The sequence below is a fragment of the Aethalodelphis obliquidens genome, unplaced genomic scaffold (assembly GCF_003676395.1).
Source record: "Aethalodelphis obliquidens isolate GAN/ISIS:26980383/991018 unplaced genomic scaffold, ASM367639v1 scaffold2, whole genome shotgun sequence".
NCBI lineage: Eukaryota > Metazoa > Chordata > Mammalia > Artiodactyla > Delphinidae > Aethalodelphis > Aethalodelphis obliquidens.
Window position 1 is genome coordinate 29070046 of NW_020837946.1, and position 68024 is coordinate 29138069.

General features: G+C 40.7%; 2 protein-coding genes across 3 annotated transcripts; one reads left to right on the plus strand and one right to left on the minus strand.

The window, feature by feature from the left end:
- Nucleotides 1-16964: 16964 nt before the first annotated feature.
- On the minus strand, nucleotides 16965-32400 carry FASTKD2 (FAST kinase domains 2). 2 transcript variants are annotated; one of them, XM_027123177.1, is made up of 12 exons: nucleotides 32290-32400; nucleotides 30791-31607; nucleotides 27757-27860; nucleotides 26965-27073; nucleotides 26542-26665; nucleotides 26132-26271; nucleotides 24827-24999; nucleotides 21686-21849; nucleotides 20484-20696; nucleotides 19995-20082; nucleotides 18188-18302; nucleotides 16965-17207 (listed from the first exon to the last, which is right to left on the minus strand). In XM_027123177.1, exons 2-12 carry the CDS (start codon nucleotides 31505-31507, stop codon nucleotides 17088-17090), a joined length of 2067 nt encoding a protein of 688 aa, XP_026978978.1. In that variant the 5' UTR covers nucleotides 31508-31607; nucleotides 32290-32400; the 3' UTR covers nucleotides 16965-17087. The 2 variants fall into 2 exon arrangements, with proteins under 2 accessions (XP_026978978.1, XP_026978987.1); XM_027123186.1 differs by lacking the exons at nucleotides 16965-17207; nucleotides 19995-20082 and having other exon boundaries at nucleotides 18204-18302.
- Nucleotides 32401-32556: 156 nt separating this feature from the next.
- Nucleotides 32557-60515, plus strand: MDH1B (malate dehydrogenase 1B). The gene is made up of 10 exons (XM_027123195.1): nucleotides 32557-32686; nucleotides 36841-36953; nucleotides 40553-40687; nucleotides 40880-41022; nucleotides 43154-43650; nucleotides 46839-46980; nucleotides 48326-48489; nucleotides 51770-51909; nucleotides 52214-52265; nucleotides 59394-60515. Exons 1-10 carry the CDS (start codon nucleotides 32665-32667, stop codon nucleotides 59471-59473), a joined length of 1488 nt encoding a protein of 495 aa, XP_026978996.1. The 5' UTR covers nucleotides 32557-32664; the 3' UTR covers nucleotides 59474-60515.
- Nucleotides 60516-68024: the final 7509 nt, after the last annotated feature.

Here is a 68024-nt window from a genome sequence, read left to right on the forward strand (position 1 = left end):
CACAATCTGTTTTTCCCTCCAGGTAATTTCAATTACATTGTGTCAAACCTTTAACCAAACGAATGGTCAATGTTCATTATTTTCCTTTCTCAACCACATTTTCTCTCATAGATGCTTCTCTCATTAGACCATGAAAATGCCTCAGAGAAGTTGCTTGAGTAACCAGTTACCCAACATGGATCATTTGCCTTGGAAGGTTATGGACTTACAAAGGTCGCCAAAAATACTGTGCTGCAGTGTGTGTGCCTTCTCATTTATAAATCCTTGTAACGAGAGGTAGTATTACCCCATAATCATAGCGGGTTCAGTTATTAGCGCGGCAATCTCCCAGCTGTGTGACTTTGGACAAGTCACTCACGCTCTCTGAGCTTCACCTTCCGCATCTATAAAACACGCATTTTCATTTTTGCCTGGTCCATTTCACAAGACTGTTGCAAGGATCATATAAAAAAAGTATTCAAAAGCTACCACATCCTATTAAAATACTACTATCAATTCTTCTGAATTTTAATTTCAGATGACCAATGTTAAGAATCTCCAAAATATGAATATTCTTTATCTTCAGAATCTGATGTTAAGAAGATAGGTGCTGATTCATGGTTTGGGTGTCTTGGGATTTAGGAGATAAATTGAAACAAAGGTAAGAACAAAAAAATCAGAATTAAATCCTATTTTATAAAGGAAGACCTAAATGACTGCCTGGCCAGTTTCTAATTTGGGACACCCATTGGTTTGCAAGACTGTCCACAGGAAATGACTGCAACCAAAGCACATCTCTAAGACCAGTGTCCATCCACATGCTTCACGAGCTCTGAGAGCAATGGCATTCTGTTCAGACAAGCGTGTCTACTGGTATTGTTCCTTTCTGTGCTGTTCCATAGAAACTTCCCAAGGTCAGAGGAGCATTAGTTGTTTTCCTATCCTGGAACAGTAGCCTTCACAAAGGATGTTAGTATGGCATGAAAGCCTAATATATCATAAACAAGATAGTCAAGAGAAATATGGTGGAGAAGCTTCAAAAGACTGAGACTCCGCTTAGTTTCCGAGGACTTTCTGTTCATTCTTTCATTCGTTCGCTCAATAAACACTGAGAGCCGATTATACTCTACTCTGGAAAATAAAGGGACTAATCAGATATATTTTCACTCATGAAGAGCTCTCCAATGTATGGGGGGCAACTATACACCCCTCCTTTCTCGCCCCAACTGCATCTAAGGGTTAGGGGAACACGGAAATGACAAAGATTAATCACAAATGGGGAGGCAACGAGTGAGCAGAGACATCCCAGGGCATGTGTTGTTCAAACTGCATAGATCAGGAGCTTTCCAGGTGGAGACGGGGTGGGAGGGATGCTGCAGAGGAGAAAGCAGGTGGAAAGGCTCAGGGAGATGAGATTGGAATGTGGCTAGAGCACAGGAGGCCAAGGATGGGGAATAAGGACCCAGGAATCTCAAAAAGTAGGTGCAGGCCCAATTCGAGAGCATGCAGTGCGTGCATTAAGCTATGAGTCCTGAATTTTTTGAATAAGGGAGAGAAATGACCCTGTCAGACCTGGGCTTTAGGCAAGCCCCTTTAGGAGCTGCAGAGTCGACCAAAACAAGTACAAGTGGTCAGTCAAAGTCACTGACCTATCCAACAAGAGAGCCTGGGCAGACCTAAACCCCCAGGGTCTCAGGGGCACAAGAAGCCCGGGAGAGCTGCAGGAAGGAAGTCCTGAGAAGTGAGGACAAGTTTGGAAACCTGTCAGCGTGATCTCAGCAGGTGAGCACACAGATTACACAGTATTTCTACCTTCCCAAATTTGGCAATCATACAAAAATGTGGTCGATTCCCTTCACTCTGAGTAACTCATACCAGATGCTGATGCCCTTAGACTCTTCCAGTTCCAGCTACAGTTCCCCAAACAATTTGTTCCCAGAGGTCAGGCACATGGAGCTCATTAAGTCCCATTCGCCAACATTTCAACTGTGTACAACTTTCTGTTTGCAGTGCAGTTGAAAGTTGAATTTGATTTACGAAGCATTGCGTATTCTTAGTCCTGGATGACAGCGAGCTCTTCTAGGAGCTTAAATCGTGGCTGGAGGCAATGGGGAGGACCTTGGACCAAAAGCTGGAATTGGAAATCTGGGCTTTATGCTAATGATTTGTAAAGAAGAGAGAGCTGCACATCTTAGAGATGTTCTATCTGACCTCCTTGTTATACAGACAAGGAAACCAAGCCCCGGAGAAGTCTGACGATGGAGCTGGAGGCTGGAACCCAGGCGGCTTGATCCTCAGTCCAGTGGCCTTTCCTCCCACTCCCACCCTGCCTCCCTACAGTTCAAAATACAAGAAAAGGAAGAAAGGGCAGGGAGAGGGTCTTTTCAAACCGTGATGAAATTCATTCAAAAGTGAAAAAAAAATCCCCATAATAATGAATTGGTATCTTCAAATTCTAGTATAAAATGAGAGACGTTTGTTTGAAAATGACTTGTCTTTTGTTTGATTGGTACAAAGTTATGTAATGTGTCATATATGGCTCTGGAATCAAATCTAGGGTTCTTCATCTGTGAAATGGGCATAATAATATATACCTCAAAGCTGGAGGCTTTAATTTAATTAACCTTTGAGAAAAATGTGAAGAGACAGTGCCTATTATTATACTTGATATATATGTGGGTCTGGGCTTAAAATAGTTTCCCTGGGAGACTCACCCTATACTCATTCCCATGATGCTGACATCATTCAAAATATCTGGTGCATTTTCCTTTCGGAATTGCTTCCAGAGCTAGAGTTTATATCTTAGGAGAATATTATCTCTTTATGCCTACATTTGACCAAAAAGAGTTTAATTCAGTTTTATCAACCTCATTCGCCAATGTTAGCTGTGAGGTACTTTTAACCATTTATGAAAACCACAGTCAAATGCAAACGATTAAGATTTGAAGATCTGCCATGACTGAAGATGTTCAAAAGAATTTGCTCCCTCAAGTGGAGGGCATACATTTTCTGTTTGCTGGACCAGGCCCAGAAACCTTGGGAAAGTCATAAGTCATGGAACCAAACACTGTTCCAGAGTCGAGAATGTGGGAACAGGGGTTTTGATGACTCAAGGTCAGCCCTGGAGAAGCTAGAATTTTCTGGAACTTCTGAGAGAGAAATACGGCCTCTCTGAAACAATTGCATGTGGATTTTCACAAGCAGGGAAGATCATTGTAGCTCTGGTAATGATTAATTCTCGTTCTGTGTGAGGGATTGAAGGAAGGAAGAGGCTTGTGGGAGCCCTAAGCCCTCCTGACCTTGAATGCAAAGCAGCCTTTGGAAGACAGAAGAGAAGCACCTGGGTCACTCCTGCCCCATCCATAGTCACGTATTCAGGGTAATCTTATCCCCTTCTTCCTCCCCTTTCCCCCAAGAAACACACACACACACACACACACACACACACACACACAGAGCTCCCTGCCTCTGAAACTTTCAGATTCTAGCATTAGCACCTTGCCTGAAATTTACACCTCAAACATTTTCATTTGTCATGTTGTTATCATTATAACCTTATCATTACAGTCCAGGTTAATCGTGAATAAAACAATAAACAAAAAAATCCTTTCCCTAGCGAGCATAAATTATTGCAGATGAATTCCTCTTGTTTGGGCCTTGTACCGCATAAAGTTATATGCTATTATAATCAATAGTAGAGGATATTTTATTGCAAGAAATAATTTTTTCTAATTGTGGTGTTTATTCCCTTCAGAGTCCCTCACCCTGAAGGCCCGACAAAGTCACCTAGAGGGAGTTAGCAGCTCTTGCCAGCAATTTATGGAAAAAGTATTCTCTCTCCTTGGTAATAACCCTAAAGTGAAAAATGTGAAACCAAGCAGAGGAGGGCGAGGGATGCTTCTTTAACCAGAAGTTAAGAGAAAAAAAACACATAGGATATGAATTCTAGAAAGATCCTAGCTATAGGGGGTGAAGGAGCAAGGGAAGGAAAGCCAGTGGTTCCTCTGAAAATATCTCATGCACTTGGGAGGCTTTTATGAACCTATGGGCTGGATCAGAACCTAGACTGGATACAGCTCAATTTTCTCCCATCCCCTGCCCATCATGCCGGCTCTGCCAGGTTTCTATCCTCCCCCAGTAAGGAGATCTCAAGCATTTACTGGGGCATTTGGGGCCACACTTGAATATTAGAATAGTCTCATTTTCAGGTATTAAAAAGTCCATCTACTGATTGATTCTCAAAATACTGATCTCTCACCCAATTTAAGGGTCCCTCCCCCTGCTCAGTAAGGAGCAACGTCTCTTCTTTTGCTGTTTGTCCATTTGTTCTTTCTTTCACTCCTGCCCCCCTCACTGTGCTGCCTCTGGCTCCTGCAGGGTCAGGACGGAGAGGAGAGACAACAGGTACAGGGGCAAGTCTTAATATTAACCCCTGGCCTTGTGTTCTGTGAAGATGCCTTTTTTGTGTGTTAGGTGCACAAACGCTGGTTCCTCCACTTTGGGGGGTTCTTAAGAGACACCCGACCACCAACACTCCCCTTTCCATTGTCTGCAGCCCTCTGACACCACAGTGTCCCTGCCCTGACCCTCACAATGCGCTCTCAAGCTGACCGTGAAGACCTCACAGGGCCTGTTTTTGCTGGGTTTGCTGTGCCTTGGCAGAAGTCCTCTAGGGCGATGCTTTTCAGGGTGACTCAATCCTGCCATCTTCCTTGGCATCGGTTTAATCCATGGAAAAGGTTATGCATCCATGCCTTCCCCCTCCCCACTGAAACCTGGAAGCCTAAAGCCCTCTCCTGCTGCCCTCTGCTTTTGCTCTGCCATCAAGCAACTCCAGGCAACCTCCTGCCTTTGGGCTGTTCCAGGCAAGAATCAGGATCCTATCTCCAAGCCCCACAGTGTCCAAAGGACTCACATCAAGCTCTCAAAAGAATTCTGAGTCAAGGTTTCTGAGTGTCACTCTCTGAGTCACGGTCTACCTCACTGAGTAAACAATGGGTCCAAGCCAGCAGACGTGCCCTCCAGAACAGGGACCATCCCCGCTCTGCCCCGACCCCGCTTCCTCTCCACACTCTGGGCTCCCCGCATGGCAGGTAGCTCTACCTAGGATTACAGATCATGTTGCTTTTGAGACTATATCAGCCTTTGACTTAACTAAAAATTTTAAGCATAACATCCTTCCCTGTGGTCATTTTAAGCAATTTATAGAGATAAACTTATGATATCATATCTATAGCATGCATTTTTTTAGATTAGAATATATAATTCCCACATATGAAAGTGTATACTCATAAATAGTATTTCCACAACACGCAAGTCAAAGATGGTCCCATTATATACAGTAGAGTAAGATTCATCACTGGTGAATTAAACTTAATCCTGAAAACCTTGTCAACCACACATAATATACGGCGCCTAATACATTCATAAATTCTTGTGAAATGGATGAATAGGCGGATGGATGAAATATTTTTAAAGCACCAAATCTAGGAAGGTAGCATGAAATGAGAGATGGATTTGGTTTCTTTTCTTCAATATAATAATTGTGACCTTGGGAAAGGTCATTTAACCTCTTAATGTCTCAATTCCCTCATCTGTAAGTAGATAAAACAATCACAAAGACTAACCGTGGGCATCAGATGAGATAATCCTGGGAGCTCTAAAGCTGTATAAAACAGAAAGGTGTTGGTGGGATGGGGACTGAGGTCCTGCAGCTCTGCTGCTGCCTTGAACAATTTCCATGCTTCTGTGACTCATTCTTACCATCTGCAAAATGGACAATAAAAGACCTATCTTTCCTTAGAAGGCAGTGCATTTACATCATATAGGAGGTCCTTTGATTTCAGGGTCCAGCAGATCTAACTAGCTGTACAACCATGGACAGTCATCAAAAATCTCTGTGATCCAGTCTTCTCAACTGTTTAAAAGGATAATGATGACTACTACATAGGGTGGTTGCAAGAATCAAGTGTCTTACAGTCACACAGTGCCATGTTCATAGATAAGAGTACTCAGCCTATACAATTATTAGAATCAACAGTGTCCTGTGAGTTTCCAGTAAAAGATACCGCAGGGTTACCTCTCCCTTTATTGCCTAGGTTCAGTCATTTCTGAATAAGCTTAGTTGCTATGGTTGCCTTCCAAAGACACCACATTGGAAAATGTGTTGGGAGATGGGGATTGATGGCAGAAGGCTTTAGTGGGGGACACAAAGCAACTTCAGCAACTGAGACATTTTAATACATGTGAACTCTTTCCCTTGGAAACCAAAGTCACATTTTGCCAAAATGGAAATGATCTCAGGAAGTGGAGTTTCAGAAGTTCTGCATCACATTTGGCCAGTCTCCTTCCCCCATCACTGGGACCTCAAGGACAGGTATTTCTGGCCCTGAACCAACTTCTGAGCACCTCAGTTTCCTCCCCCAGGATCTGGCAGTCTGAAAGATGTTGGTTGCCAGACAGAATTCATCAGATTCACTTCCCAGATGCTATCGCTTCTGATGCCGAAAGAAAAATAGGTTGCCCAGAAATTGAGGTTGGAAAGGACGAGTGCAGCTGAGAAATGCACAGTGATACAAAACAGTAAAGGGCTATTCTTGTTAACATTCATTAGCATAGTCTATCTGAATATTCCAGGGGTCCTCACATCCCTCAAATCCCAAACTTAGTCCCCGGAGGGGCAAGCACTACATCCCAGGCTAAACTATCCCCCAAAGCAGAGTTATAAATGGTTCTCGATCTGTCAAAATCAGCCACGGCTCCAACACCGGATGAATAAAAGTTGGCCTGACCCCGCTTCCTGTTTCCAACTACAGCAAACCCAACACCTCATGGGGCCTCACCAGCAAGAGTACTGTATACTCAATCCTACTAAAAAGACTCTTTCTTCCTGGTCATTTTTTCCCAGACATCTCAGGGAGCTGTCCTGCTCTTATTTGAAATTCAGACCAGAAGAAAGTCACCTCTAAAAATATCGTTTCCCACTTGCATTTTCACGATGATGCAGCACCACCTAGGGGACACTTTTATTCACTATTTCCACTATAACATTTCTTCTAAAATAACACAGCACCCTGCCCCCCCCATATATACTTGAGATAGGTATACAAGCTTCTCTGCACATATTTTTCAAGATTTCAGCTCCAGACTTAATTCAGCTGGAAACACTGGTTAACTAGCTCATTACATAAGGATCACTGCCAAGGGTTGCAGTTCACATTTACAATCACTATAGAAAATTTGCTATATTAAAATATTGTTATTAATATATATGTTATATATATGTTATAACATATATATGTTATGAATATAATGCTATATTATATTAATATATTATAATAATATATTGTCATATTATATATAACAGAATATATTTTATATTATGTAATATATTTATTACATAAATATTACATATTTATGTAATGTTTATTACATGTAAATTACATGTAAATTACATGTAAATTAACAAATAAATGTAATATTTGTAATGTGATATGTAATATTTATTACATGTGAATTACATGTAAATTTACAAATAAATGTAAATTTATTACATATTTATATTATGTAATATATTTATATATGTAATATATTTATTACATATAAAATATATAACTGTTACATATTTTATATATAAATATTATCGATTCGTATTATAAAATATAGTTAATATTTTATATTATAATTAAATAAATATTATTTATTATTATAAGAACCACCAATTAAGCATCTTCTACATGACAGGGTATATATATAATTTATTTCTAATATATACAATAGTCCTTCAAACTGGGTATTAGCATCCCCATTTTACAGATGAAGAAACCAAGGCTCTGAGAAGTAAAAGACTTACCCAGAATCCCAGATCAGGGCTGTCTTACTCTTTCCACTATAAAATGCCATGAGTTGTGCCTACACAGCAGTGACGCTGTTCATTTTAGTGACAATAAAGCAGAACATTCAAATATGCTTTCCAAAGAAGTCACTTTGAAGCCTGTATTATCATTCCAATAACTAACGGTCATAACATTTCGAGTACCTGTTGTGGGAAGTGCCTCAGAGCTGTGAGCTGCATGACACAATCTCTTTGCCTTAAATGTTTATCACATGTTTACTAAAAATACGGTGGAGATACCATGGTCAAGCGGTGTGATTTTTCTCAGGTCCCTCTGCAGATTTTGGTTAGGTATATCTGGGCTAGGGCCCAGGAATTTGTATTTTCATCAAGTATGTAAGTGATTGTAATCATCGGGAAAGTTTTAGAAAATAATAGTGTAGTGATACATGTATGAGCTTTGGGTTCAGAAGGACTTGGGTTGCAGATCCAGCTCTGTCTTTTTTCTAATTGTGCACTCCTGGGAAAGGCATTTAAAGCTTAAAGCCCCTGAGCATCAGTTTCCTCATCTATAAAATGAATATTAATATTTATTAATAGCCATCCAACAGGGTGGTGATAAGGACTGAATGAGACTATGGATGTGAAATGCTAGTACAGTGCCTGGCATATAGTAGTCGTTACTATTGTTACCTAATCACCCACCCTCAATTCATCAAATTTGTCCTCTGTGGCTTTTTACTATTTCCAAAAATTAAGTCCCCGGTAAAAGAATATGAAGATGCACAAAATATAATACAGTAACATGTACTTAATTTAAAAATAAACAACAAAAGATTCTTAGGAGAGATGGTAGATAATAGATAAATAGACACAGAGATGTGTAATCTTTAGGATAAGAAAATGCTCTAGAAATAAGAAACCAACATCTAAAACAGTTTAACAAGAGAATAACAAGTTTCTTTGGGGGGGAAAAAAACACAACACATTGATACAAAAAGTAGAAGCAACCCAAGTGTTCATGGATGGATGAATAAACAAAATGTGGTATATACATACAATAGGATATTATTTAGCCTTAAAAAGGACGGAGATTCTGATACATGTTCCATCATGAATGAACACGTTGGACATTATGCTAAATGAAATAAGCCATCACACAAAAGGACAAATATTGTATGAATCCACTTACAGGACGTATCTAGAGTAATCAAATTCATAGAGACAAAGTAAATGGTGATTGCCAGCGGCTAGAGAAAGGGGCAATGTGAGTTATTGTTTAATGGGTACAGTTTCAGTTTTACAAGGTGAGTGGAGTTCTAGAGATGGATGGTGGTGATGACTGCAGAATAATATGGATAGACAATGCTATTGAACTGTACACTTAAAAATGGCTGACAGATGGTAAATTTTATGCGTATTTTACCACAATTTTTTAAAATTAAAATATCCAGATTGATATTAAAATCACAGTTAACATGAGTTTGAGAAATGTCTTGCTTGGTTTGTATTTCTAAGACAAAGACTGCCATGCAAGATACTGTCGCTTAGAAAAGCATATAGTACAACCTTTTTTTAAATGGGCAATTCTCAAAAGTGTGACCAGCACTTCTTTGGTTGCCCCTGTTTTTCCTTAAAGCTACATGTTTACCCAAGATCACCCATTATTGGGCAAAATAGGAGGCTAAGACTGGAAAACTTGTTCTGATTTTACTACCCCAGCCTGGGAGAGTGCTTTGAGAAAAATGGCTGTGGATCATAGCGCACCCTAAGGAAAACTTGGAGGAAGCGGGATCATGCGCTCTTAAAACATGGTGGTCTGTGCGGAGTTCTGCACGGGGGGGCGGCAGAGTACAGAGCAGGTACAGCAGGGGCACAGCCTGTGGACTGGACTATGCAGGACCCCGTTTTAACTACCGCCTGCAGCAGCAGCAGCAGGAGTGACAGCAGTGGATGCAAGTTTATGTGAACCTCAAGCTGGCGAAGAGGGCATTGCCCTTCCATTTCAATTATCTTTAATTGATTTTCTTGCAGACTAGCATTTAATTAGGTAGACGGAATATGTTTTGATGAGTGTGACACTGAAGCACTTCAAAGGTCCTAAAATATGATAGCATTGGCTTTTTTGTCTGATTTAAAAGTTATGACAAAAGTCTTTATATATTTAGTAAATTCCATGTCTTCCTCCCTCTACTGTATCTTTTTTTAGTAAAATAGGAAGGAATTTCCTGAGACAATTGGGCAAAAGCTTGATGCTATTCCCCTTTGTGGGTCCTAAAGTAAAGAAATTGCCCAAGATGGAACTAGCAGATTTGCAGAGTTGCAAAATCGGGAAGTATGGAGAAAATTGGGTACAAGGAGAAAAAGTAGAAAATAAAGACAGGTGGGCTGATTTTGCCATTCACCTGCCAGTGAAATTTTATTGCTGCCTAGAGAAACCTCCTGAGGGTGAGGTACATGTAAAACCAACTGACAGTATATGTGGATATTCCTAGTGGGTCTTAGTCACGTGATATATGTGTCTTACCTTGAGTGAAATTCTTTAGAGAACTCAGGAAGTTTTAAAGAAAGGTATCCTATTATGTGTGTGTACATATACTATAATACATATATACACATCCTATACACACACACATATATACTGTAGTATACTGTAGTATATATGGGTATGTATATATAAAAAAATGTATATATATATATGTATATACTGTAATATATTATGCTATCTTTATCAGTGTTTATTGCTGATAACAGAAACCTCTCTAGTTCAAACACAGTGTGCTTAGTTGTCAACTTCTGGGCATTCACAGAAGGCCCCTTCTGCGTACAAGACGACTGGAAGGGCTGAAGCAGCAGCCTTTAACGCGACTTCCAGGAATCCCTCTGAGAACACCACCACAGAACTGGCCGTCCAGAGGAGCTGCTATCTCTGCTCACAGCCCAGAAGCTAGGTAATCAGGACCATGCTGCCTCATTGCTAGCTCTAGCTCCGTATTACGTAGCGACACTGCCCCTGGCAAAATAGAAGCCCCATATCCTGCTGCACCAAACCCTGGGACCTCTGCTATTGCTATTCCAGAAAAATCCAACGTCCCTGACTGTTGGCAGAAATAGCAGAAATACGACCTCCATCTCATCTGGCTTTCTTAATCTCAAGCAGGCACATCTGTTTGGGGGAAGTTAGGTCACATCTGGAATTCAAGCTGTAAGGGGATTTGGGAAATGTATAGATTTTAGTTTTCTGGGCCCACCAGTGAGCCTAGCACACACATGTGCCACAAATGGGTTACAAGTGTGTCTTTTAACAAGAGGTATCTATTTCCTCAGCCTTCTGGGGAGCCACAAAGGGCTGGGCAGCCAAAGGTCTCTTGGCCAGTAACCTCCTCACCTAATGCTCCCTAGAAGGTAGCCTGAACAGCGTGGGGTCTGATGGTTCACTCAGCTCCTACGGATAAATAATATGGGAGGTGTCAGGCCCTCGCTGCTCTGCTGTGATGCTGTGTGAGGCCGAGAATGCATCCAGTCACCCAGACAGCTTCTAAGAAGCCTGCTGCTGAGTGAGCCACTGACCATCATGGACAAAAACACGCTAGCCGCTGGGTCATTTCATGGTAAGGTGCAGTCAGGGTTTGGGAAAGGCCAGCTCCTCATAAGTACAGCTCCAGATAGATGCCCCAAATCTCTGTCTTCTGTTTACTTATGTCTATTTGCTAGTTGCAGGGTGACTGCTCTATCAACACACTCACACTCACTCTACAAATTAGGACTTCACTGTTATTTGTAAATACTTGATATGAAAAAATTCAATTGCATTTGAGATCCACTTGTATTATCACAAAAAAATATCAACATCACATTTGTCAATGACAGAACAAGAAAGCTGTTGGGCTCTAAACATAATTTTTAATTTTTGAATGGTTTTAAAAATAGTTTAAAATTGTTCCATCGGTTACTTATGTAAAGCTTCCTGCCAATGACAACAAAGAATTTGATAAAATATTTTGATCAAGAATTGCATATAGCCATTTCAAGCATACAACTTGGTATTTAATGGTTATGTCTAGAAAGCAAGATCAAGCTTCTCATTAAGGAATTTGGAAAAATTAATGTGTTTGGGAATTTAACACAAAGTCAATATTTAAAATCTTCCTTAATACTTAGAATTTTACTGATTTTAGTTCTTATTACATCATATAAAGAAAATATATTTTTTCTACTAAGCTCCAAATAAACACCAAAATACACTCGCACTTAGTGCTATGAAAGCTGTCATTTTCTTTGTGCACCATGACATAAAAAAGATAAGGCTTGGAATGGAGTAGAATGAGCCAATTTGCAATATATGCCGCAGTGTCACATACACAAGATTTCCCAGTAAATGTAAGAAAGTTATTTACTTGCAACACTAACATTCTCAGCAAAGGATAATTCTCCTGGCTGTTTTCCCTTTTAAAATTCAGATATCAAAATTTAACACATGTACCTCCATCAATATCGTTCCACCTCAAAAAACCTGGGAGAAACAATTTTCAGATCATATATGGTCTCCCTTTGTATGTTGCCAAATCTTGTTCACCCTCCTCTGTTCAGCTCTGTACAGCTCTGAAAACCCAACGCAGTGACCCCTTTCCCCTCTGACTTCCTCTTATCTTCTGCTTTGTCATACATCAGATTATCTTTCAACATACAATAATGGTGTCTTATAAACAACTTGAGAGGATCTCTGTGTTAATTTCTTTATCTCCCCCATAGTTCTGGTCATATATTAAACTCTTAGTGGTTATCATTAATTTCTAAAATGCTGTTTGGGAAATCAAACAATAGAAATGGATTGAGATCAGCTAATGATTTGCTTTCCGATTTTAAGTATAATGCATATTCATTCTTGAAGTATGAAAAATAAAGTATAAAGAAAAATAAAATTACAATTCCATCAATACTATTCAGAAATACCACTTTCTACATTTTTATCCCTTTTCTTCCTTTTATGCACCTCCTGCCATTATTTAAAACAAAATTTGAATCCTCGTATATAGAGTCAGTGTTTGTTTCTCCATTTAATAGAATTGTAAAGTTTTCCCCTCATCATTAAGTAACTTATGGCACGTCCAGATAATATTTTACAAATATTAAAATGTCTTAGAATAGCACTTCTCAAATTTTCATGAGTATACAAATCAGCTGGGATATTGTTAAAATACAGATTCTGGTTCAGTGGGTCTGAGATGGGCTCCAAGAGTCTGCATTCCTAACAACCTCCCAGATGATGCTGATACTGCTAGTCTGTGGATCACATTCTGAGTAGCAAGTGCTTAGAAGATATATATTCCATTAACGATGAATGCTTAAATAGCTTCCAGTGTTTGGCTCATACACGGTGAAATATCAAATCAATGGAGTGATAAGTATCCTTACACATATTGTGGGAATAATACAAATATGTATCAAGTGTATACTAAGGGTGCACACAGGCGCAAAGATAATTAAAAATCTAACTCCTGGTCAATGTCAATAGATATCAATATTCTCAAGACTCTGCATGCATATAGCTGAAGGGCATTCCACAGTGACAGACAGCCCATCAGTGGTTTCTAGGGAACAAAGGGAAAGGCAAAAAGGGAGGAAACTTTTAGGGGTGGCGGATGTTCATTATCTTGATTGTGGTGATGTTTTCATGGATATTTTATATATATATATATATTTATATTTATATTTATATATATTATATATATAATCTGTTAAAGCTTATCAAATTGTATGCTTTTAATATATGGAGTTTGTTGTTTGTCAATTATACCTCAATAAACCTATTTTTTTTAATATGGGGAAAAAAGCCACAAAATGTGTTCCAGAAAGGTTGTATTAATTTACATCCCACCAGCAGCATATGCAAGCGCCTGCCTCATTTCCTTTGTCAGCACTGTAATTCTTAAAGAAAAAAACCCATGATGCTAATTTAAAAGGCAAAATCTCTCACTTGTTTGAATGTGTGTCTTTGATTACTAGTAGACTGAAATTTTTTCATGTTGATCAGCTCTTCACTCGTTTTTCTTTTGTAATGTGTGTTTATCAACTTATAGGAGCTCTTTATTTAGATATGTCATAAATAAATCACCTATTTTTTTTCTCTTGGCTAGATGTTTACATTTGTGTATGTGATGTAATTATAACATAAATACACATTCTAAATAAGTTCAAGAATCAAAAAAACAAAAACAAAAGCCAATCTTAACACTGCTCAAAACACAAAAAAAGCTCAGTCAGGACACAGAATTAAAGATAAAAAAAATCAAAAATCTTTTACAACACCTATTTCTTCCACAAGGCGGCTGACTTATTAGCATAAAACTACATCAGAAGCAAGCCATATACATAAACATATCAACCTTATACCTGTCATATTCACTATTTTAGTTGATTAATACAGTAAAGTAGGTTAGTATTATCCTCTTTAACATGAAGAGTTTGGTACTGAGGTATAACATATTTTGTGATTTAATCAGGAATAGTCAGAATTTGGATTTATAAACTCCCACTTTTTGTTTATTTATTGACCCTAATTGTGTTAGAAATGGGTCCATGAAATCAACCTGGGGTTGAGTAGTTTTTGTTTGTTTTGAATCAACTGAATAAGTACCAGAAAAGGAGAATATTTACATATTCTCCTGGAGAGGAGAGTAAATCTTTATATTAACAATCCTGAGAAGACATATATATATATATTTTTTTAAATTTAGGTCTAGCATTACCAAGTGTTGATGAGGATACAGAGCAATGAATTCTTTTTGGTTTTTTTTTTTGTTTTTTTAAATTAATTAATTAATTAATTATTTTTGGCTGTATTGGGTCTTCGTTTCTGTGCAAGGGCTTTCTCTAGTTGCGGCAAGCAGGGGCCACTCTTCATCGCGGTGCGCGGGCCCCTCACTGTCGCGGCCTCTCTTGTTGCGGAGCACAAGCTCCTGACGCGCAGGCTCAGTAGTTGTGGCACACGGGCCTAGCTGCTCCGCGGCATGTGGGATCTTCCCAGACCAGGGCTCGAACCCGTGTCCCCTGCATTGGCAGGCAGATTCTCAACCACTGCGCCACCAGGGAAGCCCGAGAAGACATATTTTTAAACTGTTTTCCTTCACTCTATACCTGAGTCTCACAAGATTTTTTTAGACAACACAGCAATGAAGAATGCTAATACTAGTAATACTGGTAAAAGAGGAATGCCTCTTTATCGGTCATGCCAATTGGTACAAATTCAAGAAAACTAGTTCCTCCAAAAGGTAGTTACAAGTATTCATAAATTTGTCCAATCCTTTGAAAATGAGTCATAATTAGCCACCAGAAGAAAGAGATATGCACTTACCATGTAAAGAATGAAAATTTTAGTTTCCTTAATAGAATATTTTCAACTCTTGTTCTGAAGCATTATAAGGTTAAATCATTTGGTCAAGTATGCAAAACTAGATGACGTCTAACCTGGAACAAAAGTCCGGATTTCCTGAGGTACAAGCTGAAGAGCAGTAGGAGATGAAACGTAGAAATAACGTGGAAATCAATGATGTGGCTGAGGCTCCAGAAAATTCCAATTCTTTGAACTTTTACTTCCTCATCCATAAAATGAGGGAGGTGGATTAAATGACTGATACATTTCCTTCCAGCTCTAACCTTCTCTTAATGTAGGCAACATAAGTTGATAAAACCTGTGACAGATGCAGTCATACTGCTAGAGACCTTTTATTGCCAACCTGGGGTTTCTCGACTACTTTGTTTGTAAGTCCATGTCAGCTCAGGTTCAAACTCTAGCCCTAACCTATTTATGTAGCTTTGATAGTTTATACTCTTATGAGATAAAAGGAAATAAGGGTCCCAAGAGATTAATAGCAGCTACACCTCAAAGAGTTAAGATAATGAAAAGAGAGAATACATCCCAACACTTAGCAGTGCCTGGCACAGAGTAAGACGCCCAGTAATTGCACGTCTGCATATTTGGGGTACCTTAGTCCATCCAGGATGATATTAACAGAATACCATAGACTGGGTAGCTTATAAACAACAGAAATTTACTTCTCACAAATTAACTGTGGGAGAGGCTCGGAAGTCCAAGGTCAAGGCTCTGGCAGATTCTGTGTCTGGTGAGGGCCCCCCTTCCTGGTTCGGAGATGGTCATCTTCTCACTGTCCTCACATGGAGAAGTGACAAGGGAGCTCTCTGAGGCCTCTTGTACAAGAGCACTAATCCAATGTATGAGGCCTCCACCCTCATGACCTAATCATCTCCCAAAGCTCTGCCTCTAAATACCATCACACTAGGGGTTAGGTTCCAACACAGGACTTGCGGGGATGGGGTGGAGGGGCGGCACAAGCGCTCGGTCTTTCACACGGGGCTAAAACAATACCAACGTACGTGGCACTCAGGTTTCACAAGCGGAACCTGCTGTATCCCCAGTGAGTCAAATACTAGGTAGACAGGCGTGTGACAAACTTGAATAAGTACTTCCACAAAAGGATGAACAAACGTAACTGAAAAACAGCCTTCAGGTCTGGCTCACAAAACAGTTCAGCTATATATTTACTTGAAAAGACTTTGTGAAATGGTGGGAGGGGAAAGGGGAAGAGGGAGAAAGGAATGACCTCACCAATGGCAAGGACTATGGTGTTAGCAACCCACAACCTATCAATCTTAAGAAATTAGGACTCCTTGCCATCTCTGTACTATCTCATCTGCGTTTCTCTTAGTGAGGTCCACAAACCACTTCTACCTAGAATGCTTGTTACAACTGCAGATACCTGATCCTCACCCATTTTTAACACGCTACCTCGTTAATTCTTATACATTCTACAATTTGAGACCCTAGCCCAATTGCTTTGTGGCCAGTGCTTGAACGTGGTCCATACCTGAGTCCTAAAACAGCTTAGATTCCAAACCTGAGGACTGCCCACAGCAACTTACCTGCAATCCATCACAACTAAGAAACCAGTTTTGAATGCATCAAAGCTAATGAGAAACAGTAAAACCTATAGCTCATGAATTTATAAAGTATCTGGGCACTGGAAGGAACAGGTATGACTGCAAAAATGACCCTTCTGGAATTTTCTCAGCATTTTCTAAAGTGCCAGTGAGAATATTTCTTTCATTCTCAACTTTAATTTTAGCAGTGAACTGAAATAACACTTTTTATTATGGTGAGCAGTCAGGTAAGTTCCATCGACAACTGAATTGTAGTCTTTATTAAAGTTATTTTTATAAATTTATGTCTAATAACATTAAAAGGTTGCTTTTTACTTTAACATGTGCTTTGCAAATTTATATCAGCAGTAGAAAGTGCTTCCTGTGAATAGATTTTACTCTTCAAAAATGTGACTGCATCCTTCATCTCTAGTTTTTCCATCTCCCAATTATTGACCTTACCAAAGAAAGAGGAAAATAATCAGTTTGCAAGAAGATGACGATGTATAAAATAAAAGCTAGTTTCGAGATCCAAGGATATTAAAATAACATCAGCCAACCACTTATAATTACGCACATTTTAGAAGTTTAGTAAGACTATGTGCTAGGGTCGAAGAAAGCTCTCACAGTGAAAATTATAAAAAAACTTTAAAGGTCCTCTAAAGGGTGCAAAAGATCCTTTCTTGGGATAATCTTCCTTAGAATATAAATAATAGCCAATATGAAAAAAAAAGTGTTACAGATTAGCCCATTAAGAGAAATGGGCCATCTTAACCTTGGTAATCCAGGCATGATCCAGTTTTGGATACTAAAGTACCATAATGAAGATTCAAATATTTACATTTCACATTATATGCAGGACCAAATGAGTGGCATTTAGATAGGTCCTAACATTAACATAAACATACATTTATTCGTATGGTTCTTGCTCCATACAGAGACATCTAGAGAGGCTGTTCAAGAAAAGTTATGCTCAGAATCAAAGAAAGCATAAGGAGGGAAGAGGAAGAAGCATCCTTATAGTCATCCAGCATTTTCTAGTGACAAACATCCTTAACAGCCTCACAATGGCCCATGAAAACAAAGCTTTAATTAACATCTTTTCTCCTCCTGTTCAAGATAACCTAGAAACCGAATATGGTTTCATGTGTCTTAAATTAAAGAAGTACACATATTATTTACATTTTTCACTTGACAAAAATGATTAAAGTTGACTAAATGTAGCACTTATAAAACCCCAAGTAAATAATAGTATCAGCTGAGTAGGAGCCAACTCACGTACCAGAAAGGTTCTTTTTCAAAGAAAACAATAACTAAAACACTTATTCCGATACTGCTGACAATTCATCTAGTCCTAGTAACCAACTTCAACCACAACATTCCCAGCAGAATGAACATCAGTAACTGAAGACTATTTCATTTGCATTTTTTTCTTACCAAGATCACATGAAAACCCATTACTTTCAAATGCCGCATTTTCATAGCAAGGAATCCTCTGGGGTGGGTTGAATCCAAACAGTACGTAGATCTAGGAACACAGAGTACAGCTACTCTGAAAACAAAAACACAAAACGTGAGACTAGTTACTAACGAGATGACCATGTACAATCTTGCTGCATCCTTGTTCTTTGGAGATTTCAAAGCTGAGCTCTCCACTTACCACATTCCTCACCATTCCCTCCTGTATTAGTCCTTCACTTCCTCATTACCTAGACTATGCAGATATTCCAGTACATGAAGACTATTTTAGGAACCACAAGCTTATAAAAATGCTTTATACAAACAGTATCCCTTAACCATCTTTAAGAATGGCTACATTCTCGATGAGGAAAATTTTCAGATATGAAAGCACCCATTTTAGGGCTTTCCTGTGCAGAGCTAATCTCTGATCTAAACATAATTATTTATGCTGCTAGAAGCACTGATGTAGATAATACCAAATGGAAGATGCTCTGCTTGTAAATATTGTCTCCCAGAGACAGACACATTTAAAAGCCAGAATGGGGAGACTAAATACAAAAAAGAAAACACTAAGAGATAGGCAAGACTGTTGAAAAGATAAAATGTATACGAGTAACAAAAATGTGGAAGGTGTAATTTGTCTTTCATTGTTCATGGTCTTTTGGAAAGATTAAGTTCATTGGGGGAGACAAAGACATTTGTATCCTTACTGTCTTCTGTCATACTGTGACTGTTATCTGAGATAAAGTAAGAGAAATTTCGTATCTTTAAAGGAACACTGATTCCTCATTTTTTCTCGGTACTTTAGGCTGAGAGCTACTACATTATATTATCATGCCAGAACAGATGAACACCTGAAAAAGAAAAATGATCTTTCAACTGGGTCAGAGAGAAAGCCTCTTTTTGAGGGAAGATGGGTAATAAGTAGAAGGAAGATAGTGGCTGAAAAAGATGGCCAAGGAACAAGCTAGGTGGATTTAGAAAAGCGCAAAAGTTACAGAGCTGTGTGTGAGTGGAGAGGGATGAGTAGATAAGAGTTTGAATCCCTACAGACTTTTTCTGTACCTCTCTCTACCATACTTACGTGCACGTGCTACAAAGCAGTAGGGGATATACGTCGCTTGGGGTCAGGATCCACGTCTGACTCATCTTTGTGTGCCCCACAGGCCCTAACAGAGCCTTGCCACAAAGAATGACTGAACACAGGGTGTGTGCAATATGCCCTGATCCAGATGCTTACAAGGCAGAATATTCTCTCAGGGAGTAGCATCAATTTCTCCCAGAAACACCCTCTGTACTGTGTGAGTCAAGGAAACTACTTCTAATTAACTTCAGTATGGTTTGATCCATATACAATACAGCTTAATTAAAAAGCTAAAGTTTCTCTACCTTTAGAAAGGTTTGGCGGTAGAGAAAAATATTTTTTGGGTATTTGATTTTAGTAGAAGCCTTCCTTCTTTATGATCACTACTGCATTATCTTGTCAAAAATTCACCCTGCACTGATGGTTTCAATTATATTAGCACTGTTTTATTGAACTGTTTAGCTTAAAACCTGATTTTAAAAAATTGCCTGTTTCATTAAATGGACAACTCCAATCCACTGTCTTCAACCACAGGGCCCCACATTTATACCTAAGGGGTAGATTAACGGATGTCCCTTGGCGCACTACAAGATCTATACAAATATAAGGTCTTTGTATTGTTACTGCTCTTTAATATGAAGTCTTCGAGAATTAAGATTTAAATTTAGAAAGCTCAGCAAATGCGTATGTGTAAACAACCTTTGAATATTTGTAGCAGAAGTTACCACATCCACGTCAGAAAATGGAAGCACTTGGCTCCTGTTAGCATCCATTCTGATTTCAAAATCTGAAAGAAAAAAATTGATACTGATTTTTCAAACATCGCTCCGAGTGTTTTTTTGTTTGAAAAGATATACTACCACTACCAATAATTATAATGGCAGCAGGTAAGCTATACTGAGCTTATTTACCATGTGCCAAATACTAGTCTGGATTTTATATGTATAATCTCATTTGCTGGTCACAGGAACCCTGTGAGGTGGGTAATATTATTATTGCCATTTTACAGATAAGGAAAGAGGCTGGTGAGTGCCTAACACACAGCACTAGTAAGTAGTAGAGTGAAAATCCACACCCAGCAGTCCAGCTTCAGAGCCAATGCTGCACCACACTAGACTGCTGCAGTAAACTCCTTATCTTTTGTCAGAAAAGAAGTAAAACAGAGGAAAATCATATGAAGTCCCATACCGATATAATAATTATGTGGCAACCACACACTTTCTGAGAAGCATCCTTCTCCCAGAAGGCTACTCAGCACCTCGGCAACCTTTGCATGTGGATGTAATGGCATGGAGGGCAGCTGTGGCAGCACTAAGTGTGTGTCCTTGTGACAAGGAACATCATCAAGTTTTAGACAGGCAGCCAAAACATGAAGCTTGTGAACATTCCTCTCCACATCACCTTAAAAAAAAAAAAAAGAGAGAGAAAGAAAATTATAGTTAAGAAAAATATGAATGCTACATCTAAGAAATTGTATTAATGCACCTATAACTCTGATTATTTGCTTCTTATCAGGAGGAATCTCTCTGTGTCTCCCTAGGTCCCACAGTGTGTAGGTCAGTGCCCTGATAACGTTTTAAACTTTAAAATATCTTTCAAGGTGCTTTAGCCTCAACTCTTCACTGAACAGACGGGAAAATGCTCAGGGATGTTAAAATGCCTCCTGATTAAAGGCAAAGTTGGGACTAGATTCCAGGTCTCCTGGGTTCACGGCTGCTTCCTCCATGTTAGACTGCTTGAAAAATCAGCACATGGTGCTCCTTTTCCACACTTCAACTTTGGAATTTCATACTGTTGTTTTTAAAAGGATTTAAAATACTCTATTCCCAGATAATCATCAAATTTTACACATCTAGCCTGATATTGCTTCTCCTTATTTAATAGTAAAGACTGAAAGACAACAATTAATTTGGTTCCAAGAGTAAATAAATTCACTACTTTGGTAACTACTTGGTTTCTTGATCTAACGGCTGTGTCCTCATTACAGGCCATGAGTGACAAAGTGTTTATAGCTGCAAAAGTTGACTTACCTTGGCTTCAAACGTGACACATATGGATCAGAAGTACAAACACCTCTGATCAAGGCATAAAGAACAACCTGAATGAACATTTAGCCTTTGCACAGGTGCATGAAGTGTAAATAAAAAGAACAATGACGCTGTGTTTCTTATTCTTGCCGTCTATGGGCAGGATCTGTTACTAAAGGAGCCTCCACCGGTTTGCTGGTTTGAAGCACGGCCCTTTGACTTCACCATCATTGGTCCTTTCATCAGGAGCACCCGCTCCACACGTTTTAACTAACACTGCGGCAACTGAGACCCCAATCTGAATCACCTGGTAGCCCGGCAGTACTGCTTTATTTTAGTCACCACCGTGCACTGACATCCTACCTGACGTCAGCAGATCATGGATGATGTCCTTTTGAAGAAGCTGATTAATAGGGGCCAGGGGAAAATGGTTCATCAAGCAAAACGAACACACACTATTCAACAGGTTTTCAGAAGAGATGTGGTGAAGACTACCAGTCAGAGCACTAGCCATAACTTCTAGGAACCTACAGGGGCAGAAAGGAGAGTCAGCTTTCAAATATGAAGAGTAGACAAGGTCATGGTAGAGCTAGTGAGGTGTCACAGAACTGACAGCTTTAAGGGGATAAAACAATCAGGCTTGCAATAAGTCTTCACACATCTTTCAGGTCGGTGACTATCTCATAATAAATACATACACTCAATAAATGTTAGCTACTACTACATGTCTTACACAGGGCAAATGTTTATAAGCTTTAACTCATTTAATTCCTATTCAAACTCTGTGGGATAGGTATCATTATTTTCTTCATAATAAAGATGAGTAAACAGGCTAAGCAGGGTCAACTAACTTGTCCAAGAACACACAGCCAGGAAGTAGCAGAGACAGCCCTGGAATCCAAGTTGTCAGGGTCCAGAGGCTTTTAACCGTTGTGCTAGATTTTTTATCATGAGTAAGTCTTTAAGACCTGGAACTCCACTGCAGTTTTATAATCACTTACAATTCTCTAGCTATTAATACTCTGAGTTAAAAGAACTGCTAGCCTAATCCTACCACCCAAGCTAATGTTACGCAGTATAACGAAGCAGCTAAGCACAGAGGAAGAGAGGAAAGATCAAAACTAGGTAAGGTCACGTGTGCAGGGTGGCACTGCTGATAGACGGCACAGATACGCTTTGAACCCAGGTCAATTTGACTCTTAGGGCATAAGCTATATATCATTATATAAGAAAAAGGAAGTATTGATACTTGCAGAGTACTGTGATAGTGTACAGGAAAGAAAGTAGATAGGGTAGCTTTGGGGATAAGAATTTCAGTTAAGTGGAAAAGATGGCAAAAGGGAAGACCACTTGAAACTAACCCCTGAAAGTACATGCCATTCATGCTGTAATAACTATCGAGGCTGGGGCACAGGCAGAGATGCCCACAGCAGGGCAAATATGCCCTGAAGTAAGCCCTTAGTACCAACGAGTCATAAAGGGAAATGTCTGAGATCAACTGGGAGGTCCCGTGAGGAGCAGATGGCCGAGTGAGGAAGGCTGTGACAGGCTAAGCAGGACTGCTAACAGGTCCTAGAGACAACAGTGAGGCAACACTTACTAAAGGGAGAACCGATGGAGTTTGGAGTATGCAGCAAGAAACAGCGGGGCTGCAGAGGACTGATCTGGAGCCCAGCGGTAATCACCTCCCCAGTCTCCTCGCATCCCACTTCTTATGCTGTTACCTCATGCTTCAGCGACACCAAAATCTGTGTCGTTCCCCGCATGTACTCTGCTGTTGCTTTCCTTCCTGACCTGAATACAGAGCCCCTTCTACTCAGAATGGTCTTTCCATCGTTAACTGCTCTCTCTCCATCTTTCAAGATCTGCTCAGGTACCAACTCCTCCAGGCAGGATGCTTGGCACCCACCCTGACCCTCCACTTCGCCAGGCTAGCATCCTGGTACATCCCTCCTCTATTCCTACATACACTGTATAAAACTCTATCACTTCAATGTTCATGCTGTATTTAACTGCAGAAAGGATTATGTCTCATTCATTTTTGTCTTAAGTACCTGAGTGCTTGGTACAAGTTTTCCGACTAAATGAACAAATAAACTTAGATGAGGAGGAGGAGAATATTAATGGAAAAGGAAGAATCAAGAATAATGAGCTAACAACTCACCAAGTTGTATACACTGAATATGCACAGCATTTTACATGTTGTTATTCATACCTCGATAAAGTGGTTTAAAAAGCTCTAGAGCGCTTTTCAATTATGGAGCAGAGACAGGCTTATTGACAAATAATTGCAGCTATGTGTCAAGGCTCCACCAAAGAGTTATATAAGACATGACAAGCACAGGGGCTGTGATGGAGACAATTAAGGGAAGGCACATGACAAAGCTATATAAGACATGACAAGCACAGGGGTTCTGATGGAGACAATTAAGGGAAGGCACATGACATGCAGTATGAACTGAGTCTCTCACAACAATGGAGAGCACAGTAGGCAGCTGCTTTTCTTGGCCCAGGACTTCTCTGATTACCTGCCCCAAAGAAATGGGCATGTGACCCAAACTCGTTCAATCAGATTTTCTCTTTTGGAAATCTGAATCTTGAGGGAAAACCACAGGGACAAAAAGCTGTTGGAGTCAAGCTACTCGATGGCAAAGAGATGACCAGTGAACCTTGCCACTGAGACCCTCAGAACTGCCCTAGTTTATTCTTCCAAGGCCTCTGTGACTGACACTCTAGTTTTTTTTTTTAATCTAACAATTACTGTGTCTGGCATTGCCTTAAGAACCTAACACAGATTAACTCATTTAATCCTCATAACAACCCAATACGATTAGAAATAACTCTATTTCTCATCCCCATTTTAACAGATGAAGAAACTGAGGCACAGATAAGTAACTTGCCAAAGTTAAGTAGCTAATGAATCGCAGAGCTAAGATTCAAACCTAAGCAATGTCTCCAGGGTCTGCGCTTTTAATCACCCTTCTAACAAATGACAAATAACATGTTATATGCGTTTCTGGTTTTTAATGAAACTTAGAACTGACCTAGAGAGGAAGGAAAGATGTTCTGGGTGGAAAGAAGATGAAAGAGCACAGCATGTTTGAGGAATTGCTGTGTTTAATAGTAGAAATGCATGGTTGTGGTTAAAATGAAAAGAATAGAAAGCAGTAGTTCGGGACCAAATGAAGAGTTAGGGTCAAAACTAAACTATAAACTCAGGAGCTGAGGGAATAAGCTGGGGGAGAGTTTGAAATGAAAACTCCTATGCTGAATTACCAAATATATTGCAAAGAACAAAGAAACTGGCAAAAGCAAAGCACATATCTTTAGCAAAGATAAAATAAAATTCTGTTTAACTTCATAAATAAGGAATATTATGTTTTATTTCTGGACATGGATGAAGGCCATGGATGGGTTCGCATGTAAGAATTCATTAAGCTTCGTAATCTTTTCTATAAATACGATATGTGGCAATAAAAAAGTAAAAAAAGAACAAGTACATACTCGTGAGTCCAGCATTTGTGGAAGTGATTGAGAGAAGAATACACATGAAGAATAGAGACAAGGCTTTTCACGTTTAGGAAGCCAGGTTCATCTGCTGCTTTCTTCATAAACAAGTCCATCAAACTAACAGGGCGAAAGCCAACGTTTTCAAATAAGATGAGGAGAAAAAGAACCTAAAAACAGAAGAATTGAGGGAAAACTTCTTAAGAATTACAGTATGCTGTTAGCAATCTTTTAGATCTCAAAATATTTAAACCGCAATAGAATTGTCCTGACTGACCAAATATTCCCTTAAAAGGAACAATTATCTTTTCCTTACAAAATCTGTTCCAGTTATTCTTGAATCAGAGTATCGAGTTAACAATCAACCTCTTTTTATAAGCTGAGAACCAGAGCACAGAACGGTTTCCATATTTCCATCTCATTTAAAATAAATATTTTCCTATACGCTTTTCATATAACAGCTCTGAAAATTACCTTTAAATATACCTCTTCTGAAGTTTTTCAAAATGACCAAGCCAATTTTGAACTGCTCTCCCTTCCAAACCTAGACACTTCCTAGATTCTAAGAGATAACTCAAAAATTTCTATGTTTAGTACTAATTTCTATAACTGAGAATAGAGCTGAAATACAATGATTAAATGTTCCAGTTCACCTCTCATTTCCCTCTTAGTCTTTCTCACAATAAGTACTTCTCTTTCCAAAACAATTTCCATACTAAAGTCAACCTCACCCTCCAAAGTGAACTAAACCAGTGACCTAACATGGTTACCACTACTTAACTACAAAAAGAAGTTTTTACCACCTGCTTCATTTAGATGTTTAATTAACACATGCCCTGAATTAAAAGGCTCTTACTCTGGAAGAAACAAGCAAACTTTCCATAAATAGAAAACACACATGATCATTAAGTAATGACAGTTTATTCTTCAAAAAGCGTAAGCCTCTCACATCACCTATCTCCATTATTCTAAATCTAATAAAGGAAAAGTAGAAAGACAGAAATAATCCTTAGTATCCAACCAAAGTACCATACAACCTTTTGAAAAACAAATAGAAAAACAAACTTTGGACAATATAATTTTTGTTTTGGAGAGAAAGATGGTCCAGACATTGAATAATATATTAATAGGTAACCCCCAGACAAAAATTATAAGGAGCTAATTTTTCAAGCCGATTTAGCATTGGAATATTTTGGAATCTAAACCACTTTAAAATGATAGAGAAATTATTTCGAATGCTAAATAAATTAATACGTTTCTTGAAAGTTTCTGAGGCTTACTCTAAACTGTTAACATACTTACTTTTTTCAACTTCCAGATGTCAAAAGTTGTAGCCACATAATCTGCTATTCCCTTAAAAAGATCTATATTGAAGTACTGGAGGTCTCTGCAAGACTGCAATATGCTGATCAATATTTTAAAGGGACACCCATGGATATTACCTTTAAGAATGAGTTAGAGAAACAAGAATCACCAGATGGTTTTGACTGTAAGATCCAAGATACTATATACACAGTACTTTTGTTTCTTTAGAAAAAATAGCACTATATTTTGTTAAAAAAAAAACAAACACTATAGGCAAAAATAAAATTTAGATCTAACGATATCATCAGATATTTTTCATATAACAGCAAAGTTGTTAAAACAAACAAAACAAATATAGTCCAGAACAGATCGGATGCTATAAATCATATAAGAAAAATTCCCCTTACTTGTGACTATCTTACTGCACTCATTCAAAAGGATAATGGAGCGGTGATTCATGGCGGCCAGTACTGCAAACATGCGCTGGCTATTCAAAACAGAAAATTGGTCTAATTCTTTCAAGGCTTTCATCTAAAGAAAAGTAAACTTAAATTTAATTTATCATTTGTGGCAAAATAAATTAAACTCCTATATTTAAATAAAAAAGGATAAAGTTTGAGCAAGATGACTCGGACAAACAGGTATATAGATAAATATACGTAAATATATATACAGATAAAAATAAAGCTATTTCTATTATTTCACTTTAGCAAAGTTACATACAAAAGCATAATGTCCTCCTAATAAACTGACTTTAGGAGGTGATAGCAAATCACAAGAAATATTTTTTTCAAATTTTACCCAACAGAGAAAATTCAGAAGGTATTTACCTCCAATTTCCTTTTAAGACCAATCGGTGCATCTTTTCCAATACATTTCATTACAGCTTGTAATGTGAAGACACGTTCTATTTTCCAAACTTGCTGATCAACTAGCATCCTGTCATCAAACACAATAAATACCACAGTCCTAGGATCTTAAAGCCAGGTGAGAAATCGTAAAAGTCATTTGGTCCAGCTTCTACTTCTAGGCAAGGAATATGAAGCCCAAAGAAATGATCTACCTGCCCAAGAGTGCAAACAGTGAAAGCTCCAGGACCAGCCTAGTATTGTTTTCTCTCACATTATTTTGCTATCTTTATGCATGAACAAATTTCAGGAGATTATATTAAGACATCCTAATGCATAGTCAATGAAAAAGGGAATTAAAAATTATTCTCATCAACCTATGACATTAGATTAGGTGCATCAATAAGTTGTAAAACTTAACCTCCTTTTCAAGCTGGGCCAGTGTCATGTGACCTCCACATAGTACCCAATTAACCATTATGAACTGAGTACATGTCAGTTATCCCCCAGCCCACATCAGTACTATGTTTTCAGATAATTTTAGATTTTAATGTTACCCACGCCTTTTATTTTATGGTGGACCCTGAAAGAAGCATTATTTCCAGCTTTACCTGATCCAGAGTCACTATTTTAAGTTTAATAAGGTATTAAAGACCATAACTAACAAAGTCTTCCATGCCCCCACTCCAAAAAAGGGAGCTCAACTTTCATCTTCGTTTTTGATTTAAGAGAAACAGAGAAAGGCACCTGAAGAAAGGGTAACAGAGTTCTCACCGCAATCCTGCTCGAAGAACATCCACATTCTTGCATGGCTCCATTGCCTCTAAGATAGTTGACAAAACTGAAAGACATTTCTCATCACACTCATTGATACGTTCCTATTGAAATATAATTACAAAAATACCACAGGTGATGAGCTCATAGTGGACTATCTCACCCAAGCAAAACCACTGAACTGATGCTTTCAACTAAAGGATTAAGTATCAAACCAATAATTCACAGAGTCTGTCCACAATAAACAGCATCTTTGGAAAACAAGATGTCATATGTAAGTGAATTTTCCAAATAATTGATACATTCTTTTATGTATCAACCATTTTTTTACATGCTCCATTATCACTGAAAATGATTTGATATTGATTACCTTCCTCCCCTTCTGAAATAACTTTTATCAAACATTATTTTTACCTCTTCTTGAGACCCAAAGCCATCATGATGACAAGTGCAGTAATATTAGAGCTACAGGACAATTTTCCTACCCCTAAAGAATCTTACACAGCTGCGCTTACAATTTCCCTATATCCTTTCCTGGGTTATCAAACTGCAACCTCAGTTGTGAACCTTCTGATTCACATCTGCTGTCACATGTTACCACCACTACCTGGATCTCAAGAGGAGCCCAGGCTCCATGGATCCTTCTTTCAAATCCTCTGAATTAGGGTACTAATTTAGGTTCTAGAAATGGCCTAATTTAGAAAACGAATAGTAACAACACAGCTTACCTAGTGCTCTACAATTTAATCACAACTAGCTTATACACCTCACAAGAGTACTTGTGATCACATCTGAAAGATGTAAGCTCTTTTGTCACAGAGTCTCAAGTCAGAACCAGATTATGATAAGAAATAGATACTGCTGGAAGGAAAAAAGGTCTCATTCCCATGAGAGGGTTTCCATTAACAATTTATAGCATTCCATCAATACCTACTGTGAAAGAAAAGACCACTGGCTATGTGTTTGAAGGGCAAACTTCACGGATGACATATTTCATCCCTAGCTAAAATGTCTTCGCAACATTCCAACATGTTAGTGAGATACAATTAAATGTACAGTTAACCTGACCCCAAATATCCACCGTCCATTCCTCACCAATGCAGATACTATGCTGATATGAACACCTGTCCAAAATTCATTTAGAGCATCACTGACCAGGTAGAGCGACTTACTGTAATCACTTTTAAATAACTATATAGGGAACACAGTCTACCAAAAAACACGGATATTCTGCAGTTTAAACACTCACACACGACACACAAATTAGTTCCTGGGCGAGAACATGGAAATCATAGTAATGTAAAAAGTTAAAGTTAAAAACTCTCATATACCTATGAACCCAATTCTTGAATTCTATAGTAGGATAGGATATATATCAGATCATCCTCAGGAAACTCCTGTCTTCAAAAAAAATTATTTAATTATGATCATTGAGTTCAGAAGTCTGAAGAGTCCACTCTTAAAAGGTAAATGATTACTTTAATGAACTCATCTTTTCCTCAGCCAATCTGGCATCATTTCAGTGACATCAAACAGGACACTGACTCCTTTGTTTGAAAGTAAAATTGGCTCCTTCCTCCATTCCACTTCCCACTCCCACAGTAATCTAAATACAAATTGGAGCACGTTGATGACCTCTGCTTAAAATATTTCACTGGATCCCCATTGCCTACAGGATAAATCCGAACTCCTTAGCCAGGCAGAAAAGGCTCTTCACGATTCATCCCCTTTTTCCCCAACCTCATGCCTTGCCATGACACCCAACCCCTCCTCGACAACCACAGACACAGTTTCCTCTCCATTCCCTCCAACTCACAACCCCAGTATTCTGTACCTCCAGCCACAATGAACTACTTTCAGCTCCACAAACTATTCTCCAGGATTTGAACACATAGTCTTCTCTGCTTGAAACACCATCCCCTTCGCTATCCATCTTCTAAGTGCTGGCCATTTCTTGGACTCAGCTTAGCCATCATCTCCTACTGGGCCTGAATTTTAGCTCTACTATGTCGAGGTGTTTGTTCATTCACGCAGCAAATATTTATCAAGTACCTACAGATAGTGACACTAACAGGTATGTGACCGTGGGCAAGTTATTTAACCGCTCTAAGCTTAAATTTCCTAATCGGTAAGATGAAAGTAACAATACCTACTTTTAAAAACTACACTGAGAATTACATGAGACAATCCTCTTTTCAAACTTTGTACCTATCACTGCTTCAAACAGTAACCCTGTATCCTCCTCTCCCATCACCTCTTCCCATCATGAAGGCGTACTCCTGCTAGGTTTGAAGCCCTTGTAATGCACTCTCTATATTTTTCTTTCATTGCACTGAAAGCTCTATGTGGCCGTTATTTTGTAACTGTATTCCCTATGCTCAGCACCATGCCTACAACATAGTAAACGTATGACTCATCAGATGAACATTGGTTATTTTTGTAATTACCTACAAAATATCTGTTGTCCCCTCTAGGTTATAAGGGCAGGGATCATGGCTTCTATATCTTTACATCCCTAGTGACAAGTCTAGTAACTGATACATAGTTGACACCCAATAAATGTTTACTGTATGAATAAATCAATCCAGTAGCTGTGTGACTTTAGCCAAGTTAACATCACTAAATCTCTTTCCTCATCTGCTAAACTGAGGTAACATCAACCTTACAGGGCTATTGTGAAGATTAAATAAGACAACACAAGAAGGTAGTCAATAAATACTAGTTCCCTTCCCTTCTCTCCTTCTTTCAACTACCCAACATTTCCTTGTATATTGTGTACCTCTCCCCATTTTAGCTTATTCACTATTACTCAACTCCAGAGAAGAAAAATGGGGCAAGCTTTCATAAATTTCTACAGCAAAAAGATCTGGCAAACTTAAGGACTCTAAATCATATAATATCTATGCAGAAACAAATATAAACTACCATCCCAAAGATAAGTTTCTTTCAAGGAGGCTACATGTCTACGTCCCATCATTCTTTCAAGATATGCTAAACCAAGTAAAAGTATATTTAAGGCTCCTTTTGATTTTACCTGGACCACCCTCAGCAAAGTCTGTACGAGTAGCGTATTCTGAGGGATCCCGAGCTTCACCATAGCATGAAGACTAAACAGCAGGTTGTCGTAGTGCATGATCTTGGCTTCTCTCATAATTTGTTCACACAGCTGGCTAAACACAGGGTGGTTAAACATCAATTGTGTTTCAAAGCGCTTCTGGTCATCAGACATCCGTTTGGCAATTGTCCACATGGCTGAGAAATAGTTACTACTAGGAAATGTAGGTGCTTTTGAAAATATATCTAACACGTCACTCAGGGAATTACACTCCTGAGACAGTTTTCTACAGTTGATCGGGGTTGGTTTTGTTCTCTTGGTGAGAACATCTTCATTGGAAGCCTCATGATGAAAGTTTTTCTTCAATCCATTATCAGAGACAAAGTGTTTTGAGTTAAAGGACAGCCTTCTAGGACAAAGTAGTCTGTCAACTGTAAGGACTGTTGCAGTGCTTATGCCCTTTGTTTGAAAGCCATCACCTCCTGATTTAAAAATTAAGGCATCCTGAAAGAGATCTCTAATAGATGACTGCATTCTAATATCAAAGTTACTTAAGAGCTTTCTTGGGTTCCAGTTTGAATAAACAATTTTTGGTCTGCAAAATCCCGAAGGATACAGCCTCACAGTTCTGCCTGTTGGAACTAAAGTACTGAATTGTCTGAGGGTCCATAAAAAGGAACCTGCTCTGTTATTCATTTTCCTAGCCACTGAAACACTTTCAAATGGCTTTAAAGTTGTCAAGATCACACACACACGTCGCTTCTAAATATGAAAGAAAACACATGTCGTCGCTTTCCTGTAGGGGAAGGGGTTATAAGAGAAATAAAAATTAGAGTAAAACTTCTACTTAAAAATATCAAATGCATTTAACAGAGACTAAAGTGAGAACCTAGGGAGACATTAAGATTTCCGTTAAAAAGGTAAAACCATGTTAGCAATATGGGCTTTCTCCATTTCTACCACAATGTGTATATACACAGCCTTAAAGGTGCAAGGTTACTTTGGAAGTAATCGTTGTACAAATAAGGTATTAAAAAAATAAAAAAGGAAGTGGGTTTCTGACGTAAAAGTTTTCCTGCTTTCTTTGCAGTAAGGCATTTTATGTTACCACCGCCTTGAAGATGTCGTCAATGAAAAACAAGGGTTTAACCTTGATGTATACTTTTTAACACAAGAATTTAACTACAGGTAAACACGAACTGTTAAGAATAAGGACTTGGACAAGTAGAACGGCTCAGAAGCAGCAGCAAACTAAAGTGATGCACGTGGCCTGCGCTTGTCTGGAGATAACAACCAGACAGTCTCACCAGGTCTCAGAACCGGTGTCAGGGGTCCGTCCTTCCGGAGCTGGACCTCTTAGTATTAACCCACCTCCCTAAACTTACTTCCCGGGCAACTCCTGAGACCCTTCTCTGAAAGGCGAGAATTCTAAAGCGTAGTACGACCACCTGTTCCACCTATGCTCGTCCTCCACTCACCTTAGTTCAGAGCCCCCTGGTTATACAGAGGCGCGGCCATACAGCTTCCCCGCGAGCTGAGCGTATCGCGAGATTTTACGGATCCTTCATAGGTCAAAAAGTGTTATGTTCGCGGGAGGTTGGAAATAGTTTACTTGGAGTGAAGAAAGCCTACCGAAAAACTGACTAGTTTTTCTTAGCTGCAGGGAATAGGCACGGGGGAGACCACAGAGCTTTTAATGACAGTGTATAACTGTGTACCCCAACACGCAACCTCTGCAGCTGGGCGCCAGAGTCCGCGCTCAGCTTCAGAGTGCGCCTGCGCCAAGTCCCGAGCGGCGTGGTTGCCTGGAAACGGTGGAGCCGCGGTTCAAGCCCGCGGGTCCTGGCTTCACCATGGCCAAATTCGTACTCGCTGGTGAGTGATCCCCGCGTCCGCCCGCAGATCGCTCAAAACACCGACAGCTACTCTCCTCCTATGACCGCTTGCCAGTGATCTTAACTCGCCTATGTTCTAGCAACTCCAGCCTCTATATGGACCACGCAGGCTTTATTATGCTTTCATTCAAAAATGTATGTTGGGCAGTGACTGTGTACAAAGCACTGCTGGACACAGGGGATACAGTGAGGGGAAAGACACATCCCTGCCTTCGAGGAGCTTTCAGTCTCCTGGGATACAGAAGCATGTAAACAAGTACTTTTGATACAGTGTGATTAATGCAATGAGGGGTATGTACACAGGGCTCTGGGGGGTGTTACAAGAGCCGATTTGTGAAGGTTTGGAATAGGGAGGACATTCCAGAAAAAGGCACAGAGGCTAGAAGTGTCATGACCTCTGGATATGGAGGAAGTGACTGGACCTGGGGCAAGAATGGGAGCAGAAGCCAGATCCTTGCACTTCAAGAACACCAAGCAAAGGTGTTTGAACTGTATGCTGAAAGCAATGAGGAGTCATTTAAAATGTTTAAGCAGGAGGGTATCTTAATGAGCTTGCATTTTAGGAAACCCACCTTGTCAGCAATGGAGGGGACGGACTGGAAATGTCGACTGGCATCCAGAAAACCACCAAAGAGGCTCTTACTGCAGCAGGCTATTGTACCTGCCTCCTTTCCTCTCAGCAAGTTTCTCAAAAGGGTAGACTGCTCTTCTATCTCCAGGTCCGCCTTCCACTCAATCTGGTTTCTACTTCTGCCTCCTTTCAGAAATGGCCCTCACAGAAGTCACCAATGACTTTACAGAAGCTGTCCGGTCCTTGTCTTATTTGACCTCTTTGATGCCTTAACACAATTGTCATCTTCCATCTGCCTGAAAACCTATTTCCTTTGCTTCTTTATTCATTCAGAAGAGTATTTTTGAGAATGTTGCATTTGTGGCAGTGGCAGGGCTGGGTTCTATAGGAGCAGGGGCAGTGGCAGGGGACCTTTCTTAGGCAAAGACTTCCCAGAAGAAAGTGATTTTTTAATCAGGGTCCTGAAAGATGAGTGTTACCTATCGGAGAGGAAATAAGTAGGGAGGAGGAAAGTAAACTAGGCACGGGTAGCAGGGAGTGGGGCTGCAATGAGGAAAGCTAGTTTGGTGATTTTTGAGAGTATACAATAAGCAGAAAATTGAAAAAGATTTAGTAGGGTTGGAGCATAGAGTACAAGGAAGAGACTATCATATGTTAAGGCCAGAGTTAGATAATGTATATTCTTGTGAGCCACGTTCAATATTTTTTAGATGTATTTATTTTTATTTATATTTATTTTGGGCGGCGTTGGGTCTTCGTTGCTGTGCGCAGGCTTTCTCTAGTTGCAGCGAGTGGGGACTACTCTTCATTGCAGTGCACGGGCCTCTCATTGTGGTGTCTTCTCTTGTTGCAGAGCACGGGCTCTAGGCACATGGGCTTCAGTAGTTGCAGCACGCAGGCTCAGTAGTTGTGGTGCACAGGCTTAGTTGCTCCGCGGCATGTGGGATCTTCCTGGACTGGGGCTCGAACCCTTGTCTCCTGCACTGACAGGTGGATTCTTAACCACTGCACCACAAGGGAAGCCCTCAATATTTTAAACTTTATCTAAAGTACATGGAAGGTTTTTGGAAGGAGATACATAATAAAATTTGCATTTTATCTCAGTGTTATTGCTACAATGTGAGAAGAAAAAGACTGGATGCCCAGAGCCCAGTTAGGTACTGTAGTCCAGGAAGGAAATACTGGTTGCCTGGTCTAGGAAGGTGGGCAATGGAAATGCAAAGAAGTGAATGGATTGGAGAGATGTTAGGGAGCAGAATCTATAGAACTAGACATTTGACTAGATGGAGGAAGAAAGGAAGGGAGAAGAAAGAGTTAAAATTATTCCCAAGCAGTAGTTTGCCTAACTGGGTAGATGGGAAGTCATTGAAAAAAAGCAGAAGAGTAGGCTTTATACTCTGGGTACTGTTAATACTCTTAAATTACTGGGTAGATGAACATAAAGAACATAAGAGAAGGAGCAAATTTAGTAGGGGAGTGATGGCAAAATCTGTCATAGACATGCTGAGTGCCTATGAGACATTTAGAAGGAGTTGAAAAACTACAGGATGGTGTAGACATCTAGATAAGGAGATAGTTCTGAACTGGAAATACAGATTTCTACTTGAAACCAAAGGAGTGGAGGAGATTATCCAGGAAGGATCATAGAGTATGAAGATAAGATGGCTTGTAGAATGCTAACCTTTTAATGCATTAATAAAGAAATAGGAACCTAAAAGTGTAATGAGGAGTGGCCAGAGAAGTAGGAAGAAAACCTGAAGAAGGCCCCACCACAGTGGGTATTTCAAGAGTTGAAGGGAGACAAATGCTACCAAGGGTCAACAAGAAAAGGATCAAAAAGTATCCATTGGATTTAGTGACATGGAGGTCCATGGTGACCTTCTAGAGAATTATGGGAAAAGCCAGATTGCAGTGGCATGAGAAATCAATGGAAGTGAGGAACTGGGGATGGCAAGTGTAGAGAACTATTTCAAGTTTTATTAGAAAAGGGCAGGTAGAAGGCAATGACTGAAGGGGCTTTTTGTTTCTCAGGACAGGAGAAACTTAAACATAATGAGTATATTTTAATTATGGTAGAAACAGGCCATTAGAAACAGAGCTAAGATGCTAGAAAAAGGGGATAACCAGTGGAGGTGGAAGAGGGTGGTGTTTAGAGCGTAAGTGGTGAGATTGGATCTGGATAAGAGGTAGGATCCCTCTTCCACTGAATAGAAGAAAGAAGGAAAGGAGGACTCCAAATGCAGATAGGCTAGTAGGTTTGATGGCAGGAGCTTGGGGGATTTCCCAACTGATGCCTTTTTGTATGATTTGGTTTAGTTTGCGTAAAGTAGAAAGCAGAGTTTTCTGTTGTCTTCTGATAGTACAGAAAAATATTGGAGAGAAGGAAGGGGCTTGAAGGAAGTAGGCAGTTTGGAATGGTAATTGTAGAGACCAGAAGAGAGTGCTGCCCAGGGAAACAGAGGGATCTCCAGGAAGAGTTGAGGGCCAGTTGAGACTGGTGACCATGTATTTATAATGGTACCGCTCTGCTTATTTCTACCATGTTTATCCAGGGGTGCCAAGTACATGAAACCCAGGCACAGAAAAGGCAAGTTACTGGGTTCATTCAGGGTAAGGGGCTTTTACCAAGCTTACTTGCCAGAAGCACAGTGGGGCAAGAGAATTGCAGACATGAACCAGAAGAGTGGTCTGAATTCATGAGTCATGGATTTGAACTAAACAGGGAGGCTAATAGCCAGGGGGAGTTTGAGAGGGGATGATGACTTAGAAGTCACCGGGAGGTTGAAGAACTGGTGAATTGGGAGTAATCGGGGAAGAAGGCTATAGAGAGGATTCTGCCCTTGGCCCCTGCCCCTCCTACTCTACCGGACGTCCAGTCCCACCAACTTTAGTGGCTGTCACTTTCTCTGTGTTTATGCCTGCAATACCTGTATCCTAAGCTATTACAGAAGGCCTGCTCTTCAGATTTGCAGGTGCAGCTGCCTGCTGGTCATATCCACTTAGATATACTACAGATACTTCCAGCTGCGCTTTATAATTTAAACTTCTCACCCATGATTTCTCTCTAGTAAGGTCAGGATCACCTAGCCACGCCAGAAAAAAGAAGTTAAGCCAGACTCTTCTCTCCCCGCCACTTCTCCTTCCCCCAATACTCTCTGCACACATAGCAAGTCCACATGTGATTCTACCACCACTCCTCACTTCACACTTTGCCTTTTAGTAGCTACTAATGAGTAGTTCATTATGAGTAGTTCATGCTTAATTAGTAGCCTGGCAGCCTCTTAGAGGAAGTGAGGTCTAATACAGCACTGGAGGAGAATAAATATTCAAGTCTTTTTTCCTTTCCACATTTTATTACTAATGATGCTGATCTCCTATGAAAGTCATTTTATTTTGCCAATATAATAAAAATCAAAAGTTTATGTTATGGCAGTTTATGCTATAGCTCTATATAAATTATATTGTAACTGTGTGATTAATTCTGTAATTATATGACAAATGCTTGTAACTACATGATAATTTCCATGTGATGAAAGAAAATACTGCTAATTTGAATTTTTTAGGTAGAGCAGATTGCCCATATTATGCTAAAGCAGAACTTCTGGCAGATCTTTTACAAAAGAATCTTCCTGATTTTCGGATACATAAAATTACACAGCATCCTGATGTTTGGGAGGTAAGAGGCCTTTACAGTTTGTTAAACTCACACACACAGAAAAATGTGTTCTGATTTAATTAAATATTAGCTAGTGTATCAGATAGCTTTCCAGGAATGTTCATGTACTATTGATATTTTAATATTAGTAAAATCAGTCCTGACTTATCAGCCTCAAAACATTATTTATATTTTTTTCCTAGTACCTAATAGAACAAATGAGGCCCTAACCAGTAAGTAGAATCAATTTGGCTGGTATTTTCCCCCCAAGAATCCACATAGCTTATATTGCATTTTTTTTTTTTTTTTTTTTGGTGGTACGGCGGGCCTCTCACTGTTGTGGCCTCTCCCGTTGCGGAGCACAGGCTCCGGACGCGCAGGCTCAGCGGCCATGGCTCACGGGCCCAGCCGCTCCGCGGCATGTGGGATCCTCCCGGACCGGGGCACGAACCCGCGTCCCCCGCATCGGCAGGCGGACTCCCAAGCACTGCGCCACCAGGGAAGCCCGTATATGGCACCTTTTAACTTTCAATTCTCCTTCATATGGATTTCTAATGACACGAGGGACTTGTTTATTTGACACACCCTTCTTTGGGACTTAGATGGAAATTTGGGGGAAGGAGTTTCCTTTCCTGGGGAGTGTTCTTGGGAACAACATCCTTAGAAGGAATGAGGGCAGCAGGACTGGGCAATGGGGGAAGTTGAACTGCCATACAGCTCTAACAAAGGGCTCAGCCAGCCCTGCAGGGAACTCTGAAGCTGGGATGGCCCTTCAAAGATACCCCCCAAACAGGCAAGGAGGCCAGGCTTTTGTTCTCCTGCAGCTAACAGTCAGAGGATGTGGGCTGCCCTGGGGAAGAGACTTAACCTTAGGCAAGGGAACATCCTTTGGCTGAGGTCAGTTTCCAGAGAGAGACTCAGCACTGAGCCATCAACAGCCAATACGCCTCGTGGCAGGGGGAATGAGTGCCTTGGTCACGAAGGAGTAATAGGGACTACACGTGACAGGATCTGCTAGTTCACCAGTTGTGCCTTTTGGATCCACATGCTGCATATAATACGTTCACACCATCTGGGAGCAGCTCTTCCAGAATTCTGGTTGGCATCTCTCCCCGGGGAAACTTTATAAGAGGAAGTTAAGTGAATAATAGTCTCCGCTGCACATCATTTCAGCACTACACATCGTTCAGCACCATAACTGACTCATCACCTTTCTTCTCTTCTATCCATTGTAGATTCCCCTCACCCTCTGCTGATTCAGGTGACTTATTAGGTGTGGTGGTGACTTACACCTGTATCCTTAGGGGCCTGAGCCCTCGTCTCTATTCCCTTTTCAGGATATGACTGTTGCACCTGTCCATGTGCTGTCAAAATTAAACAAGGCACTACCAAGGATGCCCCAATGGGTTACCTAGATGCCAACCATTCTTTCCTGCCAACATTGGGTAATAGCTGCCCTACGTGCTCCTGATCAACGGGGCAATTACCCCTTCCATGATGGTAACTCCTCTCCTTACTGGCTGATCTCTTGGCACAGGAGCTCTAAGTGACCATGTGGCAGCCATAGATTAAAGTTTAATGGGACTCTTCCTGATAGAAGCACCCCTCACCCTGGGTGGGTCACTGGGAGTGATGGTAAGCAGGGTCACTCTTAATTCCATCCTTGGTTCCTGGATTCATGTATTCGACCTATTGGGGCAAAACTCTATTGATTTGTGGTATATATTGCATCCTGAAAGATGGTACCCCATCCTTGCAAGGTATCAGTCTCTAAGCTGGTGCATGCATCTTCAGTGTATTGTTCCATCCCTCTATCATGCTGCTGGATGTTGCCATATATGATAGGGCCAGTGGGTCCCTGGTTTCATGCCCAATGTCATACATCGTTTACTTTAAAATGGGTTTCTTGGTTCAAAGTGATGTTATGCAGGATCCCATGTTGGTAGGTTAAATATTTTGAAAAGTCTTGAACAGGGTGCTGGCCAAAATCCTACAAGCAATAAAGGCAATTCTTTATCTAGAATATATGTTGATTAAAATCAAGGTGAATCACTGCTCTTTCCAGGGTAGAAGGGGTCCAATGTGATCAGATTGCCACCAAGAGGCTGGTTGTTGTCTTTGAGGGATAGTGCCATTAACAGGAGGTCTGCGTTGATCTCTGTTAATGGCAGCAGCAATGGCTAGGTCAGCTTTGATGAGTGATAGCTTGTTTTCTCAGACCATTGCATAAGCTCTAACTTTTTCATGTCCCCATTGTGCCTTCAGCTGTCTAAGTTATCTTACTGCTGGGTTGCTTAGTGCTTCTGTCATAATAGACGTTCTCTGGTGGGCACTGCCCCCCATCCTCTTTTATTTCAGAATTCTATCATCCCAATTGCCATGGGGCCCAGCTCTATAAGAGCATGTCATTTAACAGCCATGGCCCAGAATTGACAGCCACACCAGGCTTCTCAGTGATGCTGAGACCCCTCTCATCAGTGCATTCCTTGTCACTTTGGTGAATGTAGTGTCCTCCAGGCCCTTCCAGAGAACATAAGTGACCAATAGTTTTCCAGCCTTCCGTCATAGCATATCCACTCTAGCGAGCCCATTTTTTCTAAGCTTTTTCATCCCTTCTTCCATGGTCTTCCATGACAGTTCTGGCATTTCCACTTTATTTCATCCCTTGCTCCGAGCTCTGAAGAGCCATCCTAGCAACATGTTGGACTCTCTTCTGAGGTCTTTGTCAGGGTGCACACTCTTGAATAGCAGAAGACTGATTCATTTTGAGAAATTCTCTCTTGTCCAGCTTTATGTTCCACTCTTGATTCAGCACCCTTAGGGTCCAGTCCTGTACATATTCTCCCAGCTCCTGCCAGGACATCACCATGCCCTGCTCGCTGCTGAAGGTCCTTTGAGGTAGAGTCTCTTTCTTCTAGATTCCCAGTATTTCACTGGTCAGGCTACGTTGTGACTAGAGAGGCCATGGGGGAATCATCATGGTGGAAACATCGACGAGGGAAATTCATTTGTAAGGTAGCTTCATGATACATTCCTCCAAAGACAAGAATGTTGCCATGTACTTTACCCATAGAAATGTTGCATTCTGTCTCTATGCAGATATTGTCATTGGAAGGCCTGGTGTACACAAACCAGATAATGATGATTTAAACTTTTTCTAGTAAATATTATCAGAAATCCCCAGATAATTTTTAGCTCATTAATTCAATCTAAAAAATATAAACTATACTCACATATTTGGAAAGCAATATCAAATTTATATGGCCCTAAGACCAGAGACATCTCATACAGAAGACCATTTGAGTTGGAAAACTCGGCTCCTTTTTTAAGCCAAAACCTTGCACTTCAGGTCTACTCAGGAAAGAGAGCAACATTCAGTACCTTTATTTGGTCGATGAATTCGAAGAATATTCTTTCTTACTTGATTAATTTGTTACTCAACTCATCACTATTTCTATATTTATATTTTACAGTTTAAAGATATCTAAATTTTATTATGTATACACAGAGGTAGTAAAAAAAAAAAAAACTAGTATTTTAACGTTTGAACTCTAAAGCATTGAATTGAATTCCAAGGCAGATTCAATGTGCGACTTCTCATGGACTCTATCATTCAATAGGAGTGGCTGAAAGAGTTGTGTAAAAAGAATAAGTGGAGTCACAAAAATTCCCCCATCATCTGGAGAGAGCTGTTGGATCGTGGAGGAAAGGGTTTGCTTTTGGGAGGATATAACGAGTTCCTAGAACATGCCCAGGTATACAAATTCAGTTGATTTATCTGTCTAAAACATTATTGTTCTCTCCTATTATTTATATTTTTCCAATGTCTTGCTTTCTAAGGTATTCTCTCAGCTCTCTTTTTACTCTATTTGGGCTTTAAACAAGAACTTTCCATTATAGCCATTGTCAGCTATTCTGGTGTTGATTTTTTCTTTCCCAATATTTAGCTTTACTATGGTGTCACCTCTAGCATGACAACTGAGCTGATGAAGACAGTTGCTCAAGAGAACCTGGGGGCACACATAGAAAAAGAGCTGGAGAAAGAAGCCCTGAAAGGTCTCATCAACCCCTTGCAGGTCTGGATCACCAGGTGGGACCGTCAAATCCCAGGATTCGTGAGGTTGACGTTTTATGTTTAGAAGGACAGTGATGTAGGATTAATTACATGATGGAAGAATATCTGAGTGTCAAGTGTGAGATTTGTGTGTATGTATACGAATATTATAGATATGTAATATATGTATATGCCTATATATCCCCTAGTGTAGCCCCATGTATGAGTTTTAGACTATATATAGATTCAATGTGTATGTAATATGCATATAATACACATACATACTAAATCTAAGAGTAACTTTATAGCAAAGGTGTTTACTTTTCATAACCGTCTCCAGCTCTCCTGCCCTCATTCTGTGTGTCTCATGCTGTCTGCTGCTCTTACGATCCTGCTCGTCGCCTCACTGTCCTTCCTTCCCTCTCCCTTGTTTCCTTCCTTCCCTCCCCCATCTTCCTGACTGTTGCCCTCTTCCTCTTTCCCACTTGCTAGAGTTGTCCTCATCCTTAGCTCTTCCATGTTGCACTCATTCTCTCTAACCTCACCCCCGTCACTCTTACCCCTTCTCACTTTTTCTCATCACTCTCGCTCTCAGTGGTGGGTGGACACATTCGATGTTTGTCATTGCTTTCTCTCTCTATCTCTGTGCTCTGTCTCTCTCTTTGTCCTTTTGCTGTCCATCTTGCTCTATCTCTCCCTCCCCCTTTCCTTTCCCCACCTCTCAATCTGTCTCTCACACTGCCCTTCTTACTATCTATGTGTGTATCCTAATATACAGGCTCATCTGAAAAATTATTTGTTGTTATGAAAGATTTCAAATGCAGAAAAGAACTGAGAATGATGTAATAACTGTACATGAACTTTACACTCAGATTTAATAATATTACATCTGCTTTAGAATTTCTTTAATATTTATTTATTTATTTGGCGGCGCTGGGTCTTAGCTGCAGCACACGGGATCTTTATTTGCGGCATGCGGGCTCCTCCTTGTGGCCTGCGGGACCCAACTCCCCGACCGGGGATCGAACCTAGGCCCCCTGCATTGGGAGCACAGAGTCCTAACCGCTGGACCACCAGGGAAGCCCCTAGATATTTTTAAAGGATTAAAATGGCACAGATGCTCTTGAAAACACCACTGCGCCTCTCTCCAAACCCACTGTGAAAAAATGCCCAGATGCATTTCTAAACTACCCCTCAGGGGTCATTAGGGCTCTCAGTTATCAGCCAAGCTATAGAGTACTCAAATAGTAGCTGAATTGTGGGTGCAGATACATGATACCTCGCCTGTGTTGATCCTAGGCTTCTTTATAAGGATTTGGAAAAATAGACCTTTCTAAAAGATGTCGTTACTTTGCAGATAAGGGTACAAAATAGAAAAGAGTTATGGTTAAATGAAACTGATTTCCTTATCTTTTTTTAAAAAGAATATAAACATGTAATTACAGTAACACGTAATTACAGTAATATACAGTAATATGACACAGTTCTTTTAAATTTTGCTTTCGCCTATTCTATTTAATTTGAAAAGCCTTATAAACAAGTACATTTCTTACTCTGGTATTGTTTTCAGATGGCCAAAGCAAGAAGTTAGCAGTGAGAATTATTTTTTTCTACTTTTGATTTCTAGCCTTAAAAATGTCTGTGCAGCTGTGTATGCCAATTTAATATTTTATATCACCCTATTAATGCACATGCAGAAGAATATCTATTAAGAATAAAGCCTGGAGACTTCCCTGGTGGCGCAGTGGTTAAGAATCCACTTGCCAATGCAGAGGACACAGGTTCAAGCCCTGGTCCGGGGAGATCCCACATGCCGCGGGGCAACTAAGCCCGTGGGCCACAACTACCGAGCCTGCGCTCTAGAGCCGGTGAGCCACAACTTCTGAAGCCCGGTTGCCTAGAGCCTGTGCTCTGCAACAAGAGAAGCCACTGCAATGAGAAGCCCGCACACCACAATGAAGAGGAGCCCCTGCTCGCCGCAACTAGAGAAAGCCCGTGCACAGCAATGAAGACCCAACACAGCCAAAAATAAATAAATTTATTAAAAAAAGAAAAAAAGAGACTTCTATACATGGTTGGTACTTTAAAAAAAAAAAAAAAAAAAGAATAAAGCCTGAAAAGGAGCAAAAGATTTAACCACTCGTAATCGGCTTTGCATTTTTATTAGTGCATCGGCTCCTGCCTGCTACAACCTAATTCCCATCTTGACAAGTGGTGAAGTGTTTGGACCGCATATGGAAATTAGCATAAACCTATTTGACAACAAGCAGGCAGAAGAGAAACTCACAAGCCTTGTGAAGGAGGCTCAGGACCTGGCGTCGCCCTTCCTGCGGAGTGTGTCCGTCTGCACCCAAGCGGAGGAGGCCTTCCGCCAGGCCCACGTGATCATCTTCCTCGACGAGCACGTGGACAAGGAGGTGTACAGTTTGGAAGACTGCATCCGGAGCAGGGCTACTCTGTGCCACCTCTACGGATCCCTGATTGAGAAAAATGCTCATGATTCCGTCAGAATTATTGTGGGAGGAAAATCCTTTGTGAATCTCAAAGCGTCTTTGCTTATGAGATACGCCCCAAACTTCGCCCACAATATTATCGCTGTGGCCTTGGGCGTAGAAGGCAAAGCGAAGGCGGAGCTGGCCAGAAAACTGAAAACGACTCCGTCATGTGAGTGAGCTCCCGTTTCCGTGTCTGGTTTTAAACAGCGTGATTTCATAGCAGCTAGGAAGAACACTGTTCCCTCTAAAATCAGTCGGGATATCTGGACTAGAAAGTATGAAGCAGAGGCCAAGAACTTCTGATTGTGTGGTTTCGCTACTGTGCATTTTCTTTCTACTAGCTTTTATGACTAGCTGATCTTTTCCCATCATTCTAAAAATTAAGAAACAAATATTTAAATAATAAGATTTCTATTTTTCAAGTAGTAATTTGAAACTTAATATTCCTCCCCCCACCCCCCCCCCGGGCCCCCGTCAACCAATGTAATCAGTGTTTTTTAAAAAAATACTCAGGGCTCTGTTAAAGTGACCCCACCCCACTTCCCACCTGTGTGACTTGGGGCAAATCACTTAACCTTGCTGTGCCCCGCTTCCTCACCTGTAAAATGAGGACGTAAATAGCACCTACATCCCAGAATTGATGCAAGGATTTAAAGAGATAATGTTTCTAAAGTGCTTGGAGGAGTGCCCGACACAAGGTAAACATTTGCAAGGGTAGTAAACTTGTTAAGGTGATTATGCTATCTGATCAGTTTCTGCTTCTAATAATCCTTGTACTTATAGAGGTCAAAATTATAGGAGGGTGAGACAGAATCAGAAAATGGATTTTTGTATCTAAAGGGGGAGTGCTGTATCTAAAAATATTTGTCATGTTTGACAGACTTTAGCTATTTGTGCCCTTAGATGGAGCAGGTGCAACGAAGTCCATTTAGAATGCCAGGAAGTGCAAGACATGACATCAAGCAAAATTGGGGACAGTGAAGTGTGAGCCTAGAATGCTCTCAGTCAGAGCTCTAAGGGACTTCGGTGAGCCCCTAACACATTAGGGCAAAGCCCTAGGACCATAACTTCTGGTATTCTTGCATACAAATCATTAGTGTCTTACCCCCAGGGTCACTGCATACCTCAGCCAAATGGATACTAAAATTATTCAGTAGGAAAACATTTCCTAATCATTTTATCTCTGTTATCAACCTTATATGTATATGTGTAGATACTGATTTCTCACAAAAGATCTATGATACACTGATGAAAGTGTCAAGAAGAGGCAGTGTTACAAAATTTAAAACAGGGCAGGCACTTTCAACCAGAAAGCTGCTCTCTTGTGGGTCTGGTGGTACCATAACTTCTAAACCCTGCTGTATTCAAAGCCAATAAGCACAGGAGCAGCAGAAAAAAGAAAAGTGGAGACAAGTTGGGACAAAAAAGGGAAATGTTAGAGGGACGGCTGTTAAAGTGGAATTGTCAGTGGAGTAGTAAGGAGGAAGTTGGCAACGACAAAGACAGAGTTAAACAAAGTAACATGAACTAGAAAAACCATCAGGGAGAATTATTCCAGGAGAATTCCAGATGCCAAGAGGGGAGCAGACCTTTTCAGGATATCCCTTGAGTTCAGTTCACACATAAACCTGTTTCTCAGACTATGTACATTGGCTTAGTTGGAACTCTTTCTGTACAAGTGACAGAAAGTCCACTCAAAGCCACCAGAGTCAGAGCTTTTTTTCCACATAACTGAAGAGTGCAGGAGTAGTTCTTATTTGGGGCATAGCCGGATGCTGGGGTTCAAGTGATGAGATCAAGCCTGGTTTGTGCTCTCACCTGGCTCATCGCTCAGCTCTGTTTTCCTCAGCTTTGATCTGATTCTCAGATAGGCTTTCTCTAAAAAGTGGCAAAACGGCTACCGGCATCATAGCTTAACTACCCCAGTAGAAAAAGAGCGTTCTCTCTCGATTCTTTGTATAAAAGTAGCAGAATAATATCTCATTGACTGGGCTTGGAACACATGCCCTTCTCCAAGTCAGTCAGTGTGGCCAGAAATCTGGAATCTAGGTCGGATGCCTATCGATAGACCTGAGGGGTAAGGACAGCTTCACCCAAACCAAATGGACTGAAATTGGGGAAACGTACCTATTTAAAGAAAAGCCAGTATGCTGTTAAAGAAAAAAAGGAGGAAGAGATGTTAGGACAAAAAAAAAAAAAAAAAAAGCAGATGTCCGCTATAATTTTCTCTAGCTTGATTTAAGGCATTTAGAGCTATAAAGGGCCTTAAAGCTTTAAGAAAAATTCTTTTCCCTCCTGCCTGGCTTTGAACACAACTCTGTAAGGGTGTGATACTTGGAGCTGCTGCAGTCATTTTAGGACCATGAGGGGAAGGCCAAGAGAGTAACATCTCTGAGCTGCTTAACAAGCCCCAGTGTCACTGCCTACCTCGACTTGTTATCTGAGAAAAGTAAACTCCTTCTAGTTAAGCCAGGTCAGAAGGATATTCTGTTACTTGAAGACAACAGCAATCTTATCTCATACAGAACAGGAAAGAATTTAATCTCCGTAATAGAAAGTGGTATGACCTTTTAAGAGAATTAAGTTTTTAAACAAATAAATCAATAAAATCCCCTATTTTCACTTCAGATACATTCTCAGAAAATCTACAATTATTAGAGAGAATTATTAGAGAGAATTTCATATATTAGAATCATATGAAATACCAATTCCTATTTCTCTCTACCCCCACCCTCTTCTTTTTCTTGGTAGTATGTATCACGTTGTATAGTAGTTGTTTTCTCACCCACTCCCCTCTACCCCCAGAATATTGCAAGGATTTGGGCTGATTTGTTTTCTTCTGAGCCTCCCACCTAAAAGTGCCTCACACGTACAAGCTAATTCAATATCTCTTCTTTGATTAAGATGTTCCTCGGGGTCCTCTTATTCCAGCACCTCCATTCTGCAGGAAATGAAATCCACCCAGGGATTCAAGTGACTTGCCCGAATTTCTATTCCAGTCTAAAATCAGGGACTCTGTCAGAATCAAAGCAGATAAAAAATCCTCTTCATGGCAAGCAGAGTGGTGAAGTTAGGACCAGAGCGGGGGTATAATTTTCAGTAGCGCTTTCTTTCAGGGAGCATTTCAGTGTTCCCTGAAGTCAGTCCTATGCTCACACCATCCACGTGCATTATTAGGAATGGCCAGACTCTGATGATTAAGGAGATGAGCCACATTGTTTGCACATTTTTAGGGAGCATAAACTTAAGTCTGTCATATAGCAAAAGGACCAATTGTAAAACAAACACACAAACAGAAAGTAGACTACAGTCAATTTTTTATATTATGTTATTTTTTTAAATTTCTTTTCTTCACAGGCATCAAAGATGTGATAATTTGGGGTAATATTAGTGGAAATAACTACGTCGATCTGAGAAAAGCCAAAGTTTACAGATATGAGAGTGCTGTTTGGGGACCTCCTCACTATTCACGCCCTGTTTTAAGCCTGATTTTTGATAGGTACAGTATCTTTTTAAGTGAAGTAGTCTAACAATATTGAATAAACGTGTAATGTTATTATAATCATTTAAAAATCATCTTAGAAATCAGTGTGCAGAAGTAACTGTTCACACTCATCCTCATTTATGCTTTCTATTGAAGAAATGTAGAGAATTCCACAGAATTTCAACTAGTCTGTCCCCACACCCAATTTATTTGATTTTGGAATTTTGAATTTTTATATTTCAGATTATCCTTAAAGTGGCTCACAGATTCCATTAATGTTATCACTAAAGCAAACATATGTAAAGTGAATCTTATTTAATGTAAAGACCTCTGTCCAAGTTGAAATTAGTTGAAAAAGCTTCGAGAGTAAGGAATTATAATGGTGAGCAGGCCCAGGCCATGCTGGGTGTTGGGTTCCAGGAAAGGCAGAATTGAGACGTGGTAAGGGGCACCATCTCTGGAGCCAAGCCACCTGGGTTGGAATTCTCATTCAGCCACTCATTAGCTGTGTGACTTTAGAGAAGTTACTTAACGTCTCTGTGCCTCGGTTTTTCCATCTGCCAAGTGGAAATGGTAACAGAGTGCGGGTCTTATAGGGTCACTGGGAAGATGAAGTGGGTTAAGACAGGCAAAGCACTTAGAAACTGTGCCTGTCACAGTCAACACCACCATTACGAAAAGGGCATGGAAGGAGGAAGGGGGAGGAACGCCTTTGTAACAAGTTTCGAAACTTTGCAGCACTTTCCCAGTGGTAGCATGTCCTTTCCATCACCCCTTTCTTCCCTTCCCTTCCTTTACCCACACCTAGAAATTGTGTCCCTGGACTCATTGTCTTGCATTGCTGCGTGGGTGTGGGCAGCATCTCCTGGAGCTGTATCGTGCCGGCTTAGCAAGGGCAGCTGTTTCGTGCTTTTTCTAGTCCAGCTGGACTGTTCCCCGAGTTTAAACTTCAGATTAGAAAACTTAATTATTTCCTTAGTTCTCAATGTGACTGATTCAACATTTCATGATACTATTTTATTTAAAATGAAGGATACCACTGGTTCCAAGATAGCCTCTATGGAGAATAAATTCTTTGTGATGAAATTAATTGTTCTTGCAGCCTTTGGCCACTTTTCTGTGTTCCGTATTTATGGTATCAAGTTTTTAGTTTGAAACTTTAGGACTCCTTTCTGCTCTGGTTCATTACTTTTCAGTTGACTCTTTATGGGATTAAAGAAGCTTGAAGAAGGGGCACAGGAAGTCATATTTCTGTTTTGTGGAGGTGATTTCCTGTACTCAGATCCATTGACCCAGGGAACATTCTTATTCATTCCTATTCCCTCCTCCATTGTAAAATTGTTTCTTTCTCTCCTTACAGTGAGTGGGTAAACAGAGAATTTGTGGAAAGTCTTAAAAAGTTCACCGCCACAGGAAGACAATTTGGGGGCATCTTAGCTGCACACAGTATAGCCACTACGTTGAAATACTGGTACCATGGCTCACCCCCTGGGGAGATTGTGTCTTTAGGGGTACTAAGTGAAGGTAAATCTGGGTTTTTCATATCTTACGATATTTTAAAACCTCCATGTATGCCTTGTGCTCCTACTTCTGTGTCCTTACCTAGACAGGCTCCTACCTCTTTTTTTTTTTTTTTTTTAAATGGTACAGTTACTTTTTAATTTTATTTATTTATTTATTTACTTTTGCCTGTGTTGGGTCTTCGTTTCTGTGCGAGGGCTTTCTCTAGTTGTGGCAAACGGGGGCCACTCTTCATCGCGGTGCGTGGGCCTCTCACCATCGCGGCCTCTCTTGTTGCGGAGCACAGGCTCCAGACGCGCAGGCTTAGTAGTTGTGGCTCACGGGCCTAGTTGCTCCGTGGCATGTGGGATCTTCCCAGACCGGGGCACGAACCCGTGTCCCCTGCATTAGCAGGCAGATTCTCAACCACTGCGCCACCAGGGAAGCCCGCTCCTACCTCTTTAAAGGGTCTGTAAGCTCTCCGGATTTTCACAATTCCATAATCATTCATTCATGCCTGCATTCCTTCAGTTATCCATTCAGCAGTGCAACAGTATTTTGTGTGCATGCACTGGGAACACACATAGGGAGTAGGCCCGGCTTTTGCCTTTCAGGAAGCTCACAGCACAGTAAAGGAGAGCCACGTACATAAATGAAATAATTCTGTTAAGTTTTTCTCACTGTATCCCTACTGAGGAAGGGAAAGCAAGGTCAGTTTTCAGCAGGCAGCAGGAAGAATCAGGACCTGCATCATAAAGGAGGTGACACTTCAGGAAGTCCCACCTGCAAGCTTGAGTAGTTGTTTACCTGACAGACAAGTATGGGAAGAACATCTGGGCACAGGAGCTGCAGGAGCAAAGACACAGACCCACGATACAAAGGGCACAGCAAGACCCAGATCTCAGAGTACCAGGCAGCAGCCGGAATGTGGAAAGCTTGCTCTCCATCCACAAATACTGTGGATATATTTTTATATCCTTAGTATTTTAATCTGCTAAAAGCTATTCAGAGCACTTCTACTATTTATTGAAAAATAGGAAAGAGAGAATAGCTGGTGCTCTGTGCACTGAAGACCTAAAGCATGTCTTCCCTTTGTGCTTTACATTCTCCCTGAACAAGCCCATCCATTCCCATCTCAGTCTTGCTGCTGAGCCCTACCCTTGTCAGACATTGCCACCTGGATGTCATGCTGTCACTTCAAACCAACACACACCAAACTGAACCTGTTGTCATCCTCCCCAGTCTGATCCACCTCTTGTATCCTTTATGTTATTAATGGAACCACGATCCTTCCCATTGTTTCAGTGACTATAGTGCAGCTCACGGAAATCTCCCTAAGCCCCCCAAGTCAGAATTAATCTCTGTCTCTCCTCTGTACTCACATAGCATTTGTTCCTCTATCAGAGAGCGTATCACAGCCTGCCTTTACGGATGGGGTGGTTAGTTGCATATGCCCTCTGCATTAGAGTTCACCCACCCTGAGGGCAGGGCTTTGGCTGGGTCTACTTGTTGCTCCTTCATGGGTAGACTCTCAGTGTGTCTTGTTCAATTAAAGTTAATGTGCACGAACATCCGCAAGTGTGAGTTCAAATCACTGTGTTACCCTTTTAATGAAATAGACACCTAAAACCTCATCTTTATCTGTAAAAGTTTAATTAGGGAATTCTCTGGCTGTCCAGTGGTTAGTATTCCCCGCTTCTACTGTTCGATTCCTGGTCAGGGAACTAAGATCCTGCAAGCCACACGGTGCAGACAAAAAAAAGTTGAATTAATCTCTGTAGGAATTCATCAATAAGCAGTTCAGTGTTGGGGGCAAGTGAGGTGAAGAGCAAGTGATCATTGTGTCCCTGAAATGGTAACACATATGTAGACCCTCATCTGTTGTTCACTCATAAGGCTGGCTCTCAAATAGAGAGTGGACAGAGGGCCTGGGACATCCTCTACGGAAAAGTCTTTTAGATCCTGGTTTCTTGACTCTCCTCAATATTTTGCCCTAGTGACAACATTTTTTTTTAATTGAAATATAGTTGATTGACAATGTCATGTTAGTTTCAGGTGTACAGTCCAGTGATTCAGTTATATATATATATTCTTTTTCAGATTCTTTTCCCTTATAGGTTATTACAAAATATTAAGTATAGTTCCCTGTGTTATACAGTAGGTCCTTGTTGGTTATTTATTTTACGTATTTTAGAGTATATATGTTAATCCCGTCCTCCTAATTTAGCCCCCCCTTTCCCTTTGGTAACCATGAGTTTTCTATGTGCGTCTATTTCTGTTTCATAAATAAGTTCATCTGTATCTTTTTTTTTCAGATTCCACATATAAGTGATATCATATGGTATTTGTCTTTGTCTTATTTCACTTCGTATGATAATCTCTAGGTCCATCTATGTTGCTGCAAGTGGCATTATTTCATTCTTTTTTATGGCTGAGTAATATTCCATTGTATAAAAGTAACACGTTCTTTATCCGTTCATCTGTCGATGGACATTTAGGTTGCTTCCACGTCTTGGTTATTGTAAATAGTGCTACAGTGAATATTGGGGTGCATGTATCTTTTCAAATTAGAATTTTCTTCAGCTATATGCCCAGGAGTGGGATTGCAGGATCATATGGTAACTGTTTTTTGTTTTTTAAGGAACCTCCATACTGACAACATTTTTGATGACTAGAATGGCAAGAATAATTTTCTTATTTGATTGAGACACAAAAAACGGGAGACATTTTATCTGAAGGTTGCTCAGTTAGTAATAAGCATTATCCATTTTTTTTATTTGGAGCACATTTCAACTGGGAACTAGGAACTGTGAGATCACCGACTTTCCCTTCCCACTGCCTGCCCCTTGGCTCTGTGACTGCAGCAGTAGGCTGGAAGAGCAAAGGCAAGATTGGACACATGCTCGGGCTCAGGGGCTACCTAGGGGGACAAGGAAAAGCCAAGGAAGCAGACAAAAGGAATCCAGACAAGGTGGAAGAGAAGGACTGCATTAGTTCCCAAGGCAGAGGCAGGGCATCTGTCCCCCAGCAGGGACAAAAGGGATAAAGACGGAACAATGGTTCTTCCTTCTGAGAGAAACACAGAAGGGCAAGTTGTCAGAACTTGGAGAGGTGCTCAATAAATACTTCTCTAGTAAGTGTTTCAATCTTCCCTGGGGAGGAATTTGCAGGAATTCCTCCATTATCATTAAATCCACCATTATCATTAAAAAGCATGTACCACGTCTGTCCTTATCTACAGTGTTACCAGGAAGGTTTATTTATCTGAGTGCTTTCGTTTTGCTTTGCTTTGTGTTTGCTGCAGGCCAGTTTGGTATTCCTGAAGGGATTGTCTTTTCTATGCCTGTGAAATTTGAGAATGGAACTTGGGTGGTTCTTACAGATCTCGAAGATATTGAAATAAGTGAAAAAATAATGACCAGAATGACAAGTGATCTAATTCAGGTAATGTCAGAATAGCTCCGAGGGAACTGACTTCAATAATAGCCTGAAACCGATTGCCCTAGATCAAGGCATACACTGATTTTCTGTGGGTTCGATTTGCCTCTTATTCCTAAGAACAATAAGGAGGCAATAAAGGTTTGAAGAAATCAGCAGAAGAACACTCCTCATTTGGTTATGTAATTTCTAGTATGTTAAAAACAGTTGTTGGTTACTTAAACATCAAGAATCAAAGTGTTTTTCTATTAAAGAATGATCGTTAATAATTGTGGTCATTTAATTCTCTGATTACAAAATTTTTCCACAGGAGAAACTTGTTGCACTTGGAGAGTTGATAAATTTTCAGCCGTATCAATCAGGTAATCTTTTAGATACGATGTTTTACTGGGCTGCTATTAAAAGAGTATTAAAATATATGTTAAAATGGAATCACTATTTAATATAAATAAGTATAATTCATATTTCATCACTTTTAAGGTAACTTATTGACAAAATAAACTACCAGGTTTAGTGTGTCCTTTGAAATAAAGTTTCTTAAAAGAATGCTAAAGAAATCACATCCTAAAGACACTGTTGCCTTATAAAGTTTATGTATACCCTATGTATTAGTTTCCTAGGGCTGCCATAACAAATTACCACAAACTGGGTGGGTTAAAACAACAGAAATTTATTGTCTCCTAGTCCTGGAGACCAGAAGACCTAAATCAATGTGTCAGCAAGGCCATGTTCCCTCTGAAGGCTCTAGGGAAGAATCCCTTCCGTGCCTCTTCTAGCTTCTGGTGGCAGTGATTGGCATTCTTGCCTTGTAGCTGCTTCATTCCAGTCTCAGCCACGGTCCTCACAAGTCTGTCTTCCCTCTGGGTGTGTCTATGTTGCCAAATCTCTCCCTCTTTACAAGAACACCAGTAATTGCATTGGGGGCCCACCTTAATCCAGTCTGACCCCATCCTAACTTGATTATATCTGCTAAAACTAATTTCAAGTAAGGTCACATTTACTGAGACCAGGGAGCAGGACTTCAACATTTTTGGGGGGGACACAATACAACCCACAACACTACAGTTACTTTTAGGTAACTTTAAAAAAATAAATTTCAATAAGCTTGTTTTTCCTATTGGTATTTTCTCTAATTGTAAACTTACAAGGAAGTGGTCTCATCTTTCTTTCTTTTGTCTTAAAGAAAATCTCATCTGAAATATGAAAATACAAACATAAATAAATTAATTCACTTACAGGCACTCAAGTGCCTTTTGAGAGCCCAACATCCCTTCCATGTACCGGTGTTTATGGAGTGTCAACTGTAAGCCAGTGCTAAGAGCTAGAAATATGGGGGTGGTGAAGATAGATCTGTTCTTGCCTTTTGAAACCTACAGTCCATCAGGGGATCGTAATTTACACAAATGTCTGCAGCTGTGGTGAGTCTTAGGCACGAGAAGTACAGGGTGCTGTGCTGTGAGAGCTTATACCTGGGGATGTGAGCAAAGACCTTGAGGCAGGAAATCATGTCACCTTGTTTGAAAAACCACCAAAAATAGTTTGTGTGGCCAAAGCCTAATGAGATGAAGCTGAGAGAGACATGAAGGGTAGATGAGAGTTGCAGAGGCTTCTGGATGGAGAATGACCCAATCGGGTTGTGATTAGTTTGGAAAATAAATTGGAACAAGGCTAGGCTGTTTGCAGGGAGACCAGTATCAGGAGGGTAGCAGAGTGACACAAGGAAGCGGTGATTACAGCTGAGGCTGGAGGCTATAGAATTTTGAGAGATATTTAGGAGGTGGAATTATCAAAGACTTGATGACGGACTGGCTCTGGGGAATGTCAGAGGACTCAGACTTCGTTTGCTTGAGCAATGGGGTGGGTTTACCAACATGGGAAATAATAGTAGAGGAAATTATCTGAGAAAGACAGAGAGAGCGAGAGAGTATGTGTGTGTTTGCCTATGCGTGTGTCTGTTGGGTGGCAGAGGACGGGTGCACTGCCATAGTAGAGGAAGGATTAGTTTAGTTTCTTACATTTTGATTCTGAAATACCTACAGGATATCTCAAATGGATACATTACATACAGAACTGCATACTTTCTGGAGCTCAGCAAGATCCGGACTGCAGTTAATCAAATTGGGAGTTGTTGCCTATAAATAGGAATGAGGCCATGAGCATGATGGAGATTGGAGAGAGCAGGGGTACCTGGAGGAACTTAGCCTTTAATGGTTAAGTAGAACAGGAAGAGCTGACAGAGGACTGTGAAAAAGGGGTGATCAGTCAGGACAGCCCCTGAAATCGGACACCATGGAAGACCTAAAGGCGGAGAGTGTTTCAGGAATGAGGGCTGGTCTACACTGTCAGATGCTACGAGGAGGTCAAATAAAATGAGGCCTGAAAAGTACCCAATGGATGCAGGACACAGAGGTCATTTGTGACTTTGATTAGAGCAATTTTGTGGAATGAGGAAGGCAGAAGTGAGACCAGAGTGGGAGGGGAGGACCCCAGTTCCCTGTGGAGCTGGGGTGCTTAGTGCTGCGGGCCTGAGGAACATGCTGGGCGCTGAGAACAGTGAGAAGGGCCCCATCAGGATTTTCACGCAATAGAAGGGCTTTCTGAAGGAGATGATCTATACCAAGTCATGAGAGGAAAGGAGACATTAGCTAAGGTGGGGATAAACGGGAGGGTTGGTTCATTCAGAGGGAGCAACCAGGTGTACAAAGGTAAAGACATAAGGCAGAACTTTCTGTGAACCGCCAATTCATTTTATCTGGAAAATAAAATTTGAAGTGAGAAATGTCAGGAGGTGGAGAGGTTACTTATCTTATTAGAACCAGTGAAGGATTTTAGGCAGGGGAGGGACGGGAGCAAGTTCAAATTTTGAAATGATCATTCTGTTCTTAATGAGAAGAATGAATTGGATGGGAGAGACCAAAAGTAGTAAGACCAATCTTTTTGCAGGTAGAGAAATGATGAGGGCCCTAACCAAGAAGTGGCCATGAAGATGTAGAGAAGGGGCTAGATTTGAAGATAGAAAGTTGACAGAACTTGACCAATCTGAGACAGAGGCTAAGAGAGAGCTCCGGAGGGTCAAGTATGTCCCAATGTTTTTGGCATCTCGACATATGGTGGTGTCATGCCCTAAGACAGCAGTTCCCAAACCATCAGCCACAGATGGGTTGGGGGTGTGGAGCTAATGGTCCCCTTAGCTCCACAGACTGAGTATGGGGCAGCTGGAGTCCCCAGGTTGGTTACCTCTATTGTCCTTGACATTTGCTGTGTGTGCTAAGTCACGAAAATGCTTGGGAAGCTGTGGGCAAGGTAAGGAATATAGAAGGAGCAGATTTTCAAGAGGAATTTATGTCCAGTGGGTGAGGGACACATATCTCTGGAAGCCAGCAGAGAGATTTGGGCTGGAGATGAGGCTACGCAGTCATCAGCAACTAGGTGGTAGTTTTTTAGAAGAAACTGATAACCATGGTGATCCTGTGGGGAAGGGCCTGAGTCGCTGAGGAAGGACGACTTCTTCACTGCATGGTCTCTCGTGGCTTTTGAATTTCATTCCAGGTGCATGTTTGACACATTCAAAAATATAAATAAGTGGAGAGATAGATATCTGGATGGATGGGTGTTAACGTTTAACTACCATTGGAGAGTGAGAGGGTGAAGATGGAGGGGCGGGAAGAGAAAGATCATCAAGACAGCAGTAGAAAACAAGCTTCAGAGCACAGGGTCAGCTTCACACAGGAAGCGTCTCTGCTGCTGAGACCTAAGAGAAGGGAAGAGGTGATGGATGGGATGCAGGGGATTACGTCGGATGGGGGGATTCAGAACAAAATGGGCAGCAAGGCCAGGTCCCAAAGATTAAAATCTAGGGGAAGGGCTAGGGTTATAAGGGAAGAGGTGAAGATTTGAAATAATTTGTTAAGAGGAAAGGAAAGAAGAAAAATGGAAAAAGCCAGATTTTTTTTTTTCAGAGCTGAAGGCTCAGTGGAATTTAGAGACCGTGAAATTTGTAGTAACTCCAATGTACAGTTGCGTGATTCCCTGCAAAGGTGCTCGGCTGCCTGGGTGCAGGAGAGGAAACCTAGATGTATGATCTGTAGTGAGCCCTGAAATATTAGAGAGTACTGCCACCCCTGCAATTAGAATAAATGCAATTAGAATAAAACTAACACTGTACAGTATTCCAACAAAATTCTGAGTATTTCCATGATGACTTCATTTGGAATATCAAATTTTTTTCCCAAAGTTTTTATTGTTCTCATATTTTTTTGTGTCCTTGTTTTACTGGTGCCCTAAATGAGTGCTGAGGTGATTTGCTCGTTGGCTTTGAATATGGGAATGGAAAATGAGTACAGTTTTGTTACTTTACTTAGCATTTGGGAAGGAAGCAGGTGAGGCAGTGAAGATGAGGACAATTGCAAGGAAGCCGATGAAGTGATGGACTACAGGGGTCTCCACTGGACAAGGAAGGACGTAATAAATAGAAATAAAATTTAAAAGCCGCAGGCAGGGGTGATGTTGAAAATATTTAACAATCAGTATGGCGCGGATGACAACCAATCGGAACAGTTGCTGCCTCTCAGAATGGATTCACTGAAAAGAAGCTGGCAGGGGACAGAGGACTGCCCTTGGTCAGACCCAAGAGGCTTTAGTGAGGTCACAGCACCAGCACTGGGAGGAAGGGCAGAGCGTGGGGTTTGGGAATTGAGAGCCGGTTGTGGCTGGTGGTCAAGTCACCAGGCGTGGGCCAAACCAAACAAAGCCCCAAGGCAGCATGGAGGTGGAGCGAGTGGACACAGAAGTCCAATGACCAGTTGATTTTACCTCGAATTATTCTCAGCATTTAAGGCCCTCTCCTCCTGCCTAGCAGACTAGAGTTGCAAACTCCTCTTACGATAATGAGCTGTAAGGCAGTCACTCTAAATTTGACTCTATTGACTGGTAGGTAGTCCTAAATTTCCCATAACACTTGCACTGTAGATGGTTTTGTGAAAGAAAATGACCTGATTTTATGCTGTGTTTTATTAACAAAAGTCAAGGCATATATATATATATATATATATATATATATATATATATATGTTCATTCATTGATCTTAACTCTGTCACCATTGGACTTCGCCCAAAACACTGTTCCAGAGATTCCAAGCTCAGAGCATTGAAAATAATCAGAACTTTGTAGAGTTTGGAGATCTCTGCTTATTACCATATCAATGAGATGATTCATGTATGAGGTTTGTTTAATCTTTTCAATTAATTTAATTTCCTGACTTTCAGAAACCGACTTAGCCAAAGAAGATGAAAAGACCACCTTACCTACCACAAATGACAACCGGGAACATTGGAAAGTCTCAGATGGTAGGTATATCACTTGAAAAAAAAAAGTACCCTTTGTATCCAAGGCTTAATACTAAACTTCAAAGAAAGGAGTTTGATCATTTATTAGCCATAAAAAATGAGAGTTAAGTCTTTCATCACCTTCATCCTATATTCAAAAAAGAAAAACCATTGTTAAAAATCTATTGAAATCTTTGAAGGAAGGTACCAGACATTCACTGAGCACCTTCTAGATGCTGGTCACTGTGAGAGACACCGGGGCCCACAGTAAGGGAGTTGTGACCACACAATCACATCTGGGGGAGAGGAGCCATGAGAATATGAGAAAGTAAATGCGAAGACACACAATAAGTTAAACAGCTTGATGAAACAGGGCAAGGTAGTACACAAGGAAAGAAAGGATATGATCTAGAAACTCACAAGGAAGGAAAAGATCCTCGTGATGTATGAAGGGCAAACTTTAATAATATCTAGAAATCTAGTTGAGACTTAAGATGGCTAAAAATAATCCAATAGTATGTATTTATTCAGAAGCTGTGCCGGTTCAGTCACACAAGATGAAAAAATTCTAGAGATCTGCTGTACAATGATGTGCGTATGGTTAACAGTTCTGAACTGTAGATGTAAAATTTTGTGAAGAGGGTAGATTTCATGTTATATGTTTTTACCACCATTGAAAGAAGAAACTGTGAGAGGTGCTAGGGACATAAACATACATTGAACGTTGTCCTTGCCCTCAAAGTGCTCACCGTCTAGCGTGGGTGACTGCAAAGCAAAGCGAAAACTACCTTATGGAGAGGTAAGTGTTATGATAGAGGGTATAGTGGGACCACATAGGGGGTCTCCTGACATAGAGAGTGTTAGGAAAGGCTTTCGGGAAGAGATGAAATGGAAGCTGAGTCTAGGAGGAGTAGGAATTACTCATGTAATTTGGTGAAGAGGAGGTGTGCAAGTAGAGGGGCAGGTAGGGAAGAGGTTGTGAAAGGTGTCCCACCAGAAGGAAAAACAGGGGCAAAGCAGGCATTTCAGGGGATCAAGCCATGGCCAGAAGTGTGAACCAGGGGCAGCATCAAATTATATTCAGAAGATGATAAGTAGGGCAGCTGGGCTAGAGTAGGGGATCCAAAAAGGATGAAGAAAGCCAGAAAAGGTAGGTAGAGGCCATCCGTTGTTTGGCTGAATAGTTGGTGGAGGGCTCAGCAACATAGCTGGTGGCTGGACAGAACATGAAATCGATGGGGGCACGCTTAGAGAACTAACCTAGCTTCATCACTGACCCTCCGGAAGATGCTCAAGCAGCCCAAGTCACTGTCCAGAGGAGCGTGGTGAATTCATTTCCAGCCAGAATACATATCGTTAAGAGGCCCAGTCAGACAGTGTATCTGGGTACCTGGGTGGCAGCACCATTATTCTAGTCAGCCCAGCTGGTGATAAGCAACACTCATGGGAAGGAGGGAGGGCACTATGGCCCCCGTGAGAGAACTGAGAAAAAGCTCTACGGTCTCTCATGAAGGGGATGACCGGCAGCTTCCCAGGATGGAGGAAGAAAAGCCAGATTGTCGAGTATGTATTCCCAAGTCTTTGCAACAGAGCGATTTAAGTTGGTCATTCAAATTTTAAGGCTCTTAGGCTTAACTAATTCATAATCTTAAAGAACTTTAGTGGTAATTAAGTGAAGAAAATTGGGTTGATTTCAGGTTGTTGTGAGGGCTGTTTATTCAATGAGCATTGGAATCAAATATAACGAGATACAGTGCTTTCCATATTGTGGGTTTGGTGAGTTGTGAAAAAAATTTAGTGGGTCATGAAATGGATTTAATAACTGGCGTTTTTCCTTGAACTAGAATAAAATTGATGCTAAAAGGGTAAGTAAGGAGAGCAGATTTTTTTCCCAATGAATGAGAATAGGATAGAAAGAAAAAGATAAGTATTAGGAAAGATAAGAGAAGGATAAGAATAGATTAGAAAAGGGTGAGTATTTCGTTCATTTAACTTTTTGTTTCATTATATGCACACAAGTGAAGGTACTGGACTGGAACGTAAAATGTATTTTTTTTTTTACACTGGGTTTTGGTCAACAAAGTTTGAAAAGCACTCACAAAGAACATCTCACGGGCTGTTAGTTATATTCTAAACCACCATGTTTTATCTAATATTAGTTTCAGAATATAAAGATTTCTTTTCTGATCTAATGCCAGATGATGAAAAAGATCTAATTTTGTCAGATGGTACGTCTGTCAAGTGATAAGCAGTCTGCGTTGTGCTAATGGTCGTGACACACATTGTCCAGTCTTAGAGAACGACCCTGTGGTCAGAGAACACAGTCCAGCAACCGAAGTAACTTTGAAATAACTCTGTTTCTTTTATTCATAAACACTTTGAAGGAGGGATAAAAGATGGAAGCAAATTTTTTTTTAATGCTGAAATTGCTTCCATGTCATACTCGCCTCAAACTCTCCCCAATAAGTTCAGCTCCAGCCTCTATGTCTCATCCTTCTCACCTTTTCTTCTCAGTCCTTCATTACAAAGCTCAAAATAGCTGACAGGGCAAGTCAGGATCCTCCTCAGAATGTGGGTGAAAGGAAGACCCTGACAAGTCCAAGTTAGAATTCTCTTTAACAGGGAAAACCTGGGAATTTTTATACATGCATACATATATGTATCTTGTATATATTTGTATATAGGCTTATATATTTTCTAAATCTGCCTATACGACCTGTATATCTAGAAGATAATAATAATCTAGTCTGTTTCCATCTTTACTACTTCTTTACTTAAAACTCTGTGTACAGGAGGGAGCTGGCAAACACTGAAACATTGCCAGTGATTTATCTTGTGGGGACCAAGGTTTCACAGGGAAGTTGGTAGAAAGATGCTACACTGAGCCGTTTGGCTAGACACCCGTTTGCCCCTGACAGTGGTTTATCCATGATGCCATATAGAAGTGATCTGGCATCTTGCAACTTTCAAAGAGGACAAGGCATTCAGAGAAACTTGGAGTAGAAGGAAAAAGGAAAAAATGAAAATAACTGCAAAACTCAATGTCCTTTAAATACTAAAAAAACTCAGTTCTTTTAATTCTCTATATACTGCAGTAGATTTTTTAGATCTGATTCCTCAAACCAGCTCTGAAAAGTCACAAAATCAAGAACACACACATGGTAGCTGGTAGACAAACATTAATGTTAAAAGGTGGTCTTTCGGGCTTCCCTGGTGGCACAGTGGTTGAGACTCCGCCTGCCGATGCAGGGGACATTGGTTCGTGCCCCGGTCCGGGAAGATCCCACATGCCGCGGAGCGCCTGGGCCCGTGAGCCATGGCCGCTGGGCCTGCGCATCCAGAGCCTGTGCTCCGCGACGGGAGAGGCCACAGCAGTGAGAGGCCCGCGTGCCGCAAAAAAAAAAAAAAAAAAGGTGGACTTTCCTTTTATAAATGGAACTGGGTAGAAGAGGTCAAGTGTCCCTGTGACATGATTCTTCTCAAACCCTCCGCGTTCCCACATCCCCAGAAATTCAGCCATGTTTGCTGATTCTCTAGAGCTTAGCTTCCTACTTTTATATTTGACAGTGACAACCGAATCCTCCCCTCAGAATGAGTAAGTGAGGAAATGGACACAAATATATCTGCAGGTCCAGATTTTCAAAGATCGTAATTGAGTTGTCATGATATTTTATGCAAACAAGGCAGATGTAGGTTTCTTTGTGGTTGACCAGTCAGGATATTCACCCATGGCTCCACACTTTCATTTAAATATCCAATAAGATTAATAGATCCATTGCACCTTACAGTCTGAAAATGTGCAGTGTGATGGGCTTTGGCGTGGGGTTAGCTATGGGGAATTAGAATTGGTGCATGGAGGAAAAGTAGGGCCAAAAGAGGAAACGGAACTGACAATATAGCTGCTAAAAAATTTCAAAATGAGAAGCAAAGGAGCCAAGAGAGATGGCACATAGACATAGATTAAGGTCAGGAAAGCGGCCAGAATTTCGTTTTGATATGAAACTGTCTAATGATGATCATGTGGTTTGATTCCCCTCATAGGATCCTTCTCACACATGCACTCCCTCAGCTATTGAATCAGATTGAATACAGGAATCCAGTGAACAGAAGGAAAAGGATAGCCAAAGAAAAGCTAATAAAAACATGTTACTAACATATTTTTAAAATAGTTACATCGTTTCATTTCCTTCCTTTTACAGATTCTGAAGACAAAACTATGGAAGAATAGCAGATCAAATTAGATCAACTATAAAATTATTTGGTAGTGTAATAAATAGGGAAAGACCCATGAATGTCTGTATTTAGAGAAGAATAATTCGAAAGGTTTACTTCAGTCTTGGATAACATTATGTGAGACAATTAAATAACAGTGACAGCACACACACAAAAAGTCAGAGTTCAGTCATTTTCTGTTACTTGTATCCATTTATATGTTTGCTTATTATTGCACTCTCTCTAAATAGTTTGGTGTTAACTGCTGCTTTTAAAACTACACTAAAATAAAATTGAAAAAAAAAATTGTCAGTCATTGCATCCTTGCCCACACATCCTTCTGAGAGAACCTGTTTCTCCCGCAGGCCATACCTAAGACATGGGCCTAGGTGGCCATGTTTGCTCAGATGTCCTTACCACCTTGACCTCAGCTGATTGGGCCAGAATGGATACACCTGACTCAAGGAGAACCAATCAGAGTTTTCTCTTGCTCTCTCAAAAGATCTGAACTGAGAAAAAATGAGTAAGTTTGTGTCTGAGTGATGGTAATTGTAGCGAACAAGAGAAGGCCACCAAGTTCTGCCTGTGAGGTCTTCAGAGCCCGTCAGGTTTACCGCCTTCATAAGAACCGGCTGTGTATTGCTTTTCCTTGGATTTGCTTTTAGTTTAGTCTATATTGAGTAGATTTCTGTTTCTTGACACCATATGTAGCCTGAGTAAATGGAATTTTAAAAGAAAAGCGTAATATTTTACCTTATAATTGCATGGTTTAAGAAGAAAATTACAGTATTTTATTAAAGTAGTAGGAGTCATACCCATCTGCTCATATATTTCGACCTAATAAGACCGTTTACAAAGGCCAGTTAGGAACTTTTGAAAGACCAGGAGTGATGTTAAAAATTGCTGATACCTGTGTTTCTCTGTAGTTTTTTTTTTTTTTTTTAATAATTCTTTATTTTATTTATTTATTTTTGGCTGTGTTGGGTCTTCGTTTCTGTGTGAGGGCTTTCTCCAGTTGCGGCAAGCGGGGGCCACACTTCATCGCGGTGTGCGGGCCTCTCACTATCGCGGCCTCTCTTGTTGCAGAGCACAGGCTCCAGACACACAGGCTCAGTAGTTGTGGCTCACGGGCCTAGTTGCTCCGTGGCATGTGGGATCTTCCCGGACCAGAGCTTGAACCCTTGTCCCCTGCATTGGCAGGTGGATTCTCAACCACTGCGCCATCAGGGGAGTCCCTCTCTGTAGTTTTAAATGGTGTTTCAGGTACAAGTTACTTTCTGAAAATTCAGGGAGCTTTCAGATGCTTCTGCATTGCTTCTATACCATCATAATAAAATGGATGATTTTAAAACCATGACTAACTTTGGCTTATTTCCGAAGTCAGCACCTCATTTATTATGAAGAAAACTTAAGGACTTCAGGTGAGGTTTTGTGCCCTAATCCTACCACTTCCTCTGCCCCTTCTTGTGGGTTTCTCAACCAAAGGGGTGAGACCACAAAGAACAGTAACTGGAGGGGAAATCCCCTGGTGCTCTACAACACACAGTGGGGCATGTGGCAGTTGCCCGTCAGCACACAGGGCTTCTTCACGGTAAAATTGAACTCGATTAGAACGTGTGACTCACACTAAGAAACTCGAGCAAAGCTTCCGGTTCCATTCCCCTGGAGTCAGCTATGCCCATCAGTTATCAGCCAGAACCAAGAGGAAAAGTCTGAACAGAGAATACGACCATGAACACAATCACGTTTCAATCCAGTAGCCCTGCCCTTTAGTGAGACTCTTCCCAGTGGGTGTCAAGCCCTGACCAATCAGATAATCGCTGCTTCTCCAATAGCTGGACATCTAGGAAGGGGTTAGAGAGAGACATGGGCAGAGTTTCTCCTCTCTAGGGACACTGTAGGAAATATTCAGCCCCATCCCCAGCAGGCTGTACTTCCCAGTATGAATCTGAACAATCGCTTGTTTGAACCACTATGGGATGACTAGGATGGTCCAGGATAGACTCCCATAGGAGAAGAGAACAAAGTGATTTTAACCACTATACCTACTACCATACATTTGTCCAAAATTAATACAAGATATGGAATTATATGTGCTTGCTATTTGTTGAAAAATAATGAGGGTGCCATTTCAAAAATAATATCTTTCAGATAATTACTATTTTGTTTTTGTTTGTTTGTTCATTTTTCAGCTGATGCACTAGCTCTCACACTAGCTTATTATTTGTAATGACCCAACTTGAGAAATCTCAAGTCTGGTCTTCCCATTAGGAGTAACTTTAATGTGAGATTATTAAAAAATAATTTCTCCATGTTATTAAAACTGTCATGATAAAGGCATGAGGGAAGAATATTCAGTAGAACTTTTAGAATATGACTCAGAGAAAGGCATTATATGAATAAAGTAATTACTTTATTGGTCACTGAAATATAGGTTAAGTGTACATATCCTGTAACTGTAGCAGGCACTCTTAGTTGCCCTCCCTACAGCCCTGCTCCCATTCTCTTGACTAACAGAACTCTGATTTTGTTGGGATGGGCAATGGGCCCAACTCTAGGCCATGAATCTTGATAGATCTTAGCTAGTCCCATTTGCCAGTGATTGGTCTAGGGGCAGGCATGTGACCCAGTTTTGTGCAGTGATACATAAGGAGGAATCGTCTTCCAGTGGGGATGTGTGTATGTGTGAGAGAGAGAGGGTGTGGAAGGCAGAGAGAAAGAGGGAATGAATGAGTGAATGAATGAATGAATGGTATGCAAGGAGAAATCACTTTGACTTCCACCTACTTCCTTCCTGCTTAAAATGCTACTCTACCAGGACCTAATGCTTGCAGCTTGGGCAGCCATTTTGTGGCCATGAGGTGAGACATCACCAGCAGGGTGCCACCAGGAGAGTGGCAGTGTAGAAGTATAGAAAAAACCTGGTGCCTGAGCCCAAGGCCTCAATGACTTCAAAGAGCCTCTGAGCCAACCCTGGACCACCTTCAGAATTCCTGTCCAATAAACAACAAATAACTTTATGGTTTAAGCCCCTGTGAGTTGTGGTTTCTGTTACTTACATCCAACAAATACATAGTTATATATATGCCTATATATACTTACAGCCAAAAGCTATATAACTTGATCGAGAAATATCTTTCACTTTGTTATTGTCATTTGTTCTAGGGGAATGAATCAGAAATATATTTAGATAATTTAGACAATTCTCCCACTCAGTCAGGTTCAAAACCTGTATTGACTTTCATATTTTTTTATATTTTAATTTCTTTTTTATTTTATTTTTTTTATTGAAGTTAGTAGAGTTGATTTACAATGTGTTAGTTTCAGGTGTACAGCAAAGTGATTCAGTTATACATATATGCATATATATATATATTCTTTTTCAGAGTCTTTTCCCTTAGCGGTTATTACAAAATATTGAGTATAGTTCCCTGTGCTACACAGTAAGTCCTTGTTGGTTATCTATTTTATGTATTATGGTGCGTATATGCTGTCATGTTTTTAATAGTCAATTCCAGTGAGTAAATGTCATCAGCCTAGCTCAGTGGACAAGTGGTTTTCAGCATTAGCATGAATCGGAATCACCTGTTAAAAACAGATTGCTGTGCCCCATCTCCAGAGTTTCTGATTCAGCAGGTCTTATATGGGGCCTGAGAACTTGCATTCTTCACAAGTTCCCAGGGGACACTGATGCTGCCGATCTGAGGGCCACACTTTCACAACCACCGCTCCAGCCAACGGGCAGTCACCTCCTCAGTCAGCTACCTCCCCAGTTCCCTTTATTCACATCTACAGTCTTGGTACTTCAGTCTGAATTTCACTTTCTGACTGCAGGATTCCTCTCCACACTTACCAGCATGTTGTTTTAGGACTTCTGAATGTCATCCAAACGGGTTCGCCACAATCCTGTGAGCCTTAGGTTTGCTGCCCCACCACATTTGCATAGACCATTTGCCCCGCCTAGAATCTTATCTCACTGAAGCTACTTGAGGTCTGACACAGTGGGGTGACCTTCCCTCTGTTGGCCAGATCATTTCTTTTTATATCAGAGAGATGAAAATTATGGGATTCCAACAGACAGAAATAGGTTAAAGAACCTTTTCCTCCCTCTACTCCTACCAGGTGGGAAATGTCGTATATAACCTTCATTTGCTCCTTTCTTGGCCTTAACATGAGCATCTTTACGTCTAAAAATGGTCCTGGCCCAGAGCTGCACGCTTACTCATTCTGCAGAGGACACAGAAAGGTTACCCAAGCTTACAGCTGAGCTGCTGGAAGCAAAACCCGTAACCCTCCCAAGCCTGAGCAGCTGCTCTGCGCCTTAGATTAATTTCTTCTGGGCAGAAATTATAAGCCCTCAGGAATCTCTAATCACAAGTTTCTCATTTGGTCCAAGGAAGCATGGTTTCTATACAAAGGGGCCGTAAGCAAGGGTTTTGCAAATCCACGGTTTCCTCCTTCCGTGTAGGTACACTACCTATCTCAATCTCAGGGAAAGTGGCCCCAGGCCCGAGTGTCTCTTGCCCAAGAACAGCATGCAGTAGTCACACTCGAGTAATGCCATCAAGTCAAGTTTACACCCACAGCCCCCAGAAGTTACTGCGATGACTGAAGAATCCCAGGATGTGTCTGTAGTTCTCGTACAGACTCCACCTATCAGCAGTGTTTGACATGGTGGATCATTTCCTTCTCTCGGTTACACTTACCTTCCAGCGCACAGCACTCTCTTGGTTTTCTTCCTAATTCATCCCCATGAGGTGTCCCACTTTTTCTGTTTCCTTTGCTGGTTCCTCCTCTTGTCCTCTCGTAAGGTTGGAGTGCCCCAAGAGTCTATCCTTGGTTATCTCCTCTATCTACACTCATCTGTTAATAATTCCATCTAGTTGCATGGCTTTACATACCATCTGTGTGTAGGTAACTCCCAAATTTATATCTCCAAGCTGTCCTCTCTTCCAAACTTGATACTCCTCTATTCTACTTGAGATTCCTAGTTAAATTGCAAATAGGCAAAAAAGTTAACAAGCCCCAAATTTCCCTTTTATTCCAACATCTCACACCTCAAACTTGTTCCTCCCTCAAACTCTCAGTGAAGGGGAACTTCATCCTCCCAACTGCTCAAACCAAAACCCTTGGAGTCGCCCTTTACTTTTCTTTCCTTCACATTCTACACCCAATCTCTTAGGAAGTCCTGTTGGCGCTAACTTCAAAATATTCTCCTGTAAATCAGGTAGTATCTCATCTATGTTTAAAAGCCTGTAGAGGCTCTCAGTTTACTACTGAGAGTAAAGATCAAGGTCAAGGGGTAAAGGTCAAGTCCTTACATTGGCCTGTTCCCACCCCACCTTTGCATCCCTCTGATCTTTCCTACTCCTCTCCTCCCTGCTCATCCCACTCTGCTCTGGCCACACTGGCCTCTTAGCTGCAATTTACATCTGCCAGGCAGACTCCCACCCCAGAGCCTCTACCCGGAACACTCTTTCTCTAAATGGTACTTAGCAAACCCCTTCCTTCACATCTTTGCTCAAATTTCACTTTCTTAATGGAGTCTACACATGCCACACTATGAAAGACTGTAATATTCAGCAATATCTAAACCCCCTTATCCTGCTCTACTTTTCATTTTATTCCATAGCACTTACAATAATCAATATTATTGTTTGTTCATACGTTATTATCATATTGTCCATCTCCCATACTAAAATGGCAGGATTGTCATCCATTCTCTGTTTTCTAAGCACCTGGAATAGTGCCTGACACATAATTGCGATCAATCGATGTATGTTTTTGTCCCTCTCCTCTAAATTCTGACAGTACTCATTATTATTTTTTGAAGTATCTATAAAAAAGGAAAACCAGTAAGTCTCCAAGGAAGTGAGTAGGTTATCTCCTAGGGTGATATGGCCTTGGTAGAATCCACCACCAAAGCCTATTCTTCATCCTTGCACAATCAGAAGTATAGTGTGTGGGCACTATTGATGATCCTCACAACACCAACCAAGACTAATGATGGAACAAGAATGCCAATTTATTAGTCTTAGATTTAAAATAGAACCTATCCAGGAGACCAGATGTCCACAGCCCTGAGAGTGACTTCACTTCCTGTGCAAGCTACTTGGAGACACAGATTATAATCAGAAGGTTTGAAGTCAGAACAAGGAGGAGTATTTAAATAATTTGGAAATCTGAGAGCCTCAGACTATAATTAACTTTCATCTCCACAGGAAAGCAATATGCAACATAGATCATAGGCGGGGCACTCGCGCCATGCACAATGCTAACGAATCTCTCCTGATTGATTTTATTCAACACATTTCTTGGATCCTTACAATGGCTCATACAGTATGGGAAGCAAGCACTGAGGATGCAGAGTATAATTCTGCTCCCAATTCTGAAGTGTAGGGGTCTTTCCCACCACTAAACAATTGTCTGACATCAGCTGCATGTCCTGCAGTCGAACTCAATTTTAACACCATCTACCTGGAGATAGGGTCAGATCCCACAGGCTAAGAGCTCAGTCCTATAAGACTGCCCCCCAGTACACACACACACACACACACACACACACACACACACACACACACACA

Coding starts and splice junctions, on each gene's coding strand:
- FASTKD2 (XM_027123177.1), bottom strand. CDS start 31,507: ATGAATAACAGAGCAGGTTCCTTTTTATGGACCCTCAGACAATTCAGT. Junction 26,666..26,964: donor GTCTTAAAAGGAAATTGGAG/GTAAATACCTTC, acceptor ACTTTTCTTTAG/ATGAAAGCCTTGAAAGAATT. Junction 20,697..21,685: donor CCATGATCTGCTGACGTCAG/GTAGGATGTCAG, acceptor TTTTTTTTTAAG/GTGATGTGGAGAGGAATGTT.
- MDH1B (XM_027123195.1), top strand. CDS start 32,665: ATGGCCAAATTCGTACTCGCTG. Junction 43,651..46,838: donor ACTGAAAACGACTCCGTCAT/GTGAGTGAGCTC, acceptor TTTTCTTCACAG/GCATCAAAGATGTGATAATT. Junction 51,910..52,213: donor TGACAAGTGATCTAATTCAG/GTAATGTCAGAA, acceptor ATTTTTCCACAG/GAGAAACTTGTTGCACTTGG.